Genomic DNA, 72,089 nt, shown 5'->3' on the forward strand with positions numbered 1-72,089 from the left:
AGTTATTGGACAATTGTCTTATCGGATGAGAAGCCTTTGTCTAGCCCATGCTCCTAGGACAGTGTATGAACTAACTCAGTTTTTGAAAGACTTTGATATCTATGATGAGCCAGAGCCTTGGAAAAACAAAGAGGATTCACGAGTAAAGGAAGTTAATGGAGCTAAAAATTTTAAAGTAAGAAACATCGAATCTAGACCTACTGGAAGAGAAGGCACTAATGGTAGGCCTTGGAGATATAATAGAGGGGGTGCACGATATGGTAATACTCGAAATGTTGGTCAGAGAAATGCTTTCCTAAGAACCCGTAACCAAGGTAGGAGGTCACCAGGACCTAGAGAAAATAACCAAAACTCTGATGTTCCTAATTCTACTAGACCAAATCCTCCTCGAAACTTGGAAAGGCCTCCTGAGATAAGAGATGACCTGACATCTGAACAGGAGGAGGCTATTGATACGGCTCGTGAGTTCCATCAGAATCAAAGGTCCCAATATTGTCAAACAAACTAGGACCTTGTCTTCTTGCTTCGTTCCCATTTAGGCAAGGGGCTTCGAAGGAGCGACTAATTTCAACTACAAGAGATGTTCAAGAGTTACAAGTTAATTTCCAGTTAACAGAGACAGAGGAAAGTTGGTTACAACAAGAGTTGAAATCTGCACGTGAGTCCAGAACTAAATACAGATCTCCTATTATTCAGGCCAAACTAATGGACATTTTGGTGAATTGTGTTATTGACACAGGTAGTGAGTGCTCAATCCTTAGTCATTCGGCGTGGATTAAGTTAGTGGAAAAAGTTCCAGGCATACGAATTCAAAAAGTACCAGAGGTAAGGTTGGTTGATTTCTCTGGAAGTCACAGGAAACGAGTTTATGGAAGTCGTAGTGTTGAATTGGAAATTGGTAGAATGAATTTCAGCACAGAAGTGTTTATCCTCAGAGGTTTCGGAACGGACCTTTTATTAGGAATGCCTTTTCTTAAGCAGCATGAAGCTGAGATTAGCTTCAAAAATAATAAAGTTATTTTATACTTCGGAAGGACTCCTGAACATGAAGAGGGAAATCCCTTAAATATAGATATAGTACGCTACGTCCAAAGAATCCAAGAAGAGGATGATGAATGGATGAATAGCCCTGAGGACCTCAAAGAGAAGGTCGAAGCTATAAATATATTGAATGATTCCCAAAAGCAGGGGTTGTTTGAAGTGTTGCTACGCTATTTGGAGGTGTTTTCTGAAAGACCAGGAACGATGGAAACTGCTGAATGTGAAATTATGTTGAAAACTTCTGAACCTGTCCACCGGGCTCCATATCCGGTACCACTTTCCAAGAGAAAGCCTTTGGAAAAAGAATTAAATCTATGGAAGACGTGGAATATCATAGAACCTTCTGTCTCTCACTACCTGAATCCTTTACTGCTAAGGCTACTGAACCAAAATGATCATCAGCGTTGGTCAAAACATTTAACAGACATTTCATGGTTGCTGAACAATTCTGTGTCAGAAGTTACTGGATATGCTCCTTCGGAATTATTCTTTAACCGACCGGTGCCCAATGAAGTGCTGGACCATTTCACCTGGCCCAATGACGAAGCTGACGCCCAAATTACCAATTGGAACCAAAAGTTATTCCTCGCTAAGACCCGTGAGAGAAGAAAGTGTGAAAAACGCAAGTTTAAAACTAAAGGACATGCCCGGGAATTACGCGAAAATGACTTAGTGTTAGTGAGAAATCACAAGCTTAGCTCTAGAAAGACTAGAACTATAGCTAAGCTTTTCGAGGTGTTCATCGGCCCTTTCATTGCCACTGACCTTCGAAACAACACTGCCTTGCTGGTTCATCCCAAGACGAAGCAAAGTGTGGATCGAGTGAACTTCGATAACCTGCGCCTATTTCAGTGTTCCCCCGGACGGAGAAGTGAAATACTAGGGGAGATCAATGTGTGTTAAGTGTTCAAAAAAAATTTTTCAGAAATTTGGAATTTGAATTAAGAACTTGAACTTAAATTTCTTCAAAATTTTTCCCCAGGTGAGGGGCATTTGTAATGATCCTGAGAGATCATTCTTATTAGTAACGCTAATGTTTATTTACTCGGTGTATATGTAACCATTGTTATTAGGTTCAAAGTTATTTTATTTACTTGTTCAATGTTACATGTGTTAATACCTGCTTTGATAATTGTGTTTATCAGTAGTGATTTATTATTATTCTCTTAATAAGGCCCTGCGTGGTCGCAAAGAATGTGTAATATTTCTTATAATTGTATATTAACGTTTAGCACACGTTTAATATCGTTTGTGCCTTGAGCATGTAGTTCAATCGTCTGCCGTAGAGATGGCCTTGCCTGCTCTAGCACGGTTCCACGTAGTTCGCGTGAACGGCGCTAGAGGCGCTACCTGAACCGAGGCTATATAACCAGCCGCGGAGCAGATTTTCTTCAGTTGGCTTTCAGGTCGGCTCACGATAAGATCTCTCTTACCAACTGACCCGGAAGAAAGGAGCACTCCGCTCTTGCGAGAGGCCAAGCTTCTTAAAGAAGGAAGGAAGGAAGGTGCACTCCGCTCTTGCGAGAGGCCAAGCACCCGAGAAAAGCCGCACTCCGCCTTCCAGCGAGAGAGGTTGACCTCTGCCTTTGGCAAGAGAACCCACTCCACTTTCGAGTGAGAGATACCCCACTCCGCTTATTGGCGAGAGAGAACAACTCCACTTTAGAGTGAGAGGACCCGCTCCGCTTGCTGCGAGAGGTTTCCTCCCCCTATCAACCTGCGGCACCCCGCCAGGGTAGTGTGGCGTGGGGTTTCTAGGCAACCGCCCAGAAGGTAAATTACAGGTCAGTGAAATACTACGGTTATCGTGAGGGTGGCCCTAATAGATGCCCCTTTGTTCCCCGAAAGCCAACAGTTCCCTGTAAAAGCCTGCAGCTATAGAAGTCGACGCTAGCAAAGGACTGCACTTCCTGACGTTTGTTGGAGCTAAGGATACGACCCCAGAGGACAGCAGCAGCAGTCTATCTGTTCCCAGTTTACGGCAGTTTGCAGAAGCCATTCTCCCCCCCATTGTGTGGCAATATATTGGCCAAGTGAGTGTAATATCCTACACAGGCGTGTGCTAAACTTACAACGTTTATAGTTGCATAAGTGTATCCAGCTACATTCATTAAACTTTCTCTAACGTTGGACAGTGTACTTATTCCCGATCCCTGAGTGAAATAGAGTCTCATACCACCGCTGGAGAAAAGGCTAGCATAATGGGTAAAACTTTGCAGAGCGTATGGTGCTACTGATTGGTCGTGGCCAAGTTAGTAGACTGGCATCCAGCTGACGTGCTCGTGTAGGTGTAGTAGGCACTTTTCCCGAGCAGGACGTTGCAATCTTCACGTACGTTCTCGATTTCTATATGTAACTAGTCGAGACCAAGAACGGGAGAGCAATTTTCAATTCAAGAAATTCTTGTTTCTTTCTTGACATCTCCCTAATTGAGTTGTTCTGTTTGTTATTGACTTTGTATTGGCAATTATTGTCATCATTCTTCCCCTGTAGGTAAACCATTATGACGATTTATGATGAAATAGAGCAGATAAAAGGGCAAGAACAAGATAGTCATGCGTGCCCGGGACTTCAACCCAGAACCTTACGTAATGAGATTTGAAATTCTGGAGAAGGCATCCGTGTTTCGCTTGGCTTTCTCTTTCCTCTACTTCCGTTATTTTATCATACATGTATAATTAAAATGGATCTGAGAAAATATGTTGCGATCCATAATTGTGTTGGTTACATGCTACAGATGTGAACTCCAACATGGAATAAATTATTATTTTTTGTTTCGTATGTGGTTGAACAGAACATTTTCTTACACTGTGTCAATTTATTATTTTAGCTTTTGTTTTGTGCACAAATAAGCTAATCGGGACTCGACCTTCAGCTTAAAAAGGGATACGAACCACTCCGTTCCTCCACCTTGTATCGAACCGTGGATCCCTTGATTACAAGTTGACGACGTTATCATTACGCCATTGAGGAGGCCCCGTGACAAAATGTTATCCACTCGATCTATACAATAATTTATTTGAACATTTACATTTTCGTTTTTTTATTTTTTTTGTTAACGACTCTCTTTGCGTCTTCGAATTTCTTCTTGTTTCAGGAAAGAAAAAATAATACATGCAGGCTGTACCCCCCCCCTCCCCGTGCAAATAGATAGATAGAAATCTCACTCTCGAGAACTAATTTATAAATAACGTAACCATTAGGAAACAATTCGAACGTTAACTGATATAATTGCAGACTTTGCTAACTACGATCGAAGGTCACTGAACAAAAGGGTGGCAAACAGGCGTCTGCTCTACGAAACTAGGGTTAGCCGACGAGGCCTGTATTCCTGTTATCAATGACGTACGAAATAAGAAGGAACACAGCTTTCATATCAAACTAGACGTATGTTCTGGTTCCGTCATTGCATGTAGAACACTTCTCGTCGTAGCCTTGAAGGCCTACGTAAAGGCTTCTTTGCAAGAAGAATATCTTCCCATTGGGGGGAGGAAAAGTGTGTGTATCGAGGTCCTTCAACTTTCGTATTCTTGTTCATTTCAGAACGCGTGCTGTATCGTCGACTGAATCCAGTCTATCCGTTGTAGGTTTTAGGTTCTGTTTCTCTTCGGTAATTTTACTGTGGCCGAGTGGTTAGCACATCGCGCCTCGACGCCAAGGGTCCCGGGTTCGAATCCCGGTCGGGCTTGGTTGTTTGTGAATGTCCATTCATCAATTTCATCATTTCATCACTCATCCCCATCTTCGCAAATTAGCCAAGAGGCACAAAACGCGAAGTAAAATAAACTAAATCAAATCAAAATCAAATCAATCTTCGGTAATTTTACATTGTCTTCCTGCTTATGTTATTCGCGACGAAGGTTGTGGATTCGATAATCTGGACAACAACGGGATTGTGTTGGTTGGTTGATTTGGTGCCTTAAAACCAATTTATGCAAAATAAGACTAATCGGGAATGCATCTACAGTTTAAAGTGGGATTCGAAGCACTATGTGCCTACACATTACTTTGCTACTAGATATTTGCATGCTAGGATGTAGGAAGTGCTATATTTTAAGTGTGTGGAATTGAGAGTTATTTCGGATACGAAGAATCGGAGAATGGAGTAGTGGGAGAGAATCATCTCACATGTTTGAATTATACCCCCCCCCCAAACACACACACACACACACACAGGATATCGGCCGTGGTTTTTATAACGAAATATAATTGTGTTAAAAAAACTGGAGCCTATTTACAACCCTACGGATCTTGAAAGAAAGTCCACGTAGTGCAACCTTGTGCTTTGCACCAAGCTATGATGGCGTGTAGGGGGTGTGGAGTTAGGGCCCCACACTTTCTTGTTACGGCCGAAGGTGGGGTTAATGTGATCAGTACCACGCCACTGGTCGCCTTTAACCCCCCTGATTTTCCTACAGGTAACACTTTATACGACGCTGGTGGGCGCCGGAACCACTTGAACACATGGACAAAATTCTAATTCTCTCCATCGATCGAACTCAGATCTCTCGCATGTTAATCAAACGCCCTACCGACCGATCTACCGCGGCACACATATAGTAGTATAGCAGCCTTTGCAATTAAGGCAATATTTATTTTATCGTTTCGTTCAACGCTTTCAGGTGAATCATTTTTCGGACATGTAACGTGTAGCTCTTGTCGGTTCTGCGACTTGGCTTGTGTACAGGCGATATTCTGACGAACATTATTCCACCTGACAAGTCACGTGACTTTCCTACATTTCCTGTGTCTGTTGGCTATTGCATGAAAGACGAGTTGCTCAGTAGTGGATATTAGCCGTTTCAAAGTAATACTTGGTACGAGTGCTTTTTTAGCCTCTTTTTTTATCAATTGAATATCAGTTTTTGACATATTTTGACAACTTTTTGTCTGTGTTTTAGCGTTTAGCGATGTTTTTAGTGAAATTTCCCTTTTTTCCTACTCATACTTGGTACGAATGCCACGATCTTACGTGATATAACTTAACCTATTCATTTTTTTGTGCTAAACTACACGAGAGCCTCTACGTGCTTTGACCTACTAGTAGTGGTTATGGGCCGGTTGAGAAACATTAATTGGGGTTCAAAAATACCTCAAAAACTCACTTTCTCTCCACGTTCCGCGCCTCATTTATTGCGCTGACGATGTTTCACAGCGAAGAAAACAGCACCAAAACTTCAAAAACTCACTTTAATTAATTGGGGTTCAGTGTTGCCAATCCACCCCAAGAAAACCAAAACCTCAAAAAACTCATTTTCTCTCATTTATTGCGCTGATGATGTTTCACAGCGTGTTTATATATCGTGACCTTTGCAAACCTCTCTCGGGAACGATGTGTAGTGGACTTTAGAGAGTTCTGCGCCCTTAAGTGAGGTTTAGTGTTGCCAACCCCCCAAAGAAAAGTGGACAGAAAAAAGCTTTGGCATCACTTTTTTAAGCTATTTTTTACCTCCTGCTCTTATGCTACCTCGTCCTTTGACCTACACTTTTGAAATGACTTACGACATTTTCCTATAAGTCTGTCTCCTCTTACTGTAAGGTCCCTCAGTGTAATCTACTACGACCTTTGCTCTCAGCGTAATCTGCTACGATGTTTTTTTTTAAAGAAAAAACTCATGTGTGATCTTCTGCGGTGTACGTGTGTGTGTGATAATCAAAATTATTTTTGTTAAGACCCTCAAAAAATAGAAAAAAAAATCCCGCCATAGAGAGGGGTGCGTGGTGCCCAACACCAAGTTCTAATGGTCATGGCTATCAAAGCCATATGCCTCTGTATAGAGTTTCATGAGTTATTATTTTTTTTTTTTATTTGCGCACCGAACTAACTTACATTGGATCCCGATCGTAGTGTGCAGCGTTAATTTGATCGGAGGTGCCTTATCGACTGGATCGTCGTTCTGCAGCACCGTCGAGGTGAAGTCCAAATCGTACACGCGCTTGCCGAAATGCTTTCGTATGCGCGGAAGGGTGTGCTCGGACCAGTGTGGAAATTTATTTTTGGCACCACCACCACCGAGGTTCGTGGGCGTCTTCGTACTCGAATTGTGAGAGGGGCTCGTGGTCGAAGATGTGTCCGTCGTGCTGGCGATGCTCGTCATCGCAAGTGGTGGTCGTCGTTCCTTCTTAATTCGTCGTTGGTCGCGACACTAAGGCTTCGATCAAGAACGGATTCAAAACGATTCTGTCGGGCTGGCGCAAATCAAAAACTAAAATCCACTAGGGTGATGAATTAATTGTAAATTTGCAGCATCGACGTCGGACGACGATCTAAACCAGGCGCGGCATTTTTGGCATACTCTGTAATTGTTCGTGATGGGTTGCAACGAGGAAGGTTCGGTGCCTACGAGTATAACTTTCAAATCCGAAGAAATGAGCGTCGTGGGGTTGTGTTGCTCAGCGTCTGCAGGAAACACATCGTGTGGCAAAATTCGCAGCACGCGTCAGGTACGTCGCAGCAGGAGAATTCGATGCGAATGCCCCAGGGATGAAATGGAGCAGGCAGCACGCTTCGTTCTCCTGCTGGTCGATCTGGTCGAGGATCAAGCTGAATCCCAACCTCGGAGAAACGACCGCTTTCACGGTGTTGTTGTTTGCCTCGGTTCCAAATTGCCTGGCTCCGAAATTGCGATCATCTTTCATGTGAAAATAAGCAAAGAGCGTTCGCACGACGTCGACCCACGGCGAGGGAATCTTTACCCAGTTCACGCGCTCGATACGCTCCCGAACGAACGCGGAATCCTTTTTGGAGAAGTAGCGTTCTTTGCTTGCGTCCAGGTTGAGAGAATCGATGTACGTGGTCCAAGACCACACGTGCTGGTGCTGCTGCTGCTGCTCGCTGTTGCCACCCTCCACGATCTGGTGGAAACGAAAATTATCTGGCAGGACCGTCCGTTCGAAGGTTTTGTACTGGGTCGATATTCTCTTCTCCGCCCGCAGGAGGCGCAGAAATTGAGTTTTGAACGCGTCAGTTTCGGTCACGTCCTGGTACAAATCTTTCAGGACGTTCAACTTGTTTTCCAGAACCGTGTAATGCAGCACCAGGTAATTGATGTTGCAGTGTATGATGAAGAACGTCGGGATGATGCAGCAGAATCGATAGATCAGACCCCAGCCGAGAAAGTAATGCGTCTGGAAACGATGCTGGGTGGTCCACGTGAATTCGTTCAGAACGGGACCGTCGCAGACGGTGTTCGGAAAAAATCGTTCGCAGGTACCTGGCCGGATCCTTTCCGAAAACCTTCTCGAAAAAAACGTGACGCCAAGCCAGAGCGTTGATGCAGTCGCTCTTGAAACTAGCCAGCTGTGGGGGCGGACAGATCGAGCTTCCTCCCCAGATCGAATTGAGTCGCGTGCCTTTCCACGAACTCCAAGTAAGCCTTCGCCGTGGGCCACACGATGCTCGTGACGACCTGATTTTTTGTATTCCCCCGAGAAATTCTATATAAAATAACATACCTGAAATTCCATTCACAGTATAGATTGAATTTTTTTTTGAGTTTTGTAATCACCCCAAGAAATTCTATATAAAATAACATACCTGAAAATTGTATTCACAGTATAGATTGAATTTTTGAGTTTTGTAATCACCCCGAGAAATTCCATATAAAATAACATACCTGGAAATTTTTTTTTTTTTGGTTTGTGTGATCTGAGAAAGCATAATGGAATCCACCAGTTTGATCGAATGTGTTACTTGCGAAAAATTAATATCTAAAACTAATATTAGCAAGCACAGGGCAAGATGTAGCGAAACAGCTTCGAGAATTAATCGTTCCTTACCTTCTAAGTCTTGTGCTCGATGTGGAAAAATGATCAGCATTGCAAATTTAAGTAAACACCTCAAAATTTGCAAACCATCGACCGGACAAGCATCGAAAAGGAAAATCGATAATGCAGGTACGGAAGCTTCCACTTCCAAGCAAATTAAATTATCCGATGAACGCAAACCAATTAGATCTGCATTTAACCGTCATATTCAGGATTTCTCTTTTACTTCGGAACCAGGCCGGGACATTTTTAGTTTCTTGCGTGAAACGAAAACATCCGTGATAAATATTCTAAAAAATAAATTGGAAAATAATTCCATAAAAGTATACGTTGATCTATTTTCCGAATACGAAAAAGTCGATGGTACAACAAGTATTTTTTATCATCGTACAAAAAACCAGGCTCTTCATTTGGCGGATGTCGGTAATTTGGACGAATTTTATTCTGATCTTTCAAATGAACTGGTTAAGAAACACGACGATTTCGAGGCTAAAGGGTCGGGATGGTCTCTGTGTGGAAGTCCTCACACGTTAACCGTTTACGTGAACCGATTCACGCCTCTTCGCGCTTCCAGCTACGTTCCTCTTCCACCGAACATTCAACACAAGAGGGCTGTGTTAAATATACAGAACGGCGATAAAAAATGTTTCCTTTGGTGTATATTGGCTGCACTGCATCCTGTTCATTGGTCAAATAATCCAGAACAGGTTTCTCATTACAAGCAATACGAGTCCGAGTTTGAAAGTGTAATGTCTGACATCGAATACCCGGTGACATTGTCGGATATAACAAAGTTCGAAAATCGTGCCGGAAAACGCATCGCTATTAATGTATATTCCTTCACGTCAGATAAATATCTCGTGCATCCCGTCAGGATAAGCGATATCGACGATGACGATGCTTGTGTAATAAATCTCCTTCTTATTTCCAACGAGGATGTCCATCATTACACGCTAATTCGTTCAATGTCTCGATTACTAGGAAGCCAAACAACCAAGCATGAACATTGCATCGAAGTTTGCCCGAGATGCCTAACCACGTTCGACGATCAAAAACAACTCAATTATCGAAAATACACCGGACGTCAAATTGCTATCGATAAACTTGCCGAACATAAAATTTATTGCGGTGACAACAGACCGGCTAGAATGTTGATGCCCGAAACGAACGAAGTCGAAGAATTCAAAATGCACAAGGCATTGTCGGAACATCCGGCCATCATCGTCGCAGATTTCGAGTCTTTCCTGAAACCACTCTCCTACTGCGAACCGGATCCTGAAATTTCCTCCACAACGCCGTACCAGCTTCATCAACCAAACAGTTTTGGCTATGTTGTTGTGCGACGTGATAAAATAAATGAATCATATATATACCGCGGGCCAAATGTAATCGAACACTTCCTGGAAAAAATGGTGGAGGAGGTTGAGGTAATTGGTAGCGTACTGCTTGCATCAAAACCGATGGCACCTTTAACTGAAAATGAACTTCAAAATTACAATTCCACTGAGGTGTGTCCGGTATGTGATCAAAGTTTCACTGATGAGAACAAAAAAATATTCCACCACGATCATTTCAGCGGAAACTACATAGGTGGAATTTGCAACACGTGCAATCTTAAAATCCAGAAACCTAAATTCATCCCCATATTCTTTCACAACGGAAGCGGATATGATTTTCACCACCTGGTGAGACATTTTGGCTACGATCCGAAACGTATAGGTGTCTTGGCCGAGAATGAAGAACGCTACATTAGTCTCAGCAAGCAAGTGTCGATTCCGGGAACTAAAAATACAATCGAGATGCGCTTCCTGGATTCGTATAGATTTCTCTCTGCAAGTCTGGATGCTTTAGCGAACAAACTCACCGACGATCAATTTAAAATAACTAGAGCTAGTTTTCCCAACGTAGACATAGAACTCGTTAGACGTAAAGGGATTTATCCTTACGAATATGTTAGTGATGGTTCTAAATTTAACGACGACGCTCTCCCACCTCCAAGAGAATTTTACAGCAGACTCAGAGAGAAAGGAATCACGGACGAAGAATACCAACACGCGCAACTCATGTGGGAGAAATTAGAATGTAGGACACTCGGAGACTACCACGACGCATACTTAAAATTAGACGTGACGATACTCGCGGATGTTTTTCAAGCGTTCAGGAAAACGGCAACGAATATTTATAAATTAGATCCAGCGTATTTCTACAGTCTACCGGGATTAGCGTGGTCGGCAATGTTATTCCAGACAAAGGTCAAGCTGGAACTGATATCGGACGTTGACATGTTGCTATTTATCGAAAGAGGGATACGAGGTGGAATGGTGCAATGCGTACAGAGACATGCAAAAGCTAATAACGTACACATGAAAGAAGATTACGATTCAAATCGAGCATCGAATTACATCTTCTACGCCGACGTTAATAATCTCTACGGACATGCCATGGTTCAGACTCTTCCTTACGGGGGATTCGAATGGTTAGATCCCACTTCGATTGACATTATTCATTTCGACGATAGCGAGTGTGGTTTCTTCGCAGAGGTAGATATCCAATTCTCCGACCACCTGCACGACACGTTTTCGGATTTGCCTCCGACTCTCGAAATCAAATGTCCACCCGACTCGGTCCAAGACAAGCTTATGTTAACATTGGACCCTAAACAGAGATACGTCGTCCACTACAAGAATCTCCGGTTTTTGATTGGGAAGGGTGTTCAGATAGTAAATGTTAGAAGAATACTAAAGTTTAAACATTCCACGTGGTTAAGACCTTACATAGAAACTAACACACAACATAGAACAGCTGCCACTTCCGATTTAGACAAGGACTTCTTTAAATTAATGAACAATGCGGTGTACGGAAAGACCATGGAGAATGTTAGAAAGCACGTAGACGTGAAATTAATTTCCGATAAGAATAAATGTCGGAAGTGGATAGCCGATCCTAGATTCAAGTCGAGAAAAATTTACAACGAGAATTTGGCACTTTTCAATCTAGATATAAAATTGATGAAATTCAGAAAACCAATTTACGTTGGCGCAACGGTTCTCGACTTGTCGAAACTTTACATGTTCGAATTTCATTATGACGTGATGAAACCCTTCTTCAATGATAAGATATCACTTTTGTACACGGACACCGACAGCTTCATTTACAGCATACAAACACCTAACCTATACGAAGACATAAAAAATCCTTCCATGCTTGAGTATTTTGATACTTCTGCGTATCCTCAACCCAACAGATTTGGAATTCCATCTCGTAACAAAAAAGTCCTAGGTAAACTGAAAGATGAATGTAACGGTGATATTATTGTCGAGTTCGCGGGTTTGCGTTCGAAGATGTATGCCATGAGAACAGAGAGTAGCGTCACGAAGAAAGCAAAAGGTGTGGGCAAGAATACGGTGGAGAACAAACTCACCTTCCACGATTACATCGATTGCCTTTACTCACAATCGACGATACTAAGTATAGAACAAAGAATCCAAAGTGTAGACCACGTGATTACAACAAACAAAGTTAGGAAAGTAGCATTAGATCCGCATGACGATAAAAGATGTATTTTGTCTTGTGGAATCCACACGTTGCCTTGGGGACACTATCGTTTAGAAATTAGTAAAAATTGTAGGCAATGCAAATGAAAAAAAAATATAAACTTTAACTATCTCACATACACGATAAATAACTAGAAAAGGACAATGAATCTTTTTGGTTTCCGAAAGCAAACAATGGAGACTGTACACCGCACGACGACAGATCTACCTTCCGTGTTAACTAAACTCAACGGTCTGTTGATCATTCACCTCAACAGCATTTGGACGAAATTGGACGAGGACGTGGGTAAAACCTTTTACGTCTTCAACAACAATTTACATTTTTACGAAATTCCGATCGACGGGAAACTTCGCATCACCGTGAATCCGGAAAATGTAGGCGAAATCAAAATTTCTACCGGCAAGAATATTTTTCGAATGAAGCACGACAAGATGCTTTCTAACATTACGTACGATGTTTCAGCAGGAGATTATCTTTACGTGGAACTCCTCGGAGATTACGACAAACTCGTTCCTCTCTTCGTAGAATTACGAATCGTCTATCCTATTATAAATAACCGTTAACCAAAAATGCCTAACGACATTTTCGGCCACACCAAGCGTGTAGACCACGCAGAAGAGATTCTCATGTTGGACGTTCGAATTAAAAAGTTGAGGAGCGATTTGATCGCTTTGCAGGAGACCTTAAACAAAAGTTTAGAGTCGGAAATCGCTACGCTCCAAACGCAATGTCTCGACCCCATTCTGAAAATCGATTCCGAACTGAACACGCTCATAAAAAATTATGTCGACGTACCTTCTTACGACAACGTTCAAAATATACAGTTGAGCGTGGATTCGCTTCAAAATGATTTGGCCAAATTACAGCAATTTCAATCGAAAAATGAAGATTTGGAAAAATTGAAACTCGAAATCGAAGAACGAACTTCCGCAATCGAAAAGAATTTCTCCGAACTTCAAACAGTCGTGAATGATATCGATGTAGAACGCTTGCATGTTGAGTTGATCAACGAAGAAATTAAAAATATTCACGCTGAAGCGAACGCGTTGACGAGCATTCAAGACACGTTGAGCACGGTTCAGCAGAAGATCGAATATTTAGAAAATTTGAACGTGGAATCCAATCTTGCTCATTTTCATCACGTACTCGACAACATACAGGGTGACTTGGAATCGTTACGGACGAGCGTGCCTTCGAGCGAAGATTTGGAAAAATTGAAAACGGCGGTGACGGCACTATCCGATTCGAGCGACATCAAAAGTTCATTGAGCGATCTCGAGAGTAGGGTGACCAATCTCCCCACCTCCAAAGAATTGCACGCTTTGAAAAGGAACATATCACGTATGCTGAAACGACTGGAAACGGAAACAGCGAACGTGGAACAGATTCGAGACGAACTTGCTTCGCTGGTGTCGACGCTGCCCACTTCGCAGAGCGTCGCGGATCTTCACACGCAGTTTACCGAGATGCGAAGCATCGTGAACGATCTTACCGAGAAAAGCTCGAAATTGAATCAAGTCGAGAACCTTCAGAACATTGTCGTCAACATCAGAGATCAAGTTGGAGTGCTGGAATCCACGCAGGAATCGACGCTGGCCTCTTTCGGTGCCAAGTTGCAAGAACTCAACGAAAACTACAAGCAGTTGAACGTGGAAGTGAAAATCAAACCGTCGTTTTCTGCCGTAACGGATACCATAGTCGAACATTTGCTGCCCATCGAAAATAAACTTGGACAAGTTCACAGTAATCTGCTCGGCGTCGACACTAAATTCGCCAAATTGTTCACCTTGCAAGCCATCGAAATCAACAGCGTACCCAATCAACAGAGAATCTCCACGTTCGTCGAAGGTAACAAACTGTACATGCTACATCCTTATCATCCGTACTACAAGTTTCTCCTCGATGGCACGATTCAGATAAACGAATTTTCGTACTGGTCTCACGGCAGAAAAGCTAGCGTTCCCACCATGACCTTGATATCGAATCGTGGTGTCCAGAAAGCAGGAAACATTCCTCTGGCACGTTGGAACGAAACGCGCAACATATATGAAATACACGAAGACGAAGATCTTACCGTTTTCGACGTGAGTGCCGGCGATAAGCTGATCGTTCAAAACACGAGCGAGGTGCCACCTTCGTTGAATTCCATCACGCTGGTGCTTCTCTTCAAACGTAATCTCTAAAAAAAAAAAAATGTCTAGGCAAGCCATCGTCCAAGAATTGCATAAACCTGCACGCCGCAACTACGAACGTTTAGCGGTGGTAACCAAGGGCATCGACGACCTCTGGGAAAGCGACCTCGTGGAGATGAGTAGCGGCAAGTTAAAAAACGTACATAAATTGAACAAGGGCAACAAGTACCTCCTCACCGTCATAGACACGTTTTCGAAATTCGCGTGGGCTCTACCTTTGAAGGCGAAAACAGGAACGTGCGTCACGGAAGCATTCAAGACAATTTTTCGCGAAAGCGTCGGCAGACGACCACGGTTTCTGCACACGGACAAGGGGAAGGAATTCTACAATGCCGTATTCCAAAAGTTTATTCGGAAACACGACGTTCGACATTACTCGACCTTCAGTGACGTCAAGGCCAGCATCGTGGAAAGATTCAATCGCACTCTGAAATCGCGCATGTGGTCACGCTTCACGCTTCAGGGAAGCTACAAGTGGGTCACCATTCTTCCGGAACTCGTTAACGACTATAATCACACGGTGCACAGAACGATAGGCATGGAGCCAGCTGACGTTACCAAGTCCGACGAGCAACGTTTAATTTCCAGCGTTTACTGTCCAAAGTACACGCCCACGACAAAAAAACCTAAATACAAAATTGGAGACCAGGTGAGGGTCAGTAAATTGAAGCGAACGTTCGACAGGGGTTTCACACGAAACTGGAGCACGGAACTTTTTACCGTGGTTCGAGTTCTACCCGGGAACCGTCACACGTATATAATAAAGGACAGTGGCGGTGAAATTTTATTGGGGCGCTTCTACGAGGAGGAACTCTCTAAAACTAAATACCCCGACACGTACCTTATCGAAAAAGTTTTGCGTAAGAGAGGCGACAAACTTTTGGTGAAATGGCTGGGACTTCCGGACACGAGTTGGATCGATTCGAACGAAGTGATTCTATGAGTGCGTGGAACGTCGTGAAACGTCTACCTGATTCGGAAAATCGAACGAAGAAAAGGAACGGCGAATTGCTTCCCGATAGCATACGGTGTCTGATCGTAGTACCTTCGGGGTGCGGAAAGACGACACTGCTCATTGATAATTTTATCCTCGCACCCAATTGGTTAGACTGGGAAAACAGACACCTCTACGTATTTTCGAAAAGTCTCGAACAACCGAAATACCAGCAACTTATGAAACTGTACGAGGGACTGGGCATTGCAACTTTCGCATCCGAAATCATTCCACTGGACGATTGTCTCGAGAATTCCGTTGTGGTGTTCGACGACATGATCTTGGAAAATCAAAACGAGATTCGTAATTTTTTCAGTCGAGGTCGTCACAAAGGATTGGATTGTTTCTACCTGGCACAAACTTTTTCCAAGGTTCCGAAACAACTGCTACGCGACAACGCTAATTTCATATGTTTGTTTCGACAAGACCACACCAATTTAAAACACGCACACGATGATTACGTAGGGGCTGAAATAAATTACAATCTATTTTCTAAATTCTGCTCCCACTGTTGGAACAGTGACGATTTCGGATTCGTGACCATTGACATGACTCGAAAAGCAAACCATGGAAAATATAGAAATAAAGTAAACGTTTATCTAGACGTCTCAAAAGCTAACAAGAGGACAATTTCAGATTTGCAACAAGTAGAAAATCCAAAAAAAAAAATCAAAAGGTCGTGAGAATCTAAAAAAATAAAATTTGAAAAAACGTTCTTTTTTTTCAAACGTCTGACAAGCATATATAAATAACCATTACAACAAAAAGTGAGTGTTAGAAAAGTGGATAGTCTCAAGCGGTGACGGCAAGAAAACTACGAGAACCGAACGTATAGGCTGAGAATTCGACGTTTCAAAAACGTTTCAACGTATATAGAAAAATGTCAAAACGTCAATTTCAAGAAGACGAAAATCTCAAGTTGCGGGAATACCTCGTGAAGCGCTTCAAAGGTTGGAAATCCGAGAATCGCGGATCCTACGAAGAGAAGAAACGTCAAGATCAACCTGTGATCGACGCCATCAGCGGTCTAGGTAAAGAAATTAAAAGCGTCACGGAACAAAATAAAAATTTGATCAACGAACTCGTACCGCTCGCAGCTAAAAGTTACGCCGTACCCACGCCCATTTCGAGCATTCCTTCGACACCGTTCGAACTGAAGGAGGTACCGGCACGACGTCGAGCCATAGGTAGCACGTCGTCGTCTTCGGATAAGATCGAGTTGGGACCTTTGGCACGAGACTACCTGAGCACGGGGAAGTTCGACAAGGATGAAGTGTTCGGATTGTATCCCAGCATGGAGAGCAACGAAGGCGGTGGTGTGGTGTGGAAGATTGGAAAATCGAAGGTGACCTTCGAAGGCAACGACATTAAAGTCAATTTAGGCGAGAAGGATAGTTGGACCAGGTATCCGGGTACGGTGGGACTGTGGGAACTCGTTGCCAAAAAGCAGCCGAAAGATTACACCGACGAAGATTACCAGAGTTACAAGGAAATTTTGATCATGACGGATGCCTTGTACCAGAACAACGATGCCTCGCAGAATAGGGTGAAATCGAGCAGCGGTGAGAAGTACAGGAATCTCATCAAACCGATTTGGAACCAGGTCAAAACAGGCAGCGGCGTCAAACGCTACAACACGTTACCCAAAGAATTCGTTTGGGTGGACGACGTGAGGAAGCTCGTGGACCGATTGTTGGTGATAGCCGGCGAAGAGAATGCAGGCAATCGTAATTTCTACAACGAGAAGGTTGGCATCGTGGACATGATCAGCGCCAAACTTTCCAACTTCATCGTGAACGACGACAAGGGCATAGGTTACCTCATTAAAATTATCAACACGCTGCCTCCGAGATTCTGGAACGTGGCCGAAGGAAAGGGACTCGTGAACGACATCATCAACAAGTTACCTTTCGAGATGCATTTACCTGGCTACCAGTACTGCGGACCGGGTACCAAACTCGAGAAAAGATTGGAGAGAGGAGACAAGGGTGTGAATCCGTTGGACGCGGCATGCAAAGATCACGACATCGCCTACAACACCACGCAGACGGACCTGGATGCACGTCACGAAGCAGACAGAAAGTTAGAGCACGCAGCTTTCGAAAGATTCGTCAGCAGAGACGCTTCGTTGGGTGAAAGAGTTGCAGCATTGGGCACCACCATCGCCATGGACACGAAACAAAAATTTGGGTGGGGTATATAAATAACATACAGTAAAAATAAACATGTCTCGTATAACTGATTTGCCGCACGAACTGCTATGTAAAATTTTTAAACACGCAGTAAACGGAGATGTTAATAAACTTTTAATCATAGCGAGATCAACGCCGGAATTTCGCATCCCTTGTGAAATGGCTGTCAAGGACCGTCTTCGGGAGATCAGTGGCATGATGTGCGGTGATCTCGACACTCTTCTTTCGGCCGCAGGGAAAAAATTAAACGATAGGTTAGATGAACTGCACGAGGCGAGGCAGGGGAGAAGACGATACACGGATGATTGGCGCAAGTCTAAACAGGAGACCGAAGAAATCATCACGCACATCATCGCGTTTTCCGAAGCACGGACTTTCTTCCTCTAACGCACACAAAAAAAAAATCTTCGATACAAGTCGTGAAAATAAAAATTCTTTAGTATATATAAATAACACACATCGTGAAAAAAATTCTTCGGTATATATAAATAACACACATTGTGAAAAAAAAATTAAAAATTCTCTAACACACACACACACACACTCTGAATTTCTCTTCGATATGAGTGAAAAAAAATAAGTGACCTCCAAGCATTAAAACAAATGCTAAATTTGTCAGTCGAATATGTCAAAATTAAGGAATTGGAAGTCGGCAAACCTTACACGATAACTTCCGGTTCAATCGTTTCTACCCAGTACGGTCCCAAGGTGCGTCTGTTGCTCGACGGACAATACAGTCTATTTTTACCAGATCGATACGCTAACATGTTATCCGACGAGAAGCTATCTATTTTAATCGAGAACAAAACTCGAATCGTGTACAAGGGGACAAAAGAACTTCTTGGTAAGAAAACGAAGCACGTAATAGAATTTGTGTAACGGGGCTGCGCAGAGTATATATAAAATAACATACCTTGAAAAAAAAATTACACGAAACAAAAAAATCTCGGAACATATATATATATAAATAACATACCTTGAAAAAAAAATTACACGAGAGGGAAACAAAAAAAATAATCTCGAAACATATTTATATATATAAATAACATAACTTGAAAAAAAAATTACACGAGAAAAATCTCAGAACATATATATAAATAACATACCTTGAAAAAAAAAATTACACGAGAGGGAAACAAAAAAAATCTCAGAACATATATATAAATAACATACCGTGAAAAAAAAATATATAGAGCATCAACATGAAGCCCAAGGGTGTCGTGTACGAGATACCATACTCCAATCTTAAAAATCTAGGTGCCCTCGATGGGTTACTCACCAAGAAACAACGCGAGAAGAAACGTTCTTGCTTGACCAAAGGACACGGAATGAAATTACTTCTCAGCACTCCACAATTGAGAAGATTGCAGCGTTCGCGGAAACAGCAAAAGATCGGAGGTTTCATATTCAGCATCCCGGCCATCCTGGCAGCATTGGGGGCCGTTGGAAATTTGGCCGGCGGAAGCGCCGCCATCGCGAAAACCGTCATCTCTGATCGAACCGTTACAAATCAAAAACTTCAGAGGCGTTTTCATGTCCGACTCGTTACCTTCAACCGTTAAAAGAAGAGAATGCGGCGTAGTCAACTTGGACAGTCAAGAAAATCCAGGCACGCATTGGATATGTTACCACAAAAATAATGATAAAGCATTCGTTTTCGATTCTTTCGGAGGTGTTCCGCCTACAAATTTAATTCGATATCTGAAAACGAACAATCCTATACACTACAACGACGAACGCATTCAAAATTTCGGAGACGTGAACTGCGGTCATCTCTGTCTCTCCGTGCTCGCGTTTCTCTCTAGAATAAATAAGCCGCAGGTGGAGGATTTCCAGAAAGCATTGTGGAACCTGAAACATCACGATGGGCGTGTTCCATCGATCTTGAAACTCACGCTGCACGACGACATCGTCTATCCTAAATCCGTAGCTCTGCGTGCATTCTACAGCATGTACCTCATACCTAACGTCACGCAGCACAACAACAAAATTAGAGCCGGAAGCGAACACATCGTCGTCACGCCAGGCCAATACAATCTTTCCACTTTGCAAGCTCAATTACCCAAAGGCACGTACCTTTCTCAAAATTCGGTCACGCACAGAGTGGAAATCGTGTCGGCGACGGAGACCGTGGACCTGGGCACCATGGGAGAACTTTTAGGTTTCGAGAACGACACAAAACTCGAAGCTGGCATCAAGCACACGGCAGCAAACATTCCTAAATTCTTGGCCATAGAGACTCTGAACGTTCACTGCAACGTGGCGGAAGGCATGATCACGAAATCCTCGGACGGGGGGTTGCTGGGAAGTCACAAGCAGACGGGAATCATAGCCACTTTCAAACCAAGTTCCGAGTTCATGGAACCGATCATCTACACACCCTCTTCGCCGATCTATTTTCCAGTATGTCGCAACCGCATAGACGACATAGAGTTGGTGGTGACGAACGAGAAAGGAGAGGTGGTGGATTTCGCAGGTGCAACGACCACTGCCATCGTGGAGATCAACGTATAATAAATAACACGCATAGTGAAAATGGAGCAAATCGAAAGTTACGAATTGCAATATTTCCCTCCCAACCGTCGCACGTTCGCCAATTTGAACGAAGCGAACAGGGAGATCGAATACGACGTGGACGTAGGGGATGGGTTCGTTCATCCTCACAGAGCGGACCTCTACCTTCAATTCGACGTGGTGAAGAAAGAAAGCGGAGACGCGTTTCCGCCCAATGCAAATTTGATACTCGTGGACAACTTCGTGCCTCACCTGTTCTCGCAGGTGGAGGTGAGGAAACACAACACCGTCATCGACAGAATAGATTATCCAGGCATCACGTCGACGGCAGTGGGAACATTGAAATTATCCAAAACGGACGCTGCGTACTATCAAGCGGGAGGGTTCGAAGCGGGGACCAAAATATCGACGAGAAGTCACACGGTGCTCTTTCCCATGCGTCTGCTGCCGGGATTCTTCTCGGACTACAAGGAGATCATGTGGAAGGGAGGACTGAGGATTACGTTTCGAAGAGCGGCCAACGACAACGACGCACTGATGCGATACGCTACTTTGGGTCCGGACGGTACCACGCCGCTGCCCAACACATTACCCGAGGCTGCCAAGTGCGTCATCCGGAGCATGGAGTTGAGAATGCCGATCGTGGAATACGAAACAAACTACGCCCTCAAGTACAAAGCCGAGATCTTGAAAAGTCCACAGGTGCCGATTCACTTTCACGGTTACCAGTGCGTGCAGAAGTTAGCGTCGGGAAGTCACATGGAATTCGACGTGACGACGCAGTTCAACAACATACAGTTCGACATGCCAGATTTCGTCGTAGTGCTCTTTCAGACCGGACGCGATAACAATCAGGAAAAAGATTCCAGCAAGTTCGACGACTGCAAGATCAAGAACGTTTATCTCAAGAACGGGAGGAACGAAGTCTTCCCGCGCGAAAATTACAACCTCGACATGACCAAAGACGATTATCTCAAACTTTACGAAGCGTTCTCGGCTTACAAGCGCGTGACCGAGGGAAGCGTGGACATGTACTACACGCCCAGCGAATTCAAAACACGCAGACCCATGACCGTCATCAACACGACAAAGCGGAAGCAGGTGGTGGTCAACGATCGCACCAACATCAAGGTCGTCTGCGAGTTCAACACTCCGTTGCCCGAGGACACCGTGTGTAGCGTCATCCTGATTGCAGAGAAGTCTTTCGCCTACGACGTGAAGAACGAGAGGGTCACGGAGCAGTTTTAAAAAATAATTCGTAAAAAAATAATAATTGCCACATACTAAAAAAAAATCAACAAGGTTATATAAAATACAATGTAAGTTAGTTCGGTGCGCAAATAAAAAAAAATAAATAATAACTCATGAAACTCTATACAGAGGCATATGGCTTTGATAGCCATGACCATTAGAACTTGGTGTTGGGCACCACGCGCCCCTCTCTATGGCGGGATTCTTTTTTCTATTTTTTGAGGGTCTTAACAAAAATAATTTTGATTGCCAAGTAAACTAAGAGTGCAATTTTTTATCATCACTTGTAAGTTTAGACCCACCCGTTACTTACATGTGATTGTTATTTGGGGCAAACTTTTTTTTCAACGAATCACTTATTTGTTAGCTATCAGTAAACTCTGAAGTAAGATCCATACAATGAGCAGTTTTTTCTCAATTCATCTTTTTATGTGGAAAATTGTCATTTTTAAAAAAACAATTGAAATTCGATTATCTCGAAAACTACTAATTTTCGGACGGGGTATCATATGGTCAAATTTATTGCAAATTGTCTCTACTTTCCTTTCAGGGAATACATCTAATTACCAGTCACCCTGTATAAGAGGCGAGTTGCATTTCACATTGATCAGCTTCTTCTACCTCTCTCCAGAAAAAGAATCTTGTAGGGTAGTGGTTACCGTTAATGATTGTCAACCTGATGGTCGTAGGTTCAAACCCCTCCGCTGGTAGAAACGTTTCATAAGTTTTAGACATATTCCATTGTATTCATTGTCCACGCTGTGTGAAATGGAATGATTCTGTTTGCCATTAACGATAAAATATAAAATAATATAATCTCCATTTCACCAAACTGAGAAGTGGAGAAAAATTGGATCATTCTTATAAGTATGAAATTAAATTCGTATTTTTAGTGGTGTAATCGCAGGTGAAATCGAAAATCTAACGCGGAATATTTTATATTTCTCTGAAGTCTGCCAAAAAACATTTCGCATCGAGAATGTATTACATTGAATTTTTCATATTGATAATTGGATTAATGAACCAATTCCTGAAGCTGAGACGATATTTTCTTCAACTGCCCCTTCTTTCCTCTCATCTCCACTCTCTTCTCTTCTTCTCCTCTCCTTCTCCGTCTTCTCTTCCCTCCTTCCCCTCTGCTTCTCATATCGCCTTCTTTCTCGTATTTTGTCTCCATCCCACTTTTCTTCACTCCCCTCATCTCCTCTCCTGAATTCGATTTCCGATTCCATTGCATTTTCTCCTCCACTTCGTTCTTCTATTTTTCTCTCTTTTAAAGTCTCCACTCACCTCTTCTAGTTTCCTCCTCTCCTCTCCTCTCGTTTTGATCATCTCTTCTCCTCTTTGCTCCATTTTCCTCATTTCCCCTCGCGTCTCTTTCGTTTCCTCTCACTACTCCTTCTTTCCTCTTCTATCCTCTCTTTTCTTCCCTTCTCTACTTTACCTCTTCTCATTTCGTTTCCTCTCTCCTCTTATTTCCCTTTGTGTAGATCCATCAGTGATGAAATACTAGAAAATCGATTTTCTTTATTTCAGAAAGTATTGTTGTCATTTGCAATACAATACTGACATTTAAAATATTTTCATACATATATTCCTTTTTCGTAATTCATACATATATTTTGTGCATGTGGCAACCCTGTAATTGAGCCTAACTTTACAGACAACCCACCAACGCCTCATGTAAGTTTGTTTGCCTATAATAAAAAGTCGTTGTCCTAAACCTTTTGAAAGACACTGTACAGTCGTGGAAAAAAGTTCTTCCCCATAAGACTTTAATGCCGGAAAGGTAGGCAACACACATTGCATCTTTAGGTGATCGGGTGATTCTGTCAGTCTTAAGAGCAAAGTAGTGGATATTAGCCGTTTCAAAGTAATACTTGGTACGAGTGCTTTTTTAGCCTCTTTTTTTATCAATTGAATATCAGTTTTTGACATATTTTGACAACTCTGTGTTTTAGCGTTTAGCGATGTTTTTAGTGAAATTTCCCTTTTTTCCTACTCATACTTGGTACGAATGCCACGATCTTACGTGATATAACTTAACCTATTCATTTTTTTGTGCTAAACTACACGAGAGCCTCTACGTGCTTTGACCTACTAGTAGTGGTTATGGGCCGGTTGAGAAACATTAATTGGGGTTCAAAAATACCTCAAAAACTCACTTTCTCTCCACGTTCCGCGCCTCATTTATTGCGCTGACGATGTTTCACAGCGAAGAAAACAGCACCAAAACTTCAAAAACTCACTTTAATTAATTGGGGTTCAGTGTTGCCAATCCACCCCAAGAAAACCAAAACCTCAAAAAACTCATTTTCTCTCATTTATTGCGCTGATGATGTTTCACAGCGTGTTTATATATCGTGACCTTTGCAAACCTCTCTCGGGAACGATGTGTAGTGGACTTTAGAGAGTTCTGCGCCCTTAAGTGAGGTTTAGTGTTGCCAACCCCCCAAAGAAAAGTGGACAGAAAAAAGCTTTGGCATCACTTTTTTAAGCTATTTTTTACCTCCTGCTCTTATGCTACCTCGTCCTTTGACCTACACTTTTGAAATGACTTACGACATTTTCCTATAAGTCTGTCTCCTCTTACTGTAAGGTCCCTCAGTGTAATCTACTACGACCTTTGCTCTCAGCGTAATCTGCTACGATGTTTTTTTTTAAAAAAAAACTCATGTGTGATCTTCTGTGATGTGATGGTGGCCTTGACGTGTTGACCAGCTGTTAAGATCCTCTCCCTGAGCTCTTCTTGCGAGTTTACCGGTGCCTTGTCATGTGGCTCCAAATGTAAAAGTCACAAGGCGACAAATCGGGGGATCGAGCCTGCCAGGGAATCGGGCCGCCTCGGCCAATCCATTTCTTTGGGTAATTTTCATCCAGCCACTGTCGCACGCCCAGGCAGAAGTATGGATGGGCGTAATCAACAACCATTTCATCGAGCCATTTTTCCTGCCCCAAATCTTAAAAGGCATCACTTATGAACATTTCTTGAGGAACGGGATGGAAATGTTGTTGGAGGATGTGGCTCTAGCTGCAAGACGTGACATGATTTATCAGCATGATGTCTGCCCAGCTCGATCCCCCGATCGATTTGACGCCTTGCGACTTTTACATTTGGAGCCACATGACAAGGCAGCGGTAAACTCGCAAGAATAGCTCAGGGAGACGATCTTAACAGCTGGTCAACACGTCAAGGCCACCATCACATCACGAGTTAAGAGACCAAATGACCCGTAAAAACCTGCGTGCTTGCATTCGTAACGGAGGTGCCCACTTTGAGCAAGACGTGTAATGTTCTTTAATTGTATTGTTCATTGATTCCATTCACATGAAGATGAATGAAGTATTATATCTTGTACACAAATGTGAATGTCAGCAAGATTTGTACCTTGTTGGATAGCAGATGTCACAAGGAAGTAATTTAAGTAATTTGTACGCTTCGTGTCATACCATTTTTGTTATTAATACGTTGCCAAGCAAACTAAGAGTGCAATTTTTTATCATCACTTGTAAGTTTAGACCCACCCGTTACTTACATGTGATTGTTATTTGGGGCAAACTTTTTTTTTCAACGAACCACTTATTTGTTAGCTATCAGTAAACTCTGAAGTAAGATCCATACAATGAGCAGTTTTTTCTCAATTCATCTTTTTATGTGGAAAATTGTCATTTTTTAAAAAAACAATTGAAATTCGATTATCTCGAAAACTACTAATTATCGGACGGGGTATCATATGGTCAAATTTATTGCAAATTGTCTCTACTTTAACCCCTTTCAGGGAATACATCTAATTACCAGTCACCCTGTATAGATATTGTGTAAAGAATACGTGCTTGTAACAAAAGAACAAAGCTAGTATGAATCAGCTTAAACATTTAATGCAGATTTATACATGCTATTCGATATTTGTCCAGGAAGCCTTGCATTTAACTCGAGTTGAAAAAAGGGTGAAATTACTGTGTGTTGAATTACCACAAATATAAATGGTCATTTCATTATCTTTTGTCAATGTCTTTGAATCCTCATACAATTATCTTCAGAGTATCACAATCTCACGATCTTAGAACCTTTAATTTTCACATGAAAATGTGCCTTTGAATGTGTGTCAATTCATTTATTTGTTTATTTTTCTTTTAGTAAATTCCAGATTCAGAACACTGTGGCCACTTTACACTGCTATTACAAATAACGTTACAATACTCTTGTTTAATAAAAGGAAAAACATTTAAAAAAATAATAATATATATCTCTCATGGAGGAGCGAAAGTGGGACCACTTGCAGTCCAGTCAAGAACTTGAGCCTCTACACCACGCCATCAGCTTCCATGAAGCAGCTACTATCCCGTCACAACAATATTGTAAATGTCATCCTGCAAAGAAGTTCAACATCTTCACTTAAGACTCGGCTGGACCTTTGGGGTGCGAATGGGCGATATTTTTTCAAATTTTCCTCTTCATTCGAAAAACCTCTTGGACATTTCAAAATATTAAAAATTACATACGCTTAGAATTGCTTCTAGAGCATTGACGTGAATTTTCGCGTAGTTTTCTTTAACTGTTGTCTAGATAGACAATATCTTCTTTACACAATATCTGTATAAGAGGCGAGTTGCATTTCACATTGGTCAGCTTCTTCTACCTCTCTCCAGAAAAAGAATCTTGTAGGGTAGTGGTTACCATTAATGATTGTCAACCTGATGGTCGTAGGTTCAAACCCCTCCGATGGTAGAAACGTTTCATAAGTTTTAGACATATTCCATTGTATTCATTGTCCACGCTGTGTGAAATGGGATGATTCTGTTTGCCATTAACGATAAAATATAAAATAATATAATTTCCATTTCACCAAACTGAGAAGTGGAGAAAAATTGGATCATTCTTATAAGTATGAAATTAAATTCGTATTTTTAGTGGTGTAATCGCAGGTGAAATCGAAAATCTAACGCGGAATATTTTATATTTCTCTGAAGTCTGCCAAAAAACATTTCGCATCGAGAATGTATTACATTGAATTTTTCATATTGATAATTGGATTAATGAACCAATTCCTGAAGCTGAGACGATATTTTCTTCAACTGCCCCTTCTTTCCTCTCAACTCCACTCTCTTCTCTTCTTCTCCTCTCCTTCTCTGTCTTCTCTTCCCTCCTTCCCTCTGCTTCTCATATCGCCTTCTTTCTCGTATTTTGTCTCCATCCTACTTTTCTTCACTCCCCTTATCAACTCTCCTGAATTCGATTTCCGATTCCATTGCATTTTCTCCTCTCCTCTTCGTTCTTCTATTTTTCTCTCTTTTAAAGTCTCCACTCACCTCTTCTAGTTTCCTCCTCTCCTCTCCTCTCGTTTTGATCATCTCTTCTCCTCTTTGCTCCATTTTCCTCATCTCCCCTCTCATCTCTTTCGTTTCCTCTCACTACTCCTTCTTTCCTCTTCTATCCTCTCTTTTCTTCCCTTCTCTACTTTACCTCTTCTCATTTCGCTTCCTCTCTCCTTTTAATTCCCTTTGTGTAGACCCATCAGCGATGAAATACTAGAAAATCGATTTTCTTTATTTCAGAAAGTATTGTTGTCATTTGCAATACAATACTGACATTTAAAATATTTTCATACATATAGTCCTTTTCGGTAATTCATACATATATTTTGTGCATGTGGCAACCCTGAAATTGAGCCTAACTTTACAGGCAACCCACCAACACCTGATGTAAGTTCGGTTGCCTATTATAAAAAGTCGTTGTCCTAAAACTTTTGAGAGACACTGTACATTATGTGGAAGAAAGTCATTGGACACCCCAGTTTCAACTCTGAAACGAACTCCTCATGGAAAAGAGAGTACAGACGGGTATATACGTATACATCAAGAAGTGGAAGGAAAATGGACACTGCAGCAATGCACCACGAAGTGGAAGACCCATGAAATTGGACGAACGGGACAGGAGAGTACTGAAGAGGGAGATTCGGAAAAACAGGACCCGTCCGATGCATTCGATTGCAGAAGAGTTTCAAAGTGCGACCAATTTGACTGTTTCAACCAAGACAGTTCGCAAGGAGGCCCATGCGCTCGGTTATCATGGTCGAGCCACTGCCCACACATGAGCTATAAATACGCCCATGGTACGAAGTAGTAAACATAATGGTAAGGACATAGAAACCCGTTCCCTAGTTATGAAGAACACATTTCATACTGAATTTCAAAGATCGATGAACAAACGGCACTGATTGCATCATTAGACTAACAATGTATCTGCAATTTCCATGCAGGTTGGATTGTCCTTCGTGTTAATGTTACACCGTTCACTTTTTGTTAGTAGTGTCAAATGTCCAATCTTTTGGAGGCACAGGGACAGACAACTAATCAGTGGTAGGAACCATTCATCTAACAGGATGGTATATCTGGATACTTGACTGATTTGTTAGCCAAAGGTATCATCCTCCTTACACTGCTTAATCAAAAATTACAGTCACTGGACTGATCCTTTGGTTTGTGCCATACCACGGATACAGCGAATGGCATTCATTTGTATCTACTGCTTAACCATTCACAGAGATTTACAGCACATGAGCTATAACACATCCGCGGGGTCCACATTTTGTCTTCTTCAACTTCGAACCAGAAATATAGTTCATGTGCTTTATTTACAACTGGTGTTACCTTTGCAGTATTAAACTTAGCAGTTACTCTTCCAAACTTATGTCAAGATTTATCTGGATCGTTCAAACCTACCTTACCACATTTCCAGTGACTACGCTTGAACACCAGAAACTAATAATGTGTAAAAATGTGTACACTTTTACATTGAAACATTCATTAGAAAGTTTCTTACAATATCAGATACATCACAATGAACCTTCAGAAGTCAATCCATGTGAAATTTCTCTCTATTTCCCACACTGTTCCAAATTGCCATTGTGGGGGAGGGGATTCTTATAAAATTGTACATTCATATTTTCTGATTCAACACATGTAGTTAATTTTGGTAATAGGTCACTCACATTCACAGAATACAATTAGTGTATTTTCCTCAGTACATAAATTTCACACATTCTTAGTTTCCATAGAAACACCACAATGTGGGGAGCATGGAGTTGTCGAGAATATCTCGGTAGGATGCAGACGTCTAGTGGCCATACACGGGTACCCACACCATGCCAGCTGAAACAACCCCAGAACATGGTGCCACCACTACCATATTTCACTGTGGCCACTACACACTCGGGTAACAAACATTCTCCGGGTAATCACCATACCCACACTCTCCCATCTGATCAAAACAGTGTGAAGCATGATTCATCGCTCCATAGGACCTTCCGCCATTGCTCCACCGTCCAGTTTCTCCGCTCTTTACACCAGCGTAGTCTCTGCCCTTTATTGTTTTTTGTTATCAGGGGTTTGTGGGCAGTGGCTCGACCATGATAACCGAGCGTTGCACTCAGTGGCGAAGGAACAGGATAGTACAGGGGTACATTATACTCCCCAAATTTTTGGAAAGGGGTGCAGTACCCACTTAATCCATGAATCCAAGTTCTTCCCCTTGCACCCATTTCAAGTAATTGTTTGGTTGCAAGATTCTGCTGTTCCAAGAATCTAATTTGCATAAGCTAAACACAAATACAATATTCCTCGACTGTTTCCAATACTCAATTACTTCCTGCATGAGGCAATAAGGTGAACAGAGAAATATTCGTGGCCCAACTGTGAGGTAAAATAGAGGTTGATTATACCGTATATATATATATTTTTTAAAAATGTCATGAAAACCCTACATCTCGTTTACAAATTCCTTGAACACTCCGCTGCAAATCAACCAAGGATGATGTCATACTGCTGAAAGAACATTCGCGTTGACTGTGTGAATTGTGGTTTCAGGCAGAGAGTGCGATGCTTGCCAATCGTTGAATTGCGCAGGCTCAGCTTACAGGCTTCAATTCCCATTTAGGTTTAAGTTACACACAAACTCTCTCTCTCTGTCTCTCTCTCTCTCACTCTCACTCCTTGACAATGTAGTGAGACAGAAAGTAAGAATCTAAAATACCTGTATATAAAATATAAAATGGATAAAATGAATAAATACATAAAAACTATGCAAACTTACCTTCATGTAGTCTTGTAGGACATATATAAGCGTTTCACACCTTTCTACTACAGCTTCGCTGATAGTTGCTGGCGACGTGATGACAGAAAACTTTAAGTCCTCAAAATTTCTTCCAGTGGCCAAGTACCTCAGGGTTAACGCTAATCTTTCCTTAACAGTTATGCTTTCTCTCATATTAGTGCCCTTCCTTTTCACAAACGGTTCAACCATCTGTAACACTTTGTTCAAGGTATTTTCCTCCATTCGAAAGTAGTTCTTGAAATCTTCAATATCGCTGAGGCTGATTTCCTTCAACAGTACTAGATGCGAATAATCCTCGCTCTTCTTCAACCAGTCCTTCATCTAGCGTTTGCGTTGCACTCGACGAGTAGTTCCAAGCGCTAAAATAATGGCTATGCACCCTTTTGTACGATTATCCATGTTTTGGAGGGACAAAACCCAGAAATAACCGAATAAAACCACACAAACACACAGATTCAGCCTGCTCGTTAGGCAGAAAGAGAGGTACTGTGCAAATTTATTGACAAAAGTATTGGCAAAAATATTGATCGTGTAAGGTTGGGCAGTATTGAGACTGGTTGGCACGTGGATTGATGGCTGTATTGTCAATACTGATATTGTCAATATTATTGATCGTGTAAGGGCCGCTTATGATACAAGTGTAGCCATTGATGATGATAATGAACAAACCCTTAAATCTAATATCGAACACCTAACAATCAAACTCAGTGAATGGTTTTCGGACAATAATTTAGTATTAAACAGCAGCAAAACTGTTGCTGTCAATTTACATCACACAATGATAAAATGATAAATGAACTAAATGTAACATTAGCTAATAAGACAGTAAAATAGTCAAATTTCTGGAAGCTTAAAATGGGACCCACACATAGATCACCTTTCCACAAAACTAGGCAAAATTATATTTGCCATAAGTACATGGAAGTCAATATCAAACTTAGAAACATTGGAAATACTATATTTCACCATGTTTCAATCTTTATTAGCATAGGGTATAATCTTCTGAGTAAATGCTGCTTTGTGCTGTAAAAGAAAATTGTATACAGAAACAACTCTAAGAATCGTTAATTAAATCAACTAAAGTGTTATCATTGTTTTTTAAAAGGCTTGTACCTATTTGAGAATAATTTATTTGATCTATACCATGTGTGGAACAAAACACTGTAGAATGGTGCAATGAGTTTAATAAATCATATCATACCTTGCAATTCTCTGTCCATATACCGTGCGTTCATTTCGATCTGCAGCCGAGAGATCGGGAGAAGCGTGGCGGGCGGCGCTGACGGAGATGCCGACATTTGCGGCCTGTAATGCCCGCTTATTTTTATAGACATATGCAGACATTTATATAAATATTGCAAAACGATCACTAACCTGTGTTATAACACGCTAAAGTTCTTCTGTAATTCATCCAAGTTCTGCTCTTATATACACAAAAAAATACGCTTTAGAAACGATGTTAAGAGCCACAGATAATAAAACATTTTAATCATAGTTTTGACCAGTAACGTCCTGCTTAAGTTTATATCCTTGAAAGAGTTTTGTGCCGATGGGGATCGTTTGGAGGTTTTGAATGTGCAACACTGTATCAAGATTACGCTGTAGAAGAAACCGTTAAAAGTCAATAGTGGTCGTGAGCTTCCTTGCAATCCGAAATCTCCGAGCTCGAGTTTTTTGTTCCTTCGCGACTAGATGAAGACAGAGTTGTAAATATAGTGGCGAGCAATGTAAACCAAGAGCGTGTTAATTTCGTACTGTGCGCAAGAGTGTTATTCTTGGTTACTTGCAGTTACTTGTTTGTGTTATTGTAGTGTGTATGTGTGACGTATCAGTGAGACGATTGGAATGCCAGCCGCAAGATTCACGTTAGAACAAAGATTTTTTTATGTATGACACGTACCTACGTGAAAATAAACTCGTGTCGAGACGTGTGTAGGTAATTTGTACAGAAATTCCCATGCGTTTCAACTCCACACAGAGATACGGTTAGACATCTTGTCCTTAAATTACGAGAAACTGTATCGTTAAATTTTAAAACACCTAAGCAAAAACGACGGATTCTAACCGAAGCAAAACTCGATGATATTGGTGCAGCATTAGAACGTTCTCCAAACAAACCTCTACGCCGTGTTTCACAAGAGGTGGGCGTGTCAAAATCATCGGCACATACAGTCACTAAGCTACTAAAATTAAAACCATACTCTTATAACACAGGTTAGTGCTCGTTTTGCAATATTTATATAAATGTCTGCATATGTCCATAAAAATAAGCGGGCATTTCAGGCCGCAAATGTCGGCATCTCCGTCAGTGCCGCCCGCCACGCTTCTCCCGATCTCTCGGCTGCAGATCGAAATGGACGCACGGTACTTCACTCCTAGGAGTTTTCTTGACTTCATATGTTAGGGTTCTCCCATTAAAATAGTTCATCAAAATTAGATGGAACTTGGGGCTCCGCCAGTATTTTTCAAACCCAACCGTGTATTTGGATTTCAAACACCTCATGTTTCTTACTTCCCTTAATACATCTTCATCAGGCGTTGAACTTCTAATAACTTTTAGCACGAATGATCTTCCATTTTTAGAAAACTGCATCACCTGTCCGTTGTTTCCAGCCCCTAATGTCTTCACATAATCAAATTCTCTTGTATGCATTAACGCTCTTCTCTTCATCTTTCTGCAGAGCCATTTTTTTTTACTATAACTCGTTTCCAACGCTTTCAACCACAGATCATTCTTATTCTTATTCTTTTTAACTGTCCCTGTCAGCATTATCACAGATTAATGCATTATCTTGTCGACTTTGGACTTCGTTATTGTTTTGTATTTGTTTTAATGTTTTCTTCTAAAATTGATTGTTAGTCTCTCAAATTAATCAGAATCACAAACATAAAACGATTATTATGAATAATTCATTTTTTTGTCCTTCGGCTGTTTCTTATTTTTTTATTAAATATATATATATAAATCACTTTATATTTCAAGTCTACATTTCCGAGAATATGCATACAGCATCCATATTAATGAAGGGGATAAATCTGTTAGAATGGATGAGAGTGATATTGGAAATGAAATTTTTAAACGTTGTAAACCTTTGTAGAGTGTGATTTGTTGATCTGAAAAAATTCGACATTCTAGAAATAAATGTTGAGCATCAGGATTATTATTGCCACATTTACAATTTTCTTGAGTTTTAATATTTATTTTTGTTAAATGTGCTGGTGTACGTACATGTCCTGTTCTTAATCTATTAATAAAAACTATGACTTGCCGTGGGAGTGTGTATGAATTGAACCAAGGGACCTTGGATTTAAATTCTGCAATCCATCTATATGTATTGCCCACAAACTTAAATTGATCCTTACACTATTCGTTCCATTGTTCCAGAATTTTGATCTTCACTCGTGGTAATAAATCAGTATACATTAACCTATTGAAACTTATCAGTTTTAAATCTCTGGCCTGTTTAGCATATAAGTCCACTCGATCATTTCCTACGTTAATATTATGTGCTTTAACATAACTGAATTGTATGGCAATGTTCCATTTGCAAGCAAATTGAACTTGTTGAATAATTAAAATAATAAGATATGATTGATGACATAATTTGGGATAGAATGTAGATAATGCTTGAAGAATACTCAGAGAATCTGTAAGGAGAATATTATTTTTAAAATCTTCAGCTATTCCACATTGTAAGGTTTTGTATAGAGCGTAAGTTTCTGCAGTAAAAATAGATGAGTCTATAGGTAATCTAAATTGTTGATAAATGTTTTTCCTCTGGGATGTAATAGGCACATCCTACACCTTTGTTATTTTTAGAACCATCGGTGTAAGTTATTACATGCATTGGCCATTTTTCTCTGTACAATGCAAGGTTATTAGAAGTGTAGGTTGGGCCAATCCGTTGTTTACTCGTAATGACGAAACGACGGTAAGAGGTGAATTTATCCATGAAATGAATTCCAAATCTATGCGCTAGTGTTGCACTATGCAGATAGGAAACCATGCCAGAAACTGAACACACGAAATCGAGTACACAAATGAGCATTTCCACCCATTTACATTTTGTGGCTTCAGACAAATTGAAAATAAATATAGATAGGTACTTATTGTTATGCGGGACAGAATATTTTTGATCGGAACGGGAATTTTTTTAAATCTCGACATTCGGGACGGGAAATATTCGCAATTCCTCGACTAGTCGGGAAATCTCAAATTCTCATTTTCACCTTAAGTGATTTTCTTTGCATTTCTGGAATGAAAACTAACAATTTCCGATAAGTTCCAGACACTTGCAATGTAGAAAACGTCAAGAATTAATACCGTTTCAAAATGACCATTCGGTATTTCCCGACTGCTCGGGATCCAGAAATTTAGAGAAGTAATTTGCTGAAGTCGTGATAGGGACGGAATTTTTCTTTCCTATACCGGTCCCGACTTTCCGAGATACCGCACACCACTTGTTATTATTATTTATTTTAGTTCAGCACAAGATACATCTTCCAAGTACGTTGAACATAATATATACGTTATATACGTTTTTCAAAAGGATTCTTCGGTCACCGAGCTTTGGATTCGTGTGGAAACGCTAACGTGAATCATGCTAATGCTCGAATCTGCAGTGCGCATTTCTGCCCAGAAGATTATGTACGTAATCTGAAAAGTCAACTTTTAGGTTTACATCGAATAAAGACCCCTAGCAAGATACCTTCGACTCCTTATTATGAGCAGGAATGTAGGGAGTATAATCCTGGTAAATACTTCGCCTACCATTTCTTTGCCATTGGTGTACAATTCTCTCTCGCTTTTTCCCTACATATTCACATAAAGCAATAAAAATACAAACTGATAACTTTTCATTCCATTTTGGTTATTTATTAAACGGTACGTGTTTGTATTTATATTTGATAAATTTCCTTGCTCTTCCGGCCATTTAAGTCAATTGAGATTATGAAGAAGTGATAAAATAGATGAATGGCCAATCACAGTTCCCCTTACTTACAAGAGCGACCACAAGAAAAAGAACCTTCCTCCTCTTCCGTTCAACTCGGACTATAAGAGAGCATGCTCCACTCTCCCCCTCCCCTCCACACGGTGCACAGGAGTCGCGAGTCTGCGCAGGTTTCTTTGCTTGTGGTTCCACTATAATAGTAATATAAAATTGTACACTCACCTCACTTAGTTCTCCGGCAGTTTGTTTCTTTATACATCATATTTGGAGAAGATACAATTCAATCTATAGTTGTACGTACACTGTATATAACACACCTTATTACTGACTTCCTTGACCCTGGATGTATAGGGTCAAGGAAAACCAAGAAATGAGCATAATTTTCTCTTCGGCGAAGATGTTGTACCTAAACAAAAAAAAAAAAACTCAAATAATGAATTCGACAATGTAAATTGATGAGATTTAGTAAATCATTTGATGAAGTGAACTAATTCTGAGTGGACTAATCGCAAAGGACATAATCAGCTCAGATCCTATTACTTCTTCATGGTATGTGACGTAAAGTTCCCGCCCAACCGTTTGACGGCGTTAGTGGTTATCGCATCTCCTTTTCCATAGCCTGTAGTACACATCCTCATCTAGACATTGTTCTTGTTCTGGTGTTTAATATCTGCATACTGCAACACTGTCGTTTTGTCATTTCACGTGACTTCACATTGAAGTGATGCATTCACTTGGCCGGTTACACGTCATCGCACGCAAAAACTTCAACCGTTACCATGGTTTTGGGCCAGGGGTGGTACAATGCATGTAAACCTAAATCTCTGAAGTGAATTGAACATTGGGCATATAATGGAATATCTAGTTGATAAATCAAAGGATGTAAGAGAGTGAAAGTCGTGGATCGAAGTTCTGGAAATAAGTAATGACAATACACAAAGAAATATGAGGTGGTATGAGGATTTATACACAGATAATATCAAGGAATATAGAGTATTTTAGGAAGAGCATTCCGAGACACGACGCTCTCCCATTGGCCAGGAGCCGCAACGAGCTCTGACGTGACCAAGGGGATCTGTCAAGCGGCATGGCTCGCGTAGCAATGGAAGCTTACGGGAAATATCTTCATTTTTAATTGTCCATATCTTGATTCTATCAACCATTTGCAGTAGAATAATAGGCAAAGAACAAGGAATAAGACCTAGGTAATAATATGAAGAAGTTTACAGCACGCAATTACCAGTGGCGCGTGCTGGTTTAAACGAGTGGGTCTTGATCCTTGATTCATCCACTCCTCCTGAAGTCTCCCTGCAAATTTTCCTCAGCATCTATACAGAATCTATGCATACATGTCTGGAAAATTTTACCTTATTGTTGCGACCTCTATCAATTAATTGTTGTGATTGCAGTTAATCTAATAATAATACAAGAAAGTAAATAAAAAAAACAACCTGTAACATACAATATGAGAAGAATGTTGTTGGATTGATTGAGTTACGTTATTTTACGTCGCTTTTCTGCCACTTTTGGCTAATCGCGATGAGTAATGATATGATGAAATTGATGAAGGGACATTATCAAAGAACGCCCATGCCCAGGCCGGTATTCGAACCTTGTGCCTCTGGCGTCGTAAGAGGCTGTAGTACACTGCCGGCTTTTCTTTCCAGCTAACCTATTGCATTTATTTTAAATGTCTAATTCTAAGGAAAGTTCTTGTCCGGGCATATTCTGATATGAATTTTTACTGAATGTCCTGAAATTTCCCTTTAATATTTTTAGGCTACTTTTCAGATTCTCCAGTTGATCGCCACGATGAGGATAAATTTGTTTTTGTTATTTAGCGTCTTCTTCCACTTTTGGCTAATCGCGACGAACAGGATGAGTGATGATTAGTTTAAATTGATGAAGGGACACTCGCAGCAGGCACGTATCCAAGGGGGAGCTTAGGAGGCTCGAGCCCCCCGAAAGTTTGCGGTTTACAATAGATAAAATGAGGTTTTTTGTTTCTTGTGGTGCGAAATAAAATAATGTGACGATAATTTAAGGAGAGAAATACAATTATCGAGTCAAGAAGGTATCCAAGGTGGGAATCAGGTGGCTCCAGCACCCTCTTCAGGAAATTACGCTACATAAAATTAGGTTCATGGCTTCTTGAATAATGTGATGATAATTTGAGAGAAATAATTATCGAGGCAAGACACAGAATGTTCTATAACCCTGTTATTGTTAAAAGCGCGTATCCAAGGCAGGATCAGGGTGCTGGAGTCCCCCCTTAAAAATTTTCAGTTTACACTACATATAATTAGGTTTTTGTTTTCTTGAATAGTGTGCCGATAATATAAGGAGAGAAATACTTACCAAGGCAACGCGGAGAATGTTCTATAACCCTCTTGTTGATAATATTGCATTAAAACTTTTCTTGCGCTTTCGGTGTTGTCGCAGCACTATGCAAAGACTTGTCAGCATTTCGAAGCTGCAAACGTAGCACCACACGTAGGGCGATTCATTGTAATATTTCAATGTCTGGAAAACGCGAGAGGGAACGTTCTTGAATAAGAGAAGGAGTCGAACTACTGGCAATATTAACGAATCGTTTTATCTGCGGAACGTTCTAGAATATAATGAGGTTAAAATACGCAGCTTCAATTTCCAGATTGATCTGTACAACACAATCGGTTAATGAGAATTCAAAGGTAAGTGTGACAGTTCATACAGTCGATTAATGATCAGTCAGTGTCCATTGGTGGCTTTATAAGATCTAGTGATTCGAAAATGAAAAGGACTAAATACCGTAAAGTAACGCAGTTCGGGTCTAAAGCTGAAGACATTGACGACAGCGGAGCTTCCGGAACCTCCGTGTAGTGCTAGTTCGGGTCGAGGGCCGAAGAGATCAAAGGTCTCTCTCTAAAGTGAATATTTCAGCAGTAACAGGTATTGGAGCGGTTAATTAAAAAAGAAATAAGCTGCACAGATCAACTGAAAATCAAAGTTTTGAGTGATGAGTTAGTTGTTAAATCTAGTTTTTTTATTTTTTATTTGGTTTATTTTACTTCACTTTTCTGCCACTTTTGGTTAATTGCGAAGATGGGGATGAGTCATGATGACAATTGATGAATGGACACTCACAAACATCCATACCCAGGCCGGGATTCGAACCTGGGACCCCTGGCGTCGTAGTGCGATGTGCTAACCACTCTGCCACGGATGCCGGCTATTAAATCTACGTGGAAAGAGTTTCTGCAGTATGTTTGAGTTGAGTCAAACAAATTTCATAATGTGTCAGTATTCTCGAGGCATGTATTCAAATATGTACTAAGACAGGGCTAAGGCCTACCTACCGACTGCTGGCCTCACTTCCACCTGCCGAGGCGGGAGATTATCCAACCTGTTACGAGGTGACGTGTTGTCAGCACGACGACACCCCCAGTCATTTTTGTAAGTTTCCATGACCGGATTTCGCTACTCATTCGTAGCTCTCCAATTTCCTCACAATAGTGGGTGGCCACCTGCCCCATACACAGTCCGAAACCTCAGAAGGAAAGTTGTTACGCTTCCCCTAGGAGACTCGAACCTGCGCGTTCCGTAGCCAGAGCCCAAAGCATGACGTCTTAGACCGAACGGCCACGGTGTGCGACTAAATATGAACTAAGTTTTAAAAGCAAAAGTACCTTCTGCGCCTTGCAACATGCCATGAATGAATATAGGGATTATGATTCACAATCTCGGCCATTTATGAAGGTGGTGTCAGCATCACGTTCCGGCCCCAAAAATACTATTTTTTTAGACCCCTGGTGAACCTCAAAGCAGTTTTCATGCAAGGACGTTGCTGAGGAAATCCCCCTCGAGACCAACCACCCTGGGAACAGAATCCTCGTCTTCAGCGTGACAGTCAGATTATTTACCGACTGAACCAACGAGGCTTTTTAAAGCACATATAAACTAAATTAAAGCCAGCGAAATAGTATTAAATTTGTACGATCTTTAAATTATAATATAATAGACGTGTATACAACATATCATATTAATAATACAAAAACTAAAACTATTTGTATAATTTTTTGGCAGTGAAGAGTGAAAATATAGACAGAACATATTATTTTGCTCTCCCCCTGGAGACCAATTCTAGCTACGGGCCTGAAGGCGAGTGTGGAAGTAAGGCAAGAGGCGCAACCACAATTTCTTGTCTGGAGGGGTAAGTACCAGGATAAATGTACCAATAATATTAATAGTAATAATAAGAACAACAACATTAATAATGGCATTACTATTATTATTACTAGTGGTAGTAGTAGTAGTATCAAAGACGTTATTATCCTCATAAATTACGCAAAAGGTGGGGGTGGGGGGGGTAGATGTCAGTGCTAAAGCATTTATTTGGAACAAACGATTTGAAATATTTTTTCAACACCAGCAATTTAGCATTAGCTAATAATGGAAAACAAGCACACAAACTGTATTTTTGAATGGCAGAAAATTAATGATAAATGCATGCCGAATATTTTTTTTGTACATATAACATGCATAACTTTCATGTACAACATATGTTTTACACATATGCAACATGGAGCGACATAAAATAAGAAAATACATATGCAAGATGCTAACACTAAATTATGTACGTATTCAAAGTTTATTCAATACATATATACAAAACATATTTATTTATTTAAATACATTACATTACAGAAAACAATTATATTGCGAGCGAAACAAGAAAGAAAACTTTTAGATCCAATTTTTGCAATTGAAAACATCGCATGGAGCCAAGACATTATCTTTTTCACAACTCTTTCATTTAGATCATTTGGCACCCATGGCCGACTCCCGCCGACCCCTAGCTACGGCTCTGAACTGAGAAAAAGCAGGCATTGCAAGCGAAGCAAGCAAGAAAATTTTATGAAATGTATTTTTATTTGTATAACATTTTAAATAGAAGGGGGCAATTGCCCCTCTGTGCCCCTGCAGGTGCCCTTGGCCATCAATGTTTGCCCCTCCTAGAATTGACTTCCGTCGAAGGTTGGGGTGCAATGCCCCCTGCTCCCCTGTGATTGCACCACTGAGTAAGTACGAAATTTGGAGGAACAAATTGAAACAATCCTGCTGCAACAACTTGTTTTTTGAGAAGCGATGGTTATTTTATTCCAGGTGATTTTCTTCTATTAGTATTGCACGTGGCAAGAGCACAAACAGGGTGATTTGTTCTCATTCTACCGGCATTCAAGAAAAGGTGTGTATAAGTAAATAATCGACCCATTCATCTCAAGCTTCCGTATACGCTAACGAAGTAAGTTCCATTCTGTCCTGTTAATGACGTCATAGCGCGCACAGAATCATGGGAAAAAATCTCGGAACCTCGGGAATGGCCTACCAAATAAAGGTACCTTGGATTCACTGTCCGTGGATTTTCTTATAGCAGTTTCAACAGAGAAGGATTAAAAAGAAAGGGGGGCACCATTCAATTCAACAGTTCGCTAATTCGTCGATTTCCAGCATAGTTCAGAAGGTGCTTCATATATTCATATTATATTCATATTCTTTATTTCCGTTGACCCATGTCCATAGGTATGGAAATCGTCATATAACAATACATACAGTAATAAAATATTAATACAATTTTAGACAGGGATTACAGTAATGATTTTAAGAACTACTACATGAAGGAAATCCAAATACACTAATAAAATATTAATACAATTATAGACAAGAATTACAGCAATGATTTGAAGAGCTTCTACATGAAGGAAATCCAAATAAAGGAAGAATACACTATGGGAGTGAAATTACATACAATATTTAAGGCGAACACAATAATAAGCGAAGAAAATTTTTTAGTTTAAAAATAAATATGTAACTTATACAACATGGAAGAATGCAATATATATATACAGAACCGATTAATGATCATTTAGGCACAATAATAGCATATAGTGAATACTTCGTACATGATAATATAAATAGTATAATTCCATTTTCTGTACAACCAAACTCTCTTTGTTGACAATTTATGTAATTTAATATTTACAAATTTAGAAATTCATTTATTGAATAAAAACAATGTCGTAATAAGAATTTTATTAATTCCCTCTTAAATTGGGTACTTGATTCCATTGTTTTCATGTGATCAGGTAATTTATTATACAGGCGGATACCTACGAATTTAGGTCCCTTTTCAAGGAGAGTGGTATTATGAGTTTGTACAACCAGATTGTGATTTTTTCTTGCGTTGTATTGATGTACTTCCTTGATACGTTTGGAGAAACTAGACATATCTTCTTTTACATAGCACAGTAAATGTAATATATATAGGCAAGGTAATGGTAGAATGCCAAGATCCCTGAAGATTTTCCTACTTGGTTCATTTATTCTCTTTCCTGCCATAATTCGTACTACTCTCTTCTGCAAAATAAAAGTTTTTGCACTGTTTCTAGCATTCCCCCAAAATACAATTCCGTATGTTAGTTGTGACTGGAAAAGACTGAAATATGTTATTCTTATTGTCTCCCTGTTTATTATGGTTCTTAAGGTTCGTATACCATATATGGCTTTGCTTAATTTCCCTGCTAGGTGCTCTATATGTATGTCCGAGTTGAGATTTTCCTGTATCCAAATACCCAGGAATTTTACAAGTGTTTGAAAAAAAAAAAATTGAATACTATATGGATGCAACAGTTTCGTTCCTCACTTAATACACTGCACACAGTTGTTACTTACAAGAGACCTGTCATCCACGGAATCTTCACCTTCACAACAGTCTGGAAAGCGTAATAACAGAATGTTCCAAGTTGTTGGAAAAAATTTCTACCGTTGTGGAGGCTTGACGAACCTTGCATCGTCGGAATACCAATCATTCACTCCAGTGACGTAGCAGCTGCCCCCGCAACCCCCGCAATGTAGGGTTGCCCCGCTATGTTCTCTTTCTGTGATCCTCAAATTTTATATAATCCCAGAAATTCAGCAGTTTCAATGAGAAATGCAAGGAAAAAAATGTTTCCCGAGATCGACGATAGATGGCAGCACGCCATATAAAGAGGAGCAGAGCTAATTGTAGAAAATAGGAGCGGAGAAGAGCGATTGTATATATTATAGTAAATGAAAAATATATAAAGGAAGAGTATAAAAATTATAGAAGGAGTGAATAAAATGTTGGTTGTAGCCAATTAAGATAATTAAGAACATGCTCCTATATGAAACAATTAGGAAAGTTAATAAGTGAGCAAATGAATTCAGAAATTGTATCTATCTCCTTTTTGATTTTTCTGACCAGGAAAATATCCTACTTTTTCTATAAGTATAGCTTGTATTATTTGCCAAAGAAGCGGGGGAAAGCGAGCGGATATATAGAATAAATAAGATTACGCTTTAAAAAGAAAGACAATAAATTAGAAGAAGGAAAAGAAGAAGAAGCCTTTCCCTAAATTAGAAGGAAGAAAAGAAGAAGAAGCCTATTCTATAATCAAAGAAGAAAAGAAGAAGCAGCCTTTTCCATAATCAAAGAAGAAGAAGCCTTTTCCCAAAAATAGAAGGAAGAAAAGAAGAAGAAGCCTTTTCCCAAATTGTATCTATCTCCTTTTTGATTTTTCTGACCAGCAGCTTAAAAGACCTAAGCACCAGAATTCGAGTCTGAGTGGGCTCAGTCGGCTCAGTCAAGTCTCAGAATTCAAGGACCTTCAGAAGAAACCCAGGCGAAGACCTCGACACCTTCCAGGTCTCAGATCGGCTCTGGAAACCGAGACGAAGCTTTCGCCTAAGGCAACCGCAGTACATTCGCGAGTTGACTATCTTCGGCACCACGGCCTGCAACTTGTAGCCGTCGGTCAGACCATCGTCCCGGCGCCTTTCCTAGGGCCGATACTCCAAGAACAACGAGTGCTTCGTCGCCAGCCACGGGCAAGAAGACCGTGGGCCGTCGAACTCAGGACTCCGTGCTCTGTCGCCTGACGTCCACACTCAACCGCTTGGCCGAGAGGTAAGATGTACGTCGTCTACATCCCTTGACATCATTCCACTCCCTGCCAGAAGCCTGTCAGTGAGATTGTATGGGGACCATAAACGTAACCTAGCTCTACCATCTGACCCCTAAAGCTTTCACAGTAACGATCCCCGTAGTTTTAGTAATTGAAACCAGTGAACGCATCATGGTGGAGGTGCTTTGGGCTACCTTGTAATTTTGTACACTCCCATACAAGTTGCGCGTAACATTTTAACCCCCCCCCCCTGTTTCGAATCATGGTATAGTTGCAATAGGCGCAACAACAATTTTATTCGCTCCCATACAAATTGCTTTTAAATTCATGGCGAAAGTGCGAAACCTTAGCATAACTTTTGCATTCCACCGTACATGCCAATACAGCCCACATTAACTTCTTCATTCATGTCAGTTATCAGCGGATGACAGAGATGCACTTATGCTGTAATTTCGGGTGCGAAAACGATATCATTAACGTCAAAAGTCTAAACATTTGCTAAGAGCGTGTAAATCAATTATCCAACCAAAACAACCTAAACCTCTTTCCTATTCAGTAACAAGTAACGAATGAACACATCACTACATGACGTATTAGATCAGTCACTCGATGAAATTTTAAAACTAGCTTCAGAAATACATAAACCCCCCACCCCGCCCCTAACTAGATCTAAGGCAACAGCTTCATACCCCCTGTTTCTAAGCGGTCTGGAAACTCCCAGATGGAAAAAGATTCCTTTCACCAGTACCCCCGAGTTACCTAGATCGCATACCGCAACCACTATGACTCTACACCTACCCACTAACCTCTACCCACCCTCTTTTTCCGGGCAAGATCCCTCACGAGTTGAGGAGTTCTTCTCAAAATTTGACAGTGTGGCTACTGCCCTCACGTGGACAAATGACCAGTGCAAAGAAATGCTACCCCTTTTTCTCTCAGATGTGGCCCTAATGTACTTTAACGATATCAAAACTCGGCCCACATTTGCCACATTAACTGTAAAGCAGATCAAAGATGAGATGATAACGTTATTTCGCGGCAGTTATTCTCCCGCCCAACCCACTCAAATTCTTATGGAAACCAAACAATCCCTGGGTCAGTCAGTTTTTGACTACATCGTCAGAAAAAAAACATTAATTTTAAGATTTTTTCCCCAAGCCACCAATGAACAAATAATGTCATTTCTCATCTCTGGTCTGCTCAGTAAGTACATTCAGGCGATTGGCCATCAACAATTTGAATCCACCTCCGAGCTTATAACATTTTTGCAAAATAGCGAGCGACAGGAAGCACTTATTCAAGCTAGGAAAAATGATGAGCAAACTCAAGCATTAAGTCTTGTAAACCAAGCTGCTGCGTTGCAGAATTTACATTACCAGGCTCCAATGCAATCGCATACGGCACCCGCGCCTGCAGCGAACATTGCTCCCAGTATATACTCAACACTCACGCCCCCTTCTTCCTTTCCCCCTCTACAACAATCTCCTTACGCGGCATACGTCACACCACAAAGCATTTCCACAAACCACGCCCTCGATTCTCAATACATGACAAACTTAGCTCCAACAGTTCCGAGTTCGGCTCTCGCTGCAAGCACATCAACGCCAATGGCATCTACGCATAGTTCTAATTGCATCCAGCAAGCGGCAGCATCGCCCAGCTGCGTTCAGCAGACCCACGACGATTGCATTTCACATCAGTTCGGAGCGATGCGTATCTCGAACCATTGCCGTATTGACTTACCCAGGCGTCTTAAATGTATAGATTGTAGAGGATACCCTACCCACCAAAACAATTTAGAGCAGGGGAACAATTGTTATCAGCCTCAAGCAAATGGTTATATTAGCGGAAATAGGTATTTTAGAGGAACGTCTAGGTCAACCCGTTCGAATTCAAGAGGACGCGGGGGTAACCGAAACGCAAATCCCCGTCCATTGTATCCAAACCCTTGTGAATACTGTGGATTAAGAAACCATGAATCAAATTCTTGTTTTTATAAATCAGAGGATTCTTTAAACTAAATAGGGGTACGAGTCAAGCGCCAACCCGATCTCGTACCGTTCAACATACAGAAACATTGGTAGAAAAAGACAGTTTACCTTATTTAAAGGCCACCCTTAACAATAAATCAATCGAGCTCATGATCGATACAGGTTCACAAATATCCATCTGTAGCAAGAGTATTGTACCGTCAGGTGCAAAAATAATTCAAGCAAAAACTACAATAAAAGGTGTAACTGGATATCAGGTGAATTTATCTGAAATAGCGGTTTTACAACTGAGAATAGGTAAATTTAAATACTCTCACGCATTTAGAATAATTGAATCAAACAGCATGCCTTGCATTTTAGGAAATGATTTTTTAACAGCTCAGAAATGCAACATTTCATTAAAAGAAAAAACTATTTCCATCACAAATCTGGGACACATTCCACTTTGGAATATCAAAAAGAAACACTCGTCACATACAGTGTCTAATGAAGTCATTAACAGAATTGCAATTAGATGTACAAAAGCCGTTATTTCAGAAAATATCACATTATGTCCGCGTACAAAGAACTACGTGCCAGTTTCGTTCCAACGAAACAATAAAAACGAGCCCGTATTACTGACCCCCTCTGTTGAAACACTGCTTACTCATGGTATTTGTGTACCTCACTGTACATTAAACCCCCAGTCAGGAATTTTACTTGTCATTAACCCAAGTGATGTGCCTGTTACTTTAAAAGCGGGTACACAGATAGGCGAAATCGCATCATGTAACATAGTAACAGATGTCACGGACATCATGAATTTTGACACTTTTCAGGCTAATCGTGACTTTTCATTTACATGCACAAACAACGCAAATCCTTCACCGAGCCAGCTTAAGTTTGATCCCAAACTAATAGACGTAAATCCAGACCTATCACAGGAAGACAGGCAAAAAGTGTTAGACTTAGTGTACAATTATTCTGACATTATGTCATGGGAAGGTGACCCACCCAGTGTCACGAACGCTTACGAATATGACATCGAGTTAACGCACGACAAGCCCATTATAAGCAAACAGTATAGAATTCCTTTTAATTTGCAAGAAACAATGAAAGGTGAGATCGCGAAACTTGTCAAAGACGGTGTTCTGAGTGAGTCACAGGGTTCGAACTACAGACACCCCGTACTTTTAGTGAAAAAACGCGATAATTCTTATCGTTTTGTTTCCGATCTTCGTGCTTTTAATGTTGCGTTAAAACCCCTAGGCCTAACTCAGCCCACAACAGCGCAAATTTTAGCTGACATAGGCGGAAAAAAGTGGTATAGTGTGCTTGATTTACGTGCAGCTTTCTTTCAGATACCACTTTCGCAACGTTCCAAGGAGTTAACAGCATTTTCTGTCGAAGGCATTGGTTCATTTCACTATAATCGGTTAATTATGGGAATGAAGACTTCATCTGCAGTAATGAATTTTCTCATGCACAAGGTACTATGTGAAATTCCAGCTTCAGAAGTATCATATTACACAGATGATATTATTTGCAGTGCCGACACAATAACAGAAATGCTACACGTTCTGGAGAAGGTATTAAATGCAAATATTTGTATAACGAGGTCCCCATCTTGGGCCACCTTGTCTCTCAAAAAGGCACCCGAATATCGGACCACATTATCAAGGCTATCACAGACTTCCCCCAGCCGAAGTCGAAGAAGAATTTAAAAAGTTTTCTCGGACTTATTAACTTCATACGGAAGTTCCTATCCGGTTTCCATGTCCCCGCGGAATGTTTATTTCGCTTGCTGAAAAAGAATGTCAAGTTTCAATGGACCGAAATTCATCAAGAAGCTTTTAATAAGTTAAAAACCATGATAACAACTGCGCCCGTTCTTAAAATCTACGACTCACGGAAGAAAACGCTCGTATTCGTGGATGCTTCATACGTGGGCATAGCTGGGGCCCTCCTCCAGGAAGAAAAAGACGGTACGCGTTCTGTAATAGCTTACTGTAGTCGCTGTCTTACAGACACCGAGAAGAAATATGATGTTTTCACACTCGAGATCACAGCAGCGCAATATGTACTAAAGACTTTTAGATATTTTCTCATAAACTCTAAATTCACGGTTTTTACGGATAATTATGCCCTGTCTTATTTGAAAACAACCAAAGCTGAAAATTCGTTGCTAGCAAGGAAGGCCATTTTTTTTCAAGAGTTCGACTTTGATATTCAGCACATTTCGTCGGCTAATAATGCACTAGCCGACTGCTTAAGTCGCCAACCTGTAAATACGGCTAATCGCGACGATGAAGTTGATTCCGATAGCGAAGACATGGCGCGCCAGGTATTTTCCATCCAAGCCCAGTCTTTTGACATGGCTACCGCACAAAGACAAGACCCCTACTTTGGCAACATAATTAAAATATTAGAAGACGACCCCTCAGCTAACCCTAAGTATGAAAAAACAGCGTATTCTTTCATTCTTGAGAACGGTCTGCTCCATAGGCTTACCAGATTCGCAAACGGTTACAAGAAACAGGTTTGCGTACCCAAAGCGAACCGTAAAGAAGTGTTCGAACTTGTGCACGCTAATCAGAACATGAACGCTCATCAGGGAGCAGATAAAACTTACAGGCACCTTGTATCTCGGTATTACATACCAGACATGAAACGCTTTGTGTACGACCAAGTGAAAAAGTGTGTGCCATGCCAAATAGCTAAGCGTCATCCTGGCGCTAGACAACACACATTACAGCATTCCGAACCAGAAGAAGTTCCGTTCAAGAAGATTCATTTAGATGTTTGCGGCCCCCTTGCGTCAAATACTAAAGGTCACAAGTATTTTTTATCTGTAGTGGATAGTTGTACAAGGTACGTCGTGGCGACCACCATTCCGAATCACGATGCCAAATCAATTGCTGACGCACTTTTTCATTGTGTTTTCCTCAGGTTTGGTCTCCCAGCTACGATCGTTCTTGATAAATCTTCTTCAAATACCTCAAATCTAATGCATGAGCTAGCTCAATTAACTGGCATACAGCTAAAATACGTAAATACCGCGGCTCATTACACAAATGGCTTAGTGGAAGCATCCTTCAATTACCTTAAGAATATCATTAAGCCCTACGTTCTCACAACAAAAGGTAAATGGCAAGATTATTTGCAATCTGCCGTACAAGCTCACAACATAAGCTTCCACGACTCTGCACGCCAAAGTGCATTTTATTTGTTACACGGGTTCGAACCACGTCTGCTGATAGACGCAGTCATCCCATCCCCCCCACAAGCAACGGCCCCTACAAATGAAAAACGGCTGGAACAGTTAAAAGACATTCGCAAGTTGGCTCACGACAATTTAAAGAAGCGCTTTCTACAGCAAAAGAAATATTCGGATAGTATTACCAGAGCGTATAGAAGGAATAGTGTGTGCACTCCCTGAGTTGCCGTGGTGCACCGCCTAGATGGCAGTGGTGACGTTTGAGACTGCGCGGAAGATGCTCGCGTTGCTTACATAGCTAACTACATAAGAAACAAAAATGCATGTTACTTACGTTTGGAGAAGAGCTCAGCAGCTAGTTAGTTTGAAGAATTTCGGAGATGATTTTGCTGTCTTCGAGGCACTTAATTCCTTTCTTATCTCCTTGGTGCGGAAGAAAAATCGACATTTCAGATAGTGAAATACGAGTTTAGGTAGCGTACGCAGCACATGATCTTCACAGCATCCTAATTGCGAAGTTTTTACAGCAATTATATTTAAATTGTCCAAACACTCAAAAAATATATCCCCCCATAAACTACCGTGCGTTCATTTCGATCTGCAGCCGAGAGATCGGGAGAAGCGTGGCGGGCGGCGCTGACGGAGATGCCGACATTTGCGGCCTGTAATGCCCGCTTATTTTTATTGACATAATGCAGACATTTATATAAATATTGCAAAACCAGCACTAACCTGTGTTATAACACGCAAAAGTTCTTCTGTAATTCATCCAAGTTCTGCCGTTATATACACAAATAAATACGCTTTAGAAATGATGTTAAGAGCCACAGATAATAAACATTTTAATCATAGTTTTGACCAGTAACGTCCTGCTTAAGTTTATATCCTTGCAAGAGTTTTGTGTCGATGGGGATCGTTTGGAGGTTTCGAATGTGCAACACTGTATCAAGATTACGCTGCAGACGAAACCGTTAAAAGTCAGTGGTGTTCGTGAGCTTCCTTGCAATCCGAAATCTCAGAGCTCGAGTTTTTTGTTCCTTCGCGACTATCGTGGCGAGCAGATGTAAACAAAGAGCATGTTAATTTCGTACTGTGCCCAAGAGTGTTATTGGGCCTCCCCTATGGCGCAGTGGTAGCGTCATTGCCTTGTAATCAAGGGGTCCCGGGTTCGATACCCGGTGGAGGCACAAGTGGTTCGGATCCCACTTTAAACTGTAGGTCCAGTCCCGATTAGCCTTACTGTGCAAAAAGTGGACTTAAAACAACAACTCAAACCAAACCAAGAGTGTTATTCTTGGTTACTTGCCGTTACTTGTTTGTGTTATTGCAGTGTGTATGTGTGTTGTGTCAGTGAGACGATTGGAATAACAGCCGCAAGATTCACGTTAGAACAAATAATTTTTATGTATGACACTTACGTGAAAACAGACTCGTGTCGAGACGTGTGTAGGCAATTTCTACAGAAATTCCCAGGTGTTTCACCTCCACATAGAGATACGGTTAGACATCTTGTCCTTAAATTACGAGAAACTTGATCGTTAAATTTTAAAATACCTAAGCCAAAACGACGTATTCTAACCGAAGGAAAACTCGATGAAATTGGTGCAGCGTTAGAACGTTCTCCAAACAAACCTCTACGCAGTGTTTCACAGGAGATGGGAGTGTCAAAATCATGAGCATATACAGCCACAAAGCTACTAAAATTAAAACTGTACCCTTATAACACAGGTTAGTGCTCGTTTTGCAATATTTATATAAATGTCTGCATATGTCCATAAAAATAAGCGGGCATTTCAGGCCGCAAATGTCGGCATCTCCGCCATCGCCGCCCGCCACGCTTCTCCCGATCTCTCGGCTGCAGATCGAAATGAACGCACATGATAATTTCTCTGCAACAACATCTTCCACTCGTAACAGCACATCATAAACACTTTTCGATGCATAGGTAAGGTATTTACAGCCGTCACCCGAACCATAGTCTTGGACAGGGTCGCCGACTTGTCAAAATTATTGGGGGGGGGGGCTCTGATCACTGAAATAAATTAATGAATGAATCACTCTCCCTTTTTTAAGTTTTGGCCTCAGTGTTCGGAATCTCATAAAAGCCCATGAATTTCTCAAAAATATCAATTTTAACAATACTCATAATTACATACTTAGTATATAATAATAAGTCATGTGTTTTGCTGTCTCTGGTCATAGCCCCCCCCCCCCCCAAAGTTGATGGTTTAGCGGTCTCAGCCCCCCAAAGTTGATGGTCTAGAACATTTCAAATGTGAATTTAAAGTTAAGTTCATGGGGCACAATTAAGCCCCATGGAGTCGGCGCCTATGGTCTTGGATTAGCGTAAGTGAGGCAGGTACGTTAGTTGGTTCCCCGTGCAGAAAAGTTGTACACAGTTTACAATGCGTCACTTTTGAAATATACCGCACTGTGTATCCTGCCAAATGATACACCAAGTATTCTTTACCAACACTTTGTTCATTTAAGTACGGTATGTTGCTTTCCCAGTCCGGTATTTGAATTTCATCTTCAACAATGGAAATTTTTTCCCTTATTTTATTTTCAGGTTGCTTCTTCACCGAAAGATTTTTATTTTCGGTTGCTCTTGCCAGAGTTCGCATTTCATTAACAAAAGACGTCAGAGGACACTGTATTCATAGTTTCCGCCCGAAAATAAAGCAAGTTTTGCTGGTACGTAAATTGATTGCACATATGTAAGTGCAGAAAATCCACAGTGGAGGGATGATCATCACAAGTGAACGACCGCAATATACCAAAATGGCCCAAATTAATGATTAAATTTTCCTGTCAAAACGTACTTGTAATTGTTCTTCCACAAATATTCGGACACTTCTAAAGTACTTTCTAAAGTCACTCTTAAGGACTCTAGTATTTTTTTTCTGAAGCGAAGGAATTTCGCTTATCTCTAAGGACAGCATTCCATTTTATTAAAGTTGTATGTGCTTCTGATCCTTTATATATTGCCTGTGCAGGAGTCATATCCAGATCTACAGCCGGGTACGAAACACGTAGGCATCTTGGAGTTTTCGCTCGCTGCTGTCTCAAACACAATAATAATGCGTTGAACACAACACAAACTAGTCACAACGGATCAATCACAAATCTAACGACACTAAACTGAATAACGTAACAACGTTGTCATTAATAAAAGTACACAATGTTATTCTAGCACTACACAACACAACGCTCTACATAATGCGCGGCCGCACTGCAAGCAGAAGACGCTCGTCGCAAGCGAAGGTGCTGCCAGTGTTTCGGTGGGGCACCGCTCTATTCACTTGGCTTACGGGAAGAAACCGAAGTGGGCACACTTCCTCTTCTATACGCTCTGGTATTACTCAACAAACCGAATATACGATAGGACAAGATGTTTGGATCCTCGAAAATACAACTGCCCCAAACACTCCCCGCGCTTTTGCCATCTACTACAAGTTTAGAGGTAAAATAGTAGAGAAAATGGACGCGAATTCTTACAAGGTTTCATTCAAAGATGGTCGAAATAGAGAGAAAGTCGATACTTTCTCAATAGCTAGACTAAAGCCTCGCTTTGAGGGCGATCTCTCTGACACAGATGAACAGACAGATCCCTCTCACAGTACTGCAGATTAAAAGAAAAGAAAAACTAATTTTTGTTGTGTACTCACCAGGCACATGCTCCAATGTCGACCCCCCCCCCCCCCCCATGCTCCTTCAAAACTCACTAAACACCCAATCACTGCACTAATTCTCCTTTCTTTTATCCATGGCTCTCTCATACGTTAACCACTGCATTTTTTTTAATGTAAACACATATTCGAATTAACACAACTCCAGTGTTGCCAGATTGATATTGTTTTACTCGCAAATCAGAATAACGAAACGGAAAGAAAAGGGAAACTTTTCCGAGCATAGCATGGCTACAAGAAACAGTAATTTTTACACGCGCACAAGACATAAAACCAACAACACAGAAAGCACGATGAATTGTTTCAAACTAGTGATTCACACGAATTAGTTGAAACGCGTATATGCTTACGCCACAGAATTCGTGTGTCCTTGGGAACCATGTATGGAAAAGCATAGACTCAAGCAAACTCATCAATCCAATGAAAGTCAGCACTTCACTGTGTCAGTAGATTATGCTGACAGCCCAGAATTGCTGTGTGTATGACACAGTTTGGGCTGAAGAATATAACAAAGCTCACAAAGCATAAATAAAGAAGCGCATTCATGTTAGGAAGCTAGAATTGTTGGCTCAGGAATACTCGATTCTTCTCGTTTCAAACTATTCTTTATTAACAATAATAACAAATCAAAAGTGAGAAATAATAACATTAATATTAACAACACTAACATTTTGCACAACTGTCAATAATGCATAAACTTATGCTTTATTTTAATAAGTAAATCACTAATAAATAAGTAAGAATGTAACAGTGAACATTAATTATTCTGCAACGACACATCCCACATTGCTAAAACTAATGTTTAGTTCAATTCCGTTACTTTTATCCCAAGAAAGCTACTGCTCTCTCACCCCATGTTCTCCTCCAATCCCCAAGTCATGTTGCGTCATATTTATCCATTGCCTTATTCGTTATTCTAACGCTCAGTATAATCCTCGTTTACTTGTATTACAAAATCAGAACTTGTAGAAAACCCATTCGAAAGGTTAACGACTACGAAATTCCAACTATAAGTGCACCTTTGCCGTCGTTACCTCGCCCATTAGTACGACCTCCCCCTCCGCCCCAAACAATCTCTATGGCAGTCCCCACACATCAAGCTCCCCCAATCCCATCAGCAGCTCCGCAAATTCAAACCCTCAAAGTGAAACACACTCCTCCCCCACAGTCTATCTACTCGCAAGAATATATTTCCCACACTCTCCTTCTATAATCACCCCAACTCTCGGCTAAGGGACAGACGTCATTCCATCCGGAAGCAGCCCAGAGGAGTACCAACATCTTCGACGCCAGGACTCTAACCTCCCCCGCCACGCTGTGTTTCAATCAGTGAATCGAAACAGAGCTACGTGTCGTCACCCTTGGCGACACACTTAAGTGCTCAAAACAAACAGTGTATTAGTGCTTCGATTCACAGTGTGCACACAACAAAAGAAAAGAAAAATCACAAGTCGTTATTTCTTGATGCAATTAAGCTCTAAACAATTATTTTAAGTTTAACGACTTCCACTTAAACAATTGACAGTATTCTAAACAAATAATACTGCAAAACTTATGTAAAAAATATTTTATTCATGGATTAGGGTATTAATAATAAGGTAAATACAACAAAAACAACAACACAAGTATTATCAGTGCCACAAGGTCAGGAACACTACTAGTACATGGACACTGCAATAACAAAAAAAAAAAAACGAATTTCTTGGGTGTATATCTATTTTCTTGCTTATGTACAAAAGAATGCATGAACACTGCAACGTAAGCAAGAATTTATTGTGTGCATATCAACAGGTGAAGTATAACACCATTAAGCCTTGTTTCCATGATTATGAAAAACTAAATATGCTGACCAAGGCAGTAATTTATTTTATAAAAACATAAACTAAATCGTAACGTTTCAACCTTCTAGCAAGGTCTTCATCAGACTCTGTATCAAGTACAAGAGTAACAAGATACACAAAAAGGCCATTATATATACACAAACATTACTCCCTCCAGACTATTAGAAAGTTGTAAGGAACTTTCTATCAGGTGGCTTTCACTTTCCAACTGTACTTTCACCTAAAAGGCTAAACATAATTACTTTCATATAGAATGTGAAGAGATATTCAAATATAATATCTCACGCTCTTTTTCCATCATTTTTTTCTTTTCCCTTCTACTCTCCTCTTTCTCTCTTGTCCTTTCCACTCTTTCTAACACCTTCTTCCATTCTTTGTTTAACTTCAGTCCCCCATTCCAGTTCATTATGTCTTCACCTTTCTTCTCTATTTCCTTGGCTTCCTTCCATTTTCTCACTAGCATTCTCTTCTCCCTTCCTATCTGCTTAGCCTCATCCCACTCTATGTCATGTCCTGTTTCTCTCGTGTGTTTAAATATTGCATTTCTCTCTCTGTTAAGTCGTACATCATCCCTATGTTGTTTTAACCTGTCTTTCAGCCTTTTTTTCCGTTTCTCCTATGTACACACTCTGACATTCTTTACATTTCACTTCGTAGATAATCCCTTCCTCTTCCTCTTCTCTGTTCTCCTTTTTCTTGCTTGCATTCCTCGCTATTCCTAAGATGCTTCTCCCTCCCTTCCTGTAAGTTTTAATTCCCGCTTTCCTAAGCACTTTGCATATCTTTTCTGTGGTCTTCCCCATACTCTTTATTCCAAACCATCTCTCCTCTTTTTCTTTCTCTTCCAATTCTCCCTTTCCTCTTTTCTTCCTTCTTCTGTTTATGTCCAGTCTATCCTGCTTCTCATAGCCATTCTTTTCCAGCTGTTTCCATAGGCTATTTATTTTGCCTTCTTTTTCACATTCTTTCATGCATATTTTCTTGATTCTGTCCTCCATATTCTTTATAAAATTTATTTTTGTCACCTCACTTACATCACTTCTTTTGTGGCAGAATACCCCTGCTGCACACTTCTTCTGATGCCAAGCGGTTTCAATTTCTTGTCCTCTCTTCTTTTGCATCAATATATCTAGGTAGCTTAATTTGTCTTCTTCTTCTATTTCAAGTTCCAATAATATCCCTCTTTCTTCATCTTGTATTTCTTTGGCAAAAATGTCGAGCTGCCTCTTCGTTCCCTTCCATATGCCAAAACAATCGTCCACATATCTGCAAAACAGAATTATTTTGTCACCTCCTTTTTCTATCACTTTCTTTTCCCATTCATTCATAACCAATTCAGCCAATGCTGGGCTTAGGCTAGACCCTATATTTAGTCCTTCACTCATTAACATTATTTTATCTCCCATTATACTGTAACCGTTATTCCAAATGGTTTGCAGCGTCTTCACTACCCTTTCACTATCCCATTCTCCTATAATTTCTTGTCCCATTCTCTTTTTAATAATGTCCAAAACGTGTCTCCTCTTGATGCTCGGGAACATACTTTTCACGTCTAAGCTAAACATTGTCGTCTTCATCTCATTTAACTTAAGTCCTTTTATGAGGTCTACTACTTGTTCACTGTTCTTAACTGCTCTGCTTTCTTGCTGTGTTACTAACACTTCAATAACTTTCTTTAATTTCTTTTCCAATGGTTCCAATATATTGTTTCTGCAGTTCATTACTGGTCTTAACTTTATCTCTTCTTTGTGTATCTTTGGAAAGCCTTTCAAACTAGGTAGTCTTCCTGTCTCCTTTATGCATTTCCTGAAGCCTCTCCTCCTACAGTCTTTTATGACCCTTTCTTTTATAGTTTGTTCTTCTCCTGTTCCACAAATCTCTTCATATCCATTTTCTTTTAGGTCTTCAAACTTCCTCTCGTACCATTCTCTTTCCATCACCACAATTGCTCCTCCTTTATCTGCCTGCTCTATCACCACATCATTTCTTGTCTTGATTTTCTTCATCCCTTCCCTTTCTTTTTGACTCAAATTATCTACTTTTCCTTGTTTTCCCATTTCTTTCTTCAGTACTTGATACAGAGTCTGATGAAGACCTTGCTAGAAGGTTGAAACGTTACGATTTAGTTTATGTTTTTATAAAATAAATTACTGCCTTGGTCAGCATATTTAGTTTTTCATAACAGGTGAAGGTATAATCAATTATGTAATCCATCGGTCAACGGGAACCTTACCTCACAATATTATGTAACTTTTTTTTTGGGTCAAATAAACTAACCTCATATAATCTTTCTCAAGGTGATGGGTAACCACAAGCCTGTGGATACTCTACGAGCAGGGGAATGTGGAACGATTCAAGGGAGACTCTGTAAAAAAAGGTAAAATCTCTCGCCAGACATCAGTGCTCGGTCAAGCGACAATTTACAACACAAGGTAACATTCCACAAATAGCGGAAACACATGACGTCAGGAGACACGGCATTCTTCGATACTACCGGGTTCAAGCCCGCCATCAGCTGGCAAATACGGAAGTGCTGTCCAAGCAGCTAGGAAGTATTTGCCAGCAGCTTAAAAGACCTAAGCACCAGAATTCGAGTCTGAGTGGGCTCAGTGGGCTCAGTCGGCTCAGTCAAGTCTCAGAATTCAAGGACCTTCAGAAGAAACCCAGGCGAAGACCTCGACACCTTCCAGGTCTCAGATCGGCTCTGGAAACCGAGACGAAGCTTTCGCCTAAGGCAACCGCAGTACATTCGCGAGTTGACTATCTTCGGCACCACGGCCTGCAACTTGTAGCCGTCGGTCAGACCATCGTCCCGGCGCCTTTCCTAGGGCCGATACTCCAAGAACAACGAGTGCTTCGTCGCCAGCCACGGGCAAGAAGACCGTGGGCCGTCGAACTCAGGACTCCGTGCTCTGTCGCCTGACGTCCACACTCAACCGCTTGGCCGAGAGGTAAGATGTACGTCGTCTACATCCCTTGACATCATTCCACTCCCTGCCAGAAGCCTGTCAGTGAGATTGTATGGGGACCATAAACGTAACCTAGCTCTACCATCTGACCCCTAAAGCGTTCACAGTAACGATCCCCGTAGTTTTAGTAATTGAAACCAGTGAACGCATCAATATATATATACTTCAATGTATATACAAGTTTCGCTATATATTTTCTCTGTATTTTGTATAGTTTTCAGAATATAGATCCGCATTTAACTATATCCTCTTGGCTATAAAACGCTTTCTTATTTGGAATTCTCGAATAAAGAACCTATCCCCTGAGATTAAGATATCTGTAGCCGTGGTGAATAACATTTAAGTACGTACCCACAGGGGGCGTAGCAAGTTAGTGTCGCTTATTTAAAAAATGGATTCACGAAACAGAAAATTGGTTCCCAGTAATATATCATATGACGACGTCTGCGATAATAAGCAGTGGTGTGTTGTCTCAGCCAGAGGGGCCCGCGCAACTTGACATTATGGGTCTCCTCCGAAATTCAGAATTAAGTTACTTGCTCACAGATTACAATCGATATGAAACTTCTCTCGTCTCATACCTTTATAGCTACATAAACGAAGTGCAGTGAAGTGTAGTACAGTTGTGAATCGAGTAGACAGATTCAGTTGCTAAACCGGTCGATGCCTTATACACAATACCTAAACAAACGAACTTGATAATTTATTACCTTTTTTATTACCAGCAATATTACGTGATATTTAAAATGTAACTTCTCACCAAATATTTTCAAGAAGGGGGGGGGGGGCAAGCCTCAGTATGAGATTGAAATAAGAACTGAGATAAATTTCCCACATTGTCCACAGCTATTACGTTTTACTTCAAAGGGGCCCAAAAACTCAGGATGTTGAGCCCAGGAGCAATTTTCCCTTTTCCCTTAGGTCCAGTTGCCCCAAATCAGTCACGCAAGGTATACAACGTACACAGTGCTCTAAGTGCTCCAATCCCTCCAATCGGCATTTCATTGAGTGACAAATTTTCAGTGAATAAAGTCCAGTCGCTGCTTAATTATTTATCAAGACTTGAGTCCGCCTCTATTTCTTCGCATCAGACTGCAATTGACCCTTTGATATTAGATCACCATTGACAATGTAGAGGTCCGGTTCAACACCCGTAACTGAAATGATAAGTTTGCTTGAGTATATAACTCACTATTAGTATTACAAGCGTAATGTGTGCGGCTCTTACGTTGAATCTTGTCCTGACATAGCCAGAGGATGACTCTGTGGGCTGAAGGTGCATCCACCTCTAAGCCCGAAAAAGGAGTGTTTACTATCCTTTAAAAGGAATACCTTTCTTGTGAGTTTTGGGTATACCAAATGCTGTTGGGATACCTCCCTCTTTAACTTCCTTAATGAGTTTCTTTTTTCCCCCTGCTTCCTAACGTAATACTCGTTTCAATTCCTTTCCTAATCTCATTTCTGATTTTGTTGGTCGGGTTCCCCGAAATTTTCTCAAAATCTTCGGTTTCAAAACACTCCTTCATTTTCCTATGATATTCATCCTTCCCCATTACTGCCAACTTGTTTTCCTTATCTGATCTTATTATATATACACAACTTTATCCTTTTCTTCACCTTACGCAAACTTGCCCTAAAGTGTTTGTCTTTTTTCTCTCGCCCCGAACTCTTATCCTTCATTCCCATTTTTCTCATATTTTCATTCCGTATTTGTTCCTCGATTACGTTGCGCATTTTTTTTGTCTTACTTCCATTTTATCATCCTTATCATCCAAGCTACCCACGATTCTCTCTGCTGCTATAATAAACTCTTCCTTTTCAAATCTTTCACTTTTTATAGCAAACTTTTGCCCTTTTTCTATAATTTTCATTAAATCTACAGGTAGTTCATGTGTTGTTAAGTTCAAAAAGTTATCCTCGTTTCTACTCGTCCATTCTTTACTTCCCGATTCTCTAGTTTTCCCATTATTTCTTCTTAACTATGCTAGCTTATTCACTATTATTTTCCAATCGTTAGCCCTAGCCATTTCTACGGTCTTGAAATGTCTTTCTTCGATACGATTCTATGTTATTCCTTCTAATCGTCCACTGATCTCCAAATGCAATTGCAAACATTCTTTGTTAAGGCCCATACGCCTCCCTTATACATATTCCTAACATTTTAAACTGTAAAGTAAATTCTAAATATTTTATACTAATTCAATGTGATTAAACTAGAGATGTAGAAGAGTGACATAAAATAAGCAAATACATAACTATGTGTATCATCTTCATAAGCTAATCGAAACTGGGTATACAGTTACAATGACCCATCACAATAATTCATTTTATGTTTACTTTCTTATTTCAGAAGGTGTTTGAGTATTGACGAAGCTGATCGTCCTACTATTAATCAGGTGCTCAGGATGGACATTTTTCGACAATAGAGACTATAACAAGTTTTTATATCTGTAGTGGATCGCATGCTATTTTTTTCACACTTTACTTTTAAATTTAAGTGTATTAAAAGTTTTAGAGCTGTAATAGTTTATTATATGTCGTTCATAATTAAATGTTGGACAAGAGCATATACCACGCTTTTGCAATGAATTAAAATTCATTTTGTGGTTACATTCCATTTAATTATAAATTCTTAGAATGTCCGTAGTATCTTTTAATTATTATGGAGAACGAACTCCAACTTCCAGTCATTCAACCATCGTTTTCCAATCAGGAAATATTCAGAAACATCACAGGAATGCAGTGTCAGACAGCACTGAAGCTCTTCCTGGTCATCAGCAGTATAAACATGTAAACGGACGAAATCCAGGAAGAGGCTACAGTCCTGACTGTGCATTTGGTTATTAAATTGAATTGCAATAAATGCCTGGGACACAGAAAGTTCGGGGGCAGTTCGAATTCAGTTATTGAGGAGGAAGTTACGATTGAATAGTGAGAGAGGAGGAGGTTCTAGGGAGAGTGTGTTAACGCGAGTCGCAAGTCAGACTCTACGTACAGTCACAAGCATAACCTCTTGCATCAGATCTTCAGTTGGAGTACAGAGACAGGTATATCCTTACATTACCCATGCTGGTCCAGTCTTTAGGGGTGTGAAACTCAAGTGTCATGTGTTGCCGTTCAAGTGTGTACATTTAGTACCTCTAGCGCCTTACCACCAAGCTCACCGCGAGCAGAGAGTGCTTTACCATCAAGGATGAATGATGATTAGTGAGCTACATTCCCAAAAGATCCCCCCCATACCTAAGGGTATGATACGTGGTGGTGATGCGGGCCTTTTCATTTTTTTTTTCCGGAAATGAAAAGAGTTGCAGTTTATTGTTAGTATTGGAATTTTTATTTATCTCCGTATTGAGACGTGGATGGAGATGCTTAGGGCTTTCATTCATTTTTACGTAAGTGAGATGAAACATTATTAACCAGTTTTAAATTAACTACACCCCAAAAGTTTTGTTAACTTGTCTAGTTTTTTTTGTTTTTTTTTTAGTATGTCCTTGCCACAATTGATTTTGAAATTACATAGGGCTTAAAGGTTTTACTTGGTTACCATTAATGGGGGGGAAGAGTATATATATATATGCCATGATAGATGTCGAGTTTTAACTCGAGGATGAATCAGATGAAACTTATCGACCTCAAGTGAGGGTCGGTCATCCGCAAAATGTAAAAATGCGGAGGAACCTGCGCCCTAGCTCCATCGCGGTTATCCGCGTCGAGCTAGGGATTTGGAATCAGGAGCGTCTGTCATTCCGCGTGGCGGAAGGTTCGATGTTGGACTTTAGGGAGGCCCATTCCATTAAAAATGTGGCAGGCCCCGGGACGTCTGTGAACGTTTCCCTATCACTTCGCTCCTGGTAGCGCTGTGGTTCGCTCGAGAACCCGGTACCCTGGCTATGACAGATCTACCATCTGGAAAATTCCCACCATTTCCAGAATTTAATTTAATTTTGAGCAGTGGCATTTAGATTCGATGGTCCTTGAATGTGGAGTGGTCCCAGAACGTGAAATTTGGGATTTTAAATAAGGTAGAATAAAAAGGCAGTTAGATTCGATGGTTTCTTGCATTTAAAGTGGTTTTAGAACGTAAAAGGTAGGAAAATGTTTACATGATCTTGGATACGAAAATTATCACAGCGTTGTTTATAAGGGTTAAAATAATGCAGTAAGCTACAGTAATTTTAAACAATTTTTTATATATATATATATATATATATATATTAACGTTCCTGTGCATTTTGCTCAGATTGTGATTAGGCTTACCCTTAACATATTAATTAATTAAAAACGTGGATTAAAAGTGAATATTGAAGTTATATCATGAACGAGGAAAATAAATTAGAGTTTATTGACTGACTCAGTGGCACTACGGTGCATTTTAACGAGTCATAGCAGAGAGTATGCTTGTCTGAGTCAATATTTTGTTTTTGTTATTATTATTAATTGAAAATTTTAAATAAAACTTTAATTTAAATTTTGTTTAAAACTGACCGTAACTTGTAAATGATTTACAATGCTTGAACTATAACTGCTAAGATTATTGCAACGAGGATATTACATTTTAATAAATATATAGTTTTGGGAACGAATAAGGCCCCGAGGGCCACTCATTAATGACTAAAGTCTCCTAGCACCTCAAGAAGGGAGCTTAGATTAAGGAGATAATCAAGAATGTACGAGATAGTCACTTACCTTATGTTACCTGAACTTACGAATACATTGCCTCATTTCTAAATTCATGTTAATATGTAAAGAAACGAAACGCTAGTTATATTCCTCGACACGCTGTACAATTGTGTCCGCTATTACGCCAAGCGTATATAGTTAGAGTGGCGTACCGTGATTTAGGATATAAACCGCCCGATTAATTAAAAGTTCTAGTTTAGAAGTAATAGATGTATAAATAGGCTGTAGTGACGTGAAATGTCCGTACACAAATAAGCAGTAGTGACGTGAAAGAGTCCGTACACATATATACTTATACTTATGCTTTAAGCACCACAGTTAGGCAAAGCCAACTTAATATGGATAACTAGAAGATAATTAGGAGAGCACTTTACACGGCGCGGACGTTTCTCACATATTAACGAGATTTTTTTGTGCTATTATATATTTATATTTTTTTTCTGTCTGAAATATTGTTTTGTTTGACAGTCGAATATTTATCCTTAGCATGTTGTAGTTTCGAATGTTTAAAAATCTTAAATGTGTAGTTTTTTATACACATATATTGTTTTAAATTTTAAAATATAAATATTGCAATTTTTGATTTAAGTTACGGCATTTATTAACATTAAACAGGTCCTACACGACTCAAGTGTGCACAAAGTAAGTTTTTTTAAAGGCATTAGTCGCTATTAATTTATTCAAATTTCATAATATGCGATAATATTTTGTTTAAGCGGTATAATTTATACTAGCTTAGTAGTTACATCACTAAAATTTTAGTTATACTTCAGCAGAAGGTAAACATTTATATTAGCAAAGTTTTATATCAAGCGCAAGTTATTGATAATATTTATTTCATATGAATATGAATACGTCGACGACAAGATTTTATTGCGCCCAAATAACAAGTATTTTCCTAGGATATTGGATCGCTACCAAAGTCCTGTGGAAATCCATTTTGCTATCGCGGAATGATTATGGTTAAACTACGGTTTTAGTTTTAAGCTTTGCTACAATAATATGCTAAGCATATTTTAGAATGGATAGAGAGAATGATAGATTCTTCATTTTTAGTGATGTTAGCATAATATAAGGCAATTATAGCATATTTATAGATTAATTATTTTATTTTTGGATCGTCAACTTTAAATAAGCATCGTTTCCCGTGTAATTTTGTATTTAAGTACATTTTTAACGACCACTTGCACACTATAAGTAACATAAGAGACTATAATAAGAATTTTTTTACACAGCAAAGTTTAAACAGGCTTCTACAAGTAAATGTAACCAATAGGGAAAATAAGCGCAAGGCGAAAAATAACATTATTACTTGTTTAGCTTTAAATACGTTTTTACATGTCCTTATAGTAATATGGTATTTTAAATGCACAAGACTGGTTTTCTCATCAAAAGTAAAGTAGAAGAAGCAATATATTCAAAGCAAAGTTACTAGCGCCCAGTATTTCACAGCCCAGTATTTTAGAAGTAATCGATAAACAAACTGGGCGTACATACGCAAACGAATCTACGTATTTCCTCATTGTCATTGTACAGTTAAACGCAGAAGCATGTTAAGGTCATAGGCATTGATGTAGATGCATGCAATACATTATTGACGCAAGGGGTACATTTCAAAGGCATTCGAGATACTCAGTAGCGGCCAGAGTTCAGTTACACGGCTTTACATATCTTGCGCGCTCGAATCTATGACCGGACGAAGAATTTTGCTAACGTAAGAATTTCCCCTCCGCACCTCTCCCGTTAATGGGATCAGGTAGCCAGCCAGCAAAACCCCGGTCGCGGGAGACATGTAGACTTGAAGCAGGAAAATTACAGCCTAAAGAATTTAGCCGTCATCATTTCTGCTTACGATAATTTTCCTGCTTCAAGTCTACATGTCTCCCGCGACAGTGGTTTTGCTGGCTGGCTACCTGATCCCATTAACGGGAGAGGTGCGGAGGGGAAATTCTTACGTTAGCAAAATTCTTCGTCCGGTCATAGATTCGAGCGCGCAAGATATGTAAAGCCGTGTAACTGAACTCTGGCCGCTACTGAGTATCTCGAATGCCTTTGAAATGTACCCCTTGCGTCAATAATGTATTGCATGCATCTACATCAATGCCTATATATATACACACACACACCTTACATTTATACATATACAGGGTGTCTCATAAGTAATAGCAAAAACTGACACAGGTGCAAGAGTACACGATAATAGAAGCAAAAAGTCTCAGTAAACATGGGTCTGCAAACGAGCCGTTTTCGAGATAATGTGTGCGAATGTGTGGGTACAAGCCGTCATTGATTGCATTTTGTAAACACCCAGTGCTTTACTCCTTGTGCGGTCTGAAGTTGAGGACATGCTGTTGGAAGCAGTAGAACACTCACTAGGAACCTCGACGAGGAGAATTGCCGCACAAGTGCCAGTAAGCCGCAGTAGTGTATGGAGAATTTTACATCGCAATTCACTCTACCCTTACCACCTCCAACGAGTTCAGGGGCGCCGACTTGTCAAAATTATTGGGGGGGCTCTGATCACTGAAATAAATGAATGAATGACTCACTCACTCCCTTTTTTAAAAATAAAAATTACGTCTTCGTATAGCAGTTTTTAAGCAGCTATTATGATCTTCATGCAAATTAAATGTAACATGAAAAACGTTTAGAAAATGTTTTAAAATCTCTTTATGTCTTTTGTGCCTGCTCATTTGTCTTTTAGATAACAATTAACATTTTTATTGAAAAGTATGTATTTACATTAAGAGACCAACCTAACAGTTTTATCCCGGCCTCGGTAGCCAAGCGTGATGGGTGGTCGACTCAACTCGCTTTGATCCAGAGGTCTCGGGTTCGAGCCCCGGCGAGGGCATGGGTGTGTTTTAATGTCAGCCCCAGACATGTGATGGGTTGCAAATAACCCATAAAGTAACGAATATTTACAAAATTTAACAGTTTTATTTAATTATTTACATAAACGCTAACACAAATCACAAAAATAGTTTTACTCTTTTGTTCTTGCTATAATATTTTACTTTTTAAATTTAATTTTGCAATAACAAAAAAATAGCATGTACACTAAGATATGAAGTGACAAACACAACAAAAACATATGAACATGATTTTAAAATAAAGCAAAAGTTGTTGTACGCAGTGGTTTTCTTTTATGAACTCATTAACGAGCGGTCTCAGGTCCAAATTATCAAGCACAGTTTGATGTATGTGGAGTACCGCTAAGCTGCTTAGTCTCTTCTGCCCCATTGTAGATCTTAAACATGTCTTCAGTCGGCTAATAGCACTGAATGACCTTTCGGCTTTGGCTGTCGTCACTGGCACAATGCGGAGGACCATCATGAATTTGGCTCCTGGAGAGTGCTGTCTTCCAAAAGAAACTTCCTTATTTCACGCATGGTAGTTAGAACCACTTTCTTCTGTTTGGCGATATCACCATTACATGGACATGTGTAAGGAGAGCCTATCGGCATCCAAATCTTGGCGAAAGAATTCTCGCGTTTGCTGAAAGTTTGTTGTGCAACTGTTCACAGCTGAGATGCATTCTTTCTCTACGGCTGTTACTTTTTGTAGTCCTGCAGATTCATTTCCTTGTTTAACACATGATTTTGCTGTGTCACAGACGTCAGTGTATATTGATTTATAATGTTCTTTTGAAGTGTAGAACTTGTGAGTTTTGGCAGCATCAGGATTTTCAAGTCTCTTAGGGACGTGACGTTGCCGGGGCAATTCTGGCTCATCAACGAGGCTGGGTTTGCTCTCTGTGCATTTCTGCCAGAACTGTTCAAAACCCATTCGCTTTTCTTGAAAGATGTCGGTCAAGTATTTTAGTTTTGATTCCACTTCTGTAGACCAATGCGTGGAAACTGAGATCTTACAGTTTACCTCTTCTATTGGACCCATCACATGGCAGTAGAGGGAGAGAATGAAAAATGTCTTGAAGTGAAGCATTGTCTCCATTTATCCAGCACATTTTAATGCTGGTCAGTAGAATCTTCTTCAGAAAATTTCTCAAGTAATTCCTTCAGATCTATTGCATACTAGAGGCTCACAACGTCCACCGACGAGGGCAAAGTGGTCGCAGTCCAGTATGGCCAGCCTTCTCATCCACATCAATAATATTCCTAAATATTTGAATTCTTTTAGGGACTTACCAAACAGTCTTTAACAAGTCGTTGGCTAAATTCATTATATGTATAATAGTAAATAATAATTATATACTGTAACCTGATAGTTGCGTGCGTAACGAAGTGGTGAAGATTTTTAAATGGAAAGCGTAGAGGTCCGTGGGAATTCAATTGCTCGCACGATTTAAAAAAAAAAAAAACACTATCAGTTACAATAGTCAGGGGGTTGTTGAGGCTAATGACAGTATTTTGGACTGTCACCTCAGTCTCTATTGAGAACCAACTTAACACTGGCAAAACAATTCATCAACAATAAACTTGAAAATACCGAAACCAAATTAAGTCTTTTCTCAATCAATGAATGTAACCGCTCGTCCGTCTAAGCTTGGTCTTCCCGTCTCGTTTAATCAAAATTTAAGGTAACGCATTCCAATTTAGTGGATTAAGGGATAATTACGTACACTTGATTTGATTTTACGACACAAGTCAAAATTTATTACGCCAAACCTCGCAACGAAGAATGGTAGGCGTCTCCAAGAACAACATGTACATATATGGTTCGCAACAATTATTACATTCCACCTATAACAATAACTGACTTGACGGTATATCAACAATTCTTTGTTACTGGTAGATCAACAAGATAATAAAACAGGAACAAATCCGCCAACTACCAATGACATAACAATGCAATATATTAAAAATAGGTCAACGCAAATCTATAATTGCATTTTTTGCACAATCCTTTCATCAGTTACTAGTTACTCAAAAAAACCACCCATTTGTCATATTAATTACTTTGGTGCTCCTGCTAAACCAATCCGGTATATTGCGCGAAAGTTATCTTAGCTCGTGATTCTGGTTTCTGTCATATTAACCACATTCCCGAACTTGTGTTCACGTAAATTAAATTGAACGATTTGTCTTTTTCTCCTTTATGCAAAAATGGGGGGAGGGAGGAGAGTGACGTGACCAAGTGCCACTTTCTTTCTCCACTATGCCGACAGCAACATTACAACGTCTAATCATACAAAACTGAATCGATAGTTTGTTTTACGTATAATTCTTTCTTCGTACGTTGTGCGTAACTTGTTGATTCAATTTATCACTCCGTGTCAAAAGAATAGCAAAGAGGGGGTAGAGTGGCTTTCTCGTCAAAAACACGCATTCACAGTTTACTTATTAAAAAGGAGTCGTTGGGTACATACCTCAGTTCGTTGGAAGCGGTTCACCCCTGTTAACTGGACAATTCCTCTGGATCAAGGAAAAAACCGGAACGTCATCAAATTGGCCGCTTTTCATGCACGTCGAATGATATGGTCCTCAATTCGCTCTTGTCCTTCCTTCTCAGCAACCGATCCAATTGTCCTTCGTATTTCGGGTTTCACCAGGTGAACCCAAGAAAGTTGTCCTCGGTCAAAATTGTCAATGGTCAAGGTAAATTCCAATATGCCATCTACGTATTTTGACGTTCGTTTATTCCCAAAAGACTCCAACACCTCCTGACGTATTAGTACTAAACGCGAACAATCCAGCGTTTCCTCGTACTGTTCGAAGAACTTAGTGTGTGTGGCGCAACAAAATACGATCGAAGAGAGAGAGAAGCACTGAGTTCCACGAGCCGCTACTTCTCTCGTAATCCACGACGTCACGCCAGAAATCCCTCGCGACTCGCGAGCTGAAAAGGAACTGCTGTTTTCATCGATCGAGTTTGTAAAGCAGGGAAATTCACTAGAGACCTCTAGCGGTCAATCAAATAGTATTTGAAAACACACTGACGCGAAGCGTACCGGAATGCATGAGGAGAAGTGTGACGATATTCGACGCGGGATTTTTTAACATTATACTTGAAAATCAAGTTCGCGTAGAAAATCGTCACAATACTTAGTATATAGTAATAAGTTCTCCTCCGTAGCCGAGCGGGTTAAGGCGTTCACTCGTCTTGAGATTGTTCGCTGCGGGACGGCGTAGGTTCGAATCCGGCTCTCGTCGGAATTTATTCGGCCTACGTATAGGGCCGGTGGCAACCCACCATCGTGAGGAAATTGGGGAGCTCCGAGCGAGTGAGCGTAATCCGGTCACGGAGACCTACTATAACGGCTGGGGATACGTCGGGCTGACCCCCCGACTATTCCAATACTGGTTGAAGAGCTCCACGCTTAGAGGTGACGAAGGAAAGCGTGGGAGAGAGACCGGCAGTCGGTAGGTACGCCTAGGCCCTTCATGAGCTGTTGCGCAACGGATTATTTTATTATTTTATTATTTATATAGTAATAAGTCATGTGTTTTGCTGTCTCCGGTCATAGCCCCCCAAAGTTGATGGTTTAGCGGTCTCAGCCCGCGAAAGTTGATGGTCTAGGACATTTCAAATGTGTATTTAAAGTTAAGTTAATGTGGCACAATTCAGAGTAAACTTTACAAGAGAATCAAAATAATACATTAGATCCTCTTAAGGAAATTTTTTGGGGGGGGGCTCTGCCCCCACATCATTAACATTGGGGGGGCTCGAGCCCCCCTAAGCCCCATGGAGTCGGCGCCTATGAACGAGTTCAGTATCTCAGTAATACGGATTGTGTTCCTAGAGTGACGTTTTGTCAGTGGATGCAACAACAGGTTGTACTCAACCCTCGTTTTGCAAGTAACATTTTATTTACAGACAAAGCGGGTTCCACACGCGATGGTATTTTTAATTTTCACAATTCTCATGTTTGGAGTGTTCATGAGGCACCACATCAGCAACGTTTCTAATTGAATGTGTGGTTAGGGACCACACATTCCCAAGAAGACTCAATGGACCGAGACACCTGCGGTTTTTGCATGATCTTCCAGGATTGCTTGAGGATGTTCCCTTTGATTCACGTCAGAGTATATGGTACATGCATTATTGAGCACCGGCACATTTTGCTGCTGCTGTGAGACTGCATCTAGCACGCAGATATCATCAAAGATGGATAGGTCGAGGCGGGCATGTACCGTAGCCTCCATGGTCACCGGATCTAAATCCTTTGGATTTTTGTGTTTGGGGTCACCTCAAAAGCGTAGTGTACAACACTCCCGTTGACACGGTTGAAGATCTGGAACATAGTATTGTACATGCTTGTGACCAATTCCGAAATGATCCGGGGGGTGTTCGAAAGAATTCGAAACTCAATGCGGGATTGCGTACAGTATTGCATCCAGATGGAAGGACGACACTTTGAACACCTCCTTTAACAGGTACGAGTGTACAATAATTGTAACGTAGAAGATACTTACTAGTAAAGTAGTGCTGCATTCATTGTTAAAGTAAGTAGAATGTTCAATAAAAGCAATGACATCTCCTGATTTTTCATACTGTATTATTTGTATTTGACCAACTAGGACGACAAACACTGAAGTCAGTGACGGCTTGTATCCACATAGTCGCACACATTATTAGCATTTTACCAACTAGTACTACGTTTACAACCAATAAAGTCATAATCACACATTCGCGATTATCTCGAAAACGGCTCGTTTGCAGACCCATGTTTACTGAGACATTTTTGCTCTTATAATCGTGTACTTTCACCTGTGTCAGTTTGCGCTATTACTTTTGAGACACCCTGTATACAGACATACATACATACATACATACATACATACATACATACATACTGTAACGATTGAAAAATTTTGGTAAATTTCTTTAATATTTAAATTACTTTTCGATAGCCCTCGTATAAATTCTTTTGGAGTTTTAATCTTTTGAATGTATATTTTATCTTTGTTAAAATTGTAACGCAGTTTCTGCCAAGCGAAAGAGAACGCGAAGCAAGTTGAAGCAGCATTATTTTCCTTTCTTAACAACAATGGGTTCTTTTTCGTTCGGCGCTGCGCGGGTTTGTAAATAAGTTTAGCTTGCATTGTGTTTCTGGATATGCCTTTTTGGAAGGGGTAATTGTTGGATGCTAAAAATAACTTTTCAGTTTGTCGAAATCTTTTGATGGGGAATAGAATTGCGCAATCTCGCAAGTATAAATTAAATACCAGCGGTCTCGCTGGCAAAATTCCAGATGCCAATACAGGACACGTATATACATCTATTAGCAAGTTACCTTAGAGGAAGAACATTCATCTCGACATTTCAAGGAGCTACAGCCCTAGCCAGAAACATCAACGCGGGAGTTCCCCAAGGCTCCACCCTGGCTCCCATACTGTACGCCCTCTATACAGCAGATATTACGATAGTCCCAGGATGCTTCCCAGCACTCTTCGCGGATGACTCGGCCTTCTTTGCATCCAGAAGACAACTAAAGTTCTGTTATACAACATTAAGAAGACAGCTAGAAGAATTCGAACGCTGGACAACGAAATGGAGAATCAAAACCAATGCAACCAAAAGCATAGCAGTTATCTTCGCCAGAAGGAGAAGACAAGAGCAAGAAACATTGAAGCTCTTTGGATAAGACATCACAAACGCCAGGAAAGCAAAATATCTAGGACTAACGCTCGACAGCGGACTTACGTTCAAAACCCATATAGAAGAAATACACCACAAAGGAAACCAAAGAATAGGAGGACTCTATGCAGTCTTCAGAAACCTGCAGCTGTCATTAGACACAAGGATAGGCCTTTATAAAACAATGATTAGGCCAGCAATACTCTATGCAATACCGGCATGGCATCATGCTGCGAAAAGCTACATGGCAAAACTCCAGATAATTCATAAAGCTACAAGAATAATCAGCGGACGCGACAGATACACATCTAATCAGCAAATCCATGAAGATCTCGAAATTGACAAGATAGAAGATGTCATCAAAAGACTAACAGCAAAGTTCTGGAATGAACTAAGAGGACACCACAATCCTGCAGTTAACCAAATTGGAACTGCGGTATTAAGACGCCGCACTCACCGCACCCCACGGCCAGAGTGAACTTCAAGTACAAAAAGAAGAAGATAACACCCTCGAGCGACAGTTGCAGAGGAAATGAAACTAAGATCGCACAAACATGAAAGAAAATGGGGAAAAATGGATATAGAAGTCAAGGAAACGGCACTTCAAAAAGAAAACGTCATGAAAATGCAACGTGCAACGTGGCAAAATAATCAGTATAGCAGTAGTTTCCGGAATCGTTAGGTGATTAAATCGCTTGTCGAGGTCCAGGGCTGGGAGAATACGGGCGTTGTATGGGGAGTGGCTGGTCAGCTCTCCCTTCCACAATGTCCGAGGTTCTCCGTAAGCCACCTTTCAGGATTTGTGCTGGTCAGCATGATCCTTAAAGGGGATTTAGCGAGCATATAAATAATTTGATTCATACATATTTAATCTTAATAATTTAAAATTTTGATTCATAAATTCTATCGAAGTTGGCACTGGTCAGTGTGACTCCGATATAAATTCAAGATATACATCCTTCTCGTCTAGTTAATTTTTATTCTTAAATCATTCTGAATTCTCCTGGTCAGGAGGTTCATTTAAATAAATTTGTTTCTTTGATACTTAAATCCGAGAGCATACCTCTGGTCAGAGGATATCTTTTAAATCTGATAGCTTATATAGTTTCACGTCCATTTTTAAAGTGTGAGTATCCGGAACGTTTATTGGTTTCTCTTATTTAGGTTTTATATTAAATATAATTTTGAAACAGTTATAATAGGTGACCGGTCGAGTATATGTTTTTGTAGAAAATCATTTAATGTAAAGGTCTATTGTTTTGCTTTTGCAATGTGAGTAGCCAAAAAGGGTAGACAGTGTCCCCTGTTATGTTAAGGAATTCCACGTGGACCTTTGTAATTTGTGGCCGAGATATGGCTTTGATATTGGGTAGAGAAAGGCTCCCCTTATATTTTGTTATGAATGTTATTGGAGGTTGGCCCCGCAGAGGATAGTATACCTCATGAGTTCTAGAGAACATAACGCAGATGTGAAAATATGACAGAAGCACGAATAGATATTTACGGAAAGATGTTATGTAAATTTTCCTTTGGTTGTGGTTAATAGAAATTTTGTCGACCATTACTGAATACTTTTTCACCTGTTTATTGAAACCAAGTTAAGCTGGGTTAGTTCTATGATGGGATATGGACAATATATATATATATATATATAAGAGAGAGCTCTCTGGATTGTATGTTTACTCGAAAGCAAGTTTCAGTCTGTTACGGAAGTCATTTTTGAACAGAATTTTAATTTTGCCATTGTAGTTTTCTCTTGATCAGAAGATTGTATATTTTTCTTTCAACCTAACTATGCTTTGTAAATAAATTTATAATCGTTAATTGGTATTTCCTTATAGCAAATTTGTCTCATAAGTATAAATTAACTGGCATCCTTTGGGTTTGGTGAGGTGTCCCGCCATCACTGGTCAGTGAGGCGGAGGCTTTATCAGTCCAAAGGACGTCAGATTCGATCGTGCTGATTTCGCTCGCGACTCGCATGCGTATCCTCACTGGTCAGTGGGATGCGGGTGCGATCACGAGGGAAGTTCAAGCACGAGGATGGTTACCTTATTTTGGAATTTTAGATAAGTAAGCATAAATTTAATTTTAATTATATTATTATACAAAAGCAGACCCTTACCCGAACTTTGGGATGCGGGGTCTCATGCCCCGCAGGAACTGAGCGTAGTCGTGGCATTTATATATTTATAACAGAAAGATATTTGGTAGGCAGCGACGCCCGGTCTTTGTCTGTCGAGGGGACCGAGCCGGTGTGTCGTGTGTCTTGGCAACGGGCTGACGGCCTACATTGTTGTAAGTGGCGCCCAACGTGGGGCTAACCAGCAGTTTGTTGCAAGTGGCGCCATAACGTGAGGGCCCGATAGAAAAAGGGAATCTGTATTTGCTTATATTGAAAAATAGTTGTATATAAATGAAATAGATATAAATGTAAATATATATGATTTTTTTTTAGGAAGAAAGAAAAGAAAGAAAAGAAATGGCTATGGAAAATCAGGATTGGACGGAGAATGACCTGGAGGAAACTTATAAGAGTAGGAGTGTCTTTGCAGATACCAAATTTTGGGAAGAAGAAACGGAAGTACTTCAGACAATTAAGCAAGTACAACAAGATGTGGGAACTTTAGTAGAAAGATTGACCGTG

Source organism: Lepisma saccharinum, unplaced genomic scaffold (genome assembly GCF_977018435.1).
Source record: "Lepisma saccharinum unplaced genomic scaffold, izLepSacc3.1 HAP1_SCAFFOLD_247, whole genome shotgun sequence".
NCBI lineage: Eukaryota > Metazoa > Arthropoda > Insecta > Zygentoma > Lepismatidae > Lepisma > Lepisma saccharinum.